At 46.1% G+C, this 72,089-nt stretch overlaps 2 protein-coding genes across 4 annotated transcripts; one reads left to right on the forward strand and one right to left on the reverse strand.

Annotated features, from left to right (window-relative positions):
- Positions 1–379: 379 nt before the first annotated feature.
- PTTG1IP (PTTG1 interacting protein) lies at positions 380–21,397 on the forward strand. Its single transcript, XM_066575657.1, has 7 exons — positions 380–518; positions 6,065–6,117; positions 6,919–7,027; positions 9,977–10,085; positions 11,822–11,887; positions 13,245–13,291; positions 17,929–21,397. Exons 1-7 carry the CDS (start codon positions 452–454, stop codon positions 17,970–17,972), a joined length of 495 nt encoding a protein of 164 aa, XP_066431754.1. The 5' UTR covers positions 380–451; the 3' UTR covers positions 17,973–21,397.
- Positions 21,398–38,755: 17,358 nt separating this feature from the next.
- On the reverse strand, positions 38,756–53,142 carry SUMO3 (small ubiquitin like modifier 3). Of its 3 annotated transcripts, none has more exons than XM_066575658.1 (4): positions 52,988–53,141; positions 48,147–48,275; positions 42,080–42,151; positions 38,756–40,440 (listed from the first exon to the last, which is right to left on the reverse strand). In XM_066575658.1, exons 1-4 carry the CDS (start codon positions 53,006–53,008, stop codon positions 40,378–40,380), a joined length of 285 nt encoding a protein of 94 aa, XP_066431755.1. In that variant the 5' UTR covers positions 53,009–53,141; the 3' UTR covers positions 38,756–40,377. The 3 variants fall into 3 exon arrangements, with proteins under 3 accessions (XP_066431755.1, XP_066431756.1, XP_066431757.1); XM_066575659.1 differs by lacking the exon at positions 52,988–53,141 and adding an exon at positions 52,736–52,851; XM_066575660.1 differs by lacking the exon at positions 42,080–42,151 and having other exon boundaries at positions 52,988–53,142.
- Positions 53,143–72,089: the final 18,947 nt, after the last annotated feature.

Raw genomic sequence — 72,089 nt, forward strand, 5'->3', positions numbered from 1 at the left:
GCAATCGATTTCCGCCTGTGTAGAGAAAATCGTGTTTTGCCATGGCATACTATGGGCGGCATTTGCCGCGGTATCAGGAGGCGGATGCCCGCTCTGGGTTCTGCAATGCAAATCCGCAAATGTGCAGGCGGCTTATACGAGTATATGACCATACAATGTGGTCATGGTCTAACTCTGGAACTACTGAGCCGGCTGCTCGCACTCCATGACTTCATCATGGCGTCACCATCTCACGCCCAGCACAGAGGCCCGGTGACGTCACTACTACAGTTTCGTCAGGGCGGGACTAAGCGGTCACGTGATGAGCCACAGTGAGGTGTAGAGGAAGCAGAAGTCTCCAGTCTGGTGGGTGGGTGCGAAGAATTTCTGACGTCGGCAGTGGGCGTGGTTCCGGCGGGTCACGTGTTGTAAACGGATTGTTGTGGCAGAAGGACGCAGCTGGTGACGGAGGATGGCGCTACTCCGGGTTGTGCTCGCGGTCTTTGGGCTGCTGGCGGTCGTCTCTGCCGCTGATACAGGTGGGAGATAGAAGTGGCCGCACAGGGTAGCTCCCGCTATGCGGTGGGTAGGACTGGAGTACTTTTGGGTTCCTCACTGTGAAACTACAACTCCCAGCCTGCACTGCACAGGAGGAGCATAGAAACTCTCCAGTACTACCAAGTGTGCGCAGTGTGAATGCCGCTAGGGGGCGCACTATAGGGTGGTGGCGGCGGCTGTGTTGTAGGGAGGGGAGACTTTATTATTTTTTTACATTGTATTTAAAGGGGTTGTCCCGCGCCGAAACGTTTTTTTTTTTTTTGATAACTTCTGTATGGCTCATAATTAATGCACAATGTACATTACAAAGTGCATTAATATGGCCATACAGAAGTGTATAGACCCACTTGCTGCCGCGGGACAATCCCTTTAAGTGTTTAGAGCCCCCATAAGATAACCTGATAGGTGGGCTGCTGGTAAGGCCCGGGCTTCAGAGCTCTCATCAGTGAGGTTGGACTAAAGGGGGATCCCTCTACTTCTTGTAGAGTCTTGTTAGTGCTGACCAACAGACTAGTAGATGATGGCTGGTGGGGACCCCCGCTCAGATCCCCCCAACAGCTGGTTTCTGGGGCCGTTCTCACTGTGGTCAGGGCTGGAGGGCAGCCGTCTGGGTTGATCTTGCAGATGTAGCTGCCATTGAATTTAAAGGGGGCTGAGCTGTCGTACCCACCCTGATCGCAGTGACAGCGGGATCGGAGCGTTGGATCCCTGCTAATCATCTATTGATTACCTGTTGGTCATCAATAGCAAAAATTAGGGAAGTCCCAGAATCCCCCATGAAGGTTCAGTTTTTGCAGACTTTATATAAACTTCATGTTCGTATCCCAAACGGTAACGGGCATCGCCTCCTGAGCCCCAACGTCCGAGGGTCCGCAGCGGGGCTGTTGTATGGCAGTGGAGCTTCTATACAGGCTGCCATTACAATGTTTGTGGTGTTGGCTTGTTTGATGAATACGTCTTTGTGCAGTAACTGTAACCCTTTAGTGACCGGCCTAGGGCCAAGCAGTTTTCAGAGTCGCATTGCAAGAGCCATAAGTTGTTGACATGGCCACATGAGGCATTGTTTATTGTGTGTGCGTGTAAAAAAATTTTTTGGTGGCACTCTGGCGTACACACAATGTATTGTATAACTATTTATTTCCATCATTGTTTTTTGGGCTTTGTTTTCACAACATTCACCATTTCATAAAAATAACAATTTTTCATCTGGATTCAGAGTGGTGGTTTTTTTTGTTTTTTTTTTTGTTTTTAAGAAAAACAATTTAAACTGCATTCTGGGGCTTATTTACACGACCGTATATCGGTTGGGTTTTCACGTCCGACCGATATACGGTGTCCTTGTCTGCAGGGGGAGGAGGCTGGAAGAGACGGGAGCAGGAACTGAGCTCCCGCCTCGCCACTATTTGCAATGAAAGGGGCGGAGCTAAGTCCTGGGACATTATTGAACTTTTTTAAAGCGCTGCGGAATAAGTTGGCGCTATACAAATAAAGATTATTATATTATTATAGTATTTCTTAGAAGATATGATTGTTTGATTACTTATGTAGTGCTTTTAACAATAACTATATCATCCACCCATTAGGCTGTCTCTGAGGCAGAGTCTTACAGGCCGAGTTACATGGTGGCCTTTTTCAGGCCCCCGGCTGTAATGGGAGTCCATTGATGAAAGGAGCAGTTGCCCCACCTTGTCATCTACTTACATACTGCAGTTGCTATCGATTGTGGCATGTAAGGGGTTAAACTGTCAGGACTTAAAGGGGTTGTCCCGCGGCAGCAAGTGGGTCTATACACTTCTGTATGGCCATATTAATGCACTTTGTAATGTACATTGTGCATTAATTATGAGCCATACAGAAGTTATAAAAAGTTTTATACTTACCTGCTTCGTTGCTAGCGTCCTCGTTCCCATGGAGCCGACTAATTTTCGCCCTCCGATGGCCAAATTAGCCGCGCTTGCGCAGTCCGGGTCTTCTGCTCTCTTCAATGGAGCCGCTCGTGCAGAATGCCGGCTCCGTGTAGCTCCGCCCCGTCACGTGCCGATTCCAGCCAATCAGGAGGCTGGAATCGGCAATGGACCGCACAGAAGAGCTGCGGTCCACGGAGGGAGCAGACCCCGGCGGCCATCTTCAGCAGGTAAGTATGAAGACGCCGGACCGCCGGGATTCAGGTAAGCGCTGAGCGGTTTGTTTTTTTAACCCCTGCATCGGGGTTGTCTCGCGCCGAACGGTGTTTCAGTTCCTAACAGTTTCAGCCGGAACCTGGCTGTCAGCAGTCAGTCAAGTCACCACCTTAAAAACATGTATGTGCAGGTTTAAAGCCCATGAGTGACCTCCGTCAAAAGGCTTATTGGGCTAAGGGGTTAATATGACTTTTGATAACTCGGACATGCATTGCTTCTAGTGATCCTGTGAAGATGGCATTATAGTGATTTAGTGTGATCTTGGTTTAGAGTATCAAAAGGACGTGTACATGTGTTTCATCGACTACAGCAAGGCACGTGATTGGGTCGAACATGACAAGCTGTCGAAGTGTCTGAAGGAAATGGGCGTCCCAGAACATACTGAACAGCTTATAAGGTCGCTTTACAACAACCAAGAAGCAACAGTCAGGACAGCTTATGGAAACCTGGATTGGTATGGAATTGAGAAAGGCGTACGGCAAGGCTGCATTCCATCACCTTCTCAATCTGTATGCAGAAATGATCAGGAGGCGATGCAATCTGGACCAATCAGAAATCGGAGTCAAAATCAATGGCAGAAATGTCAACAACCTCCGATATGTAGATGACACCACCCTGCTTGTAGAAAGTGAGAGGGACCTGGAATACCTTATCCGATGAGTGCAAAAGGCAAGCAAACACATAGGACTGTATCTCAATAGCAAGAAGATGTAAGTCATGACCACGATGGGCAACGGTACCGTAAAAAGTAACAACAAAGAAGTTGAGACGGTCTAAGATTTCATCTTCCTTGGATCCAGAATCGATTGCAATGGGCAATCTGGACCTGAGATCAAGAGACGGATTACACTTGGTAGGAATGCAAGGAATTGAGAAGACCTGGAAAAGCAAGGATATTAGCATTGCAAGAAAAACCACACTGGCCAATGCATTCGTCTTTCCCATAACGACGTATGGTTGGAAAGTTGGACGCTCAGGAAAACAGACAGAAGGGAAATTGATGTGTTTTGAACTCTGGTGCTGGAGGAGAATGCTACGGATACCTTGGACCGCCATGACAATGAACAAGGTAGTCTTAGATCGCGTCAGACCGAAAATATCACTAGAGGGCAAAATCATCAAACAGCGGCTTTCTTCTGGCCATATGATGCACGCTAACTCACTGGAAACAGTACTGATGCTTGGCAAGGTCAGTGGAAAGAGAAGATCAGGACCACAAAGAACAAGATGGCTAGATACAATCAAGGCCACCACCAACATAACATATCAATCGCAGCCGTGAAAGACAGAAACGCGTGGAGAACATTTATCCATAGTGACTGAAGGTCGGATGCGACTGAACGGATAATCCTCATCAGTGTGGTCTTGTAGTGGGCCTTACAGGGACACTGTCATCACCTCCTGAGCCCTATAAACTTCAATAGGGGGCTGAAAGGTGAAAGAACGGGAGTCGGGAGAGATATGCTTCATATTCACCAGGCGTCCCGTTCCAGCGCTCTGTCCCTACGAAGTCAGGGTCTCTATGGCAGCTGTGTGCACAGGAGTCAACCTGCTGGCACGTGCTGATTTCTTGGGGGCCCGGTGAGTATGAAACGCAGCCCCCTCCCCGGACACAACGTTCCCTCTAATTTTGAGCCCTATAACATAGGTGCTCAGAAGTGAGCCCAATATGCTTTTTTTGTGCTATACCTGCAGCGAGATGAAGAGTTGGGATCGTATATTGATACCGCTCTCCAGCACTTTCCGTTCTGCCTACCTGGTTGGTGGCCATGATGCAATAGTATTGAGAAAGTCTACCTATCCATAGACTTGGTCTATATTAACTTCTGCGTTGGACGCTCCATTACAGCCTTTTTTTTTTTTTTTTGCAGCGCTATCTTTCCACTTACTATGGCGGACACCTGGCTAACCTCAATAAGACAGCGGCCCATACAGTGCTTTGCATCTTATAGCTGAAGCCATGATACAGATATGCACATGGCCTAAAAGTCCGTAATGGTTGTTTAATTTCTTTTCTTCGTTAATGAACAGTGAGTGCCCCTTGCTGGAGGTTTTCATGTAAGGCATATTTTGGGAGTGTTTGACATTACGAGCAGAAACGCACTTTCCCGCGGTTGTGTCTAACTATTACAGTGGAACCTAATTGCTCCCAATACCTTTGCCCTCCCCCGGGTTGTAATTAGACTCGCTGCTAGAATAACATTTCTCAGAGTTGCTATTGGTGTCGGTGCAAAACAAACCTTGTTCTGATTGTTATTCTGTGTCCTGATCTACCAGCCGGTGGAATAACTAATCTTATTAACTCCGCTGGCTGTGCGAGATAAATCACTGCCGTGCAAAGTGTGGAACCGGCCGGACGTCCCAGCTACGTGATTGTTGGACTTAATCCTCTGAGGTTTATTGGCAGCAGCTGCACTCGTAATAAATGTGTCAACCTGCTATTTGATCAAGTCAAGGTGTTAGTAGTGTGCTAGTCACCGCAGATGACAGATGGCCTCATCTGCATACTTGTGTTCGTGTCATTGCTTCAGAATGAAATTGCATAATGCATCGAAACATCCGGAGCGCAAAAGGTTTTATTGGATGATAAATTAATTAGATTTTTATTTATTTTTTTTATTGCCAGTCCAATACTGAGCCATAAATGTGCCATCCCGTTTTGTTCTTACTCAATTGATATAGTCTTGGCTTATGGTGATTTCTTTTTAGCAGTGTCCTCGGTCAGGGTCAGATTCCGCTGCTGCATGCGGAATCCGATTCGCCTTTGGACATTGGGCCTAAGGGTACTTTCCCACATGGCAGATTTTGATGCTAATCCGCAGCTGATTTCACCCTCTCAATTAAAAGGGTGAAGCCTGCTGTGGATCCCTTTAAAAATCCGTTCCAGTGGAGCAGAATTGTGGCTCAGAATTTGCATTGTGTAAAGTCTGCTACATGTGAACATGCCTTTAACCCTTTGCAATCCAATTTTGGATTCGGGATTTCCTAGGGGGCTTTTCTCTTTCTGCCATTATACAATGGCACCATCTGCTGGCTAGGGCCAGTACTGCAGTATGTGACATGTCAGAGAGGCCCCACGACAACAGAGCGGCCAGTATTCTACAGTAAGAATACCCTGCCGGGTGTCTTCCGACATCAGAGGCGTACAGTCTTCAATCAGAATGTCTTTAGACGTCAGAGTGGATTGGAAAGGGTTAAGGGAGGACAGGTGGAATATCTTGACCCAGCATGTTCAGTTGTCATGCTTCCTGGGATGGAGTGCATTATTGCTCTGTGGGAACTATGTATAACATGGCGGTGTTGTATACCGTGGAGTAATGTCTTGCATTTATTGACGTGTTTTTCAGAGTGTTCCCAAATGACAAACACAACCTGTGAGACCTGTTTGAAGAATGTGAAGGTAAGTGCTGCAGTCGACACGCCGACATACCTTGTGTTCCTTCTGATCTTGCAGGGAATGCTGCTGCGCACTGGGGTGCGGCTGAGCTAATCTCAGGAGCCTGTGAACTGGGGGTGTGCTCCTGGGGGGTCACTTTTTGGGTTGTCTACTATTGCCATCTAAAGCGTTTGACTTGAAACGGAGCTCTGTCATGGGTAGAGCCGTGGCCCTATCGTGTAGAGTGATAGTTTGCTCCCTATACACAAGGGAAGAGCGCTGGCGGTCTACCGGCGGTGGGTGGGGAGAAGACAGTGTGGACCACCTATGGGACTTGGAGCTTCTTTTCCAAGTCAAAGATGACTCCAGTAGACACCAGAAGCCTATTCACAACCCTGAGGCCAAGCAGATATGCTTTGGGCCTGCTTGTATATAACACAGAATACTTTACAACTCTGACACAATGGGAACAATTAAAATTCATCAGTGGGGAAAGTCTAGTCAGACTTGCTGAGCGCAGTGGCCTTGTCTGCAGACTGAGTGGTCTCCAGCTTGGAATTGTAGCAGTGCAGCAGGTTGGAGACCACCGATGTAGACTATAGGAGGAGACCGTTATAGGCAGGGGCGTAGTTAAATGCTCAGTGGCCTGGGTGCAGAAGTTCAGCTCAGCCCCCCTTTCACCCCCTCCCCAATCCCTCCGGCCCACCTGTACCTGTGCTGCATACAGCTGCAGAATGAATTTCCATACATGATCTAGCCCCGTGGAATAAGCTTTCCAAACATGACTTATTTCCTGGACTACATGAAAATGTGTTTTCCTCGCAGTGTTTATGGTGCAACACGAACAGAAGGTGTCTGGATTATCCTGTCAGGAACATCCTGCCGCCCTCATCGCTCTGTAAACTGAAGGATGCCCGCTGGGGGATCTGCTGGGGTGAGTAAATATTTGAAATATGGGCATTTCCCATCTTACCACACAAACGCTGATGGCCGTTTTCTAGGGTACATACTGAAACGTTACTTAGCGTTGTACAGTATAGTAAAACTCCTTTTAGGCTTCCCTTTTTTACACTTTGTGGCTTTAAAAAAAAAAAAAAGTGACTTACACTTCTTCCTCTTTTTCAAAGCTATTGTTCTCTTATTTTTGACACGGGCAGTTTTGGGTGTTTCCTCTATCCCTTCCTCCCACACACTCAGAGCACGCTGCGTTTCCAGGGTGAGCCAAAGAATAGAAAAGTATCGGAAGAAAAGTGAGGCTTCATACAGGTTTCTTTAAAAAAAAAAAGTTGCCATTTTCATGGCTGCAGTTTCATGCAAAAGGGATGTTCTTCATAAAAAGTTTAAAAATAAGTAAGATGGACCAACACCTCTGCAGCGCCACCTATTGGATAGCAGCATTCCTGCAAATTAATGTCCGACCCTTCATACAGATCTTTACAACAATGATTGGGAATTGAAAGCCAGAATCCATACACAGACTGCTGTTTCGGGGTGTTTACCCCTCATCAGTGTGCAATAGGAATCTGGTTTGGCTAGTGAGCCATGTGGGCCAGGAGGTGTAACATCACTCCTAAAGGAGAGCACCTATAAGGTGAGTGAGGCGACTTATAAGGCTATTTTATGCTACTCTGGAAAAGATATGCTGCAATCCCATAGGTGGCGCTGCAGAGGTATTGTTCCATCTTCCCTTTTAGCATATTACCCAGAGGAGCGTGTATGGCCTTGTAAGTCTCCTCACTCACCTTCTAGGTGCTCTCCTTACGATGTGATACTATAATGCGCAAGTAAAAACTGCAGCATGTTCTAAATTACTACATGCTGCTTGCTATAGAGCTCTGCTGTTCTCTATGGGTGCTTTTGTATGCAATGTCACTAAGTGACACAGTGAGAAATTAACGAAATAAAACCAGTAAGCCTGCAGCATGAGCCTACCACACGCCCGCATGAGCCTGCCCGAATGCTTATCCTAAATTGGGCAGTGTCTGAGTTAGGAACTTGTTGGGTTTTGTCCGTGTTCTGGAGATACTTTCAGAAGTAGTAGGTGCTCTGCTAAAAACTTGGATATATGTATGTTGCTTCAACTGGAGTTGACTAACCTCCTGTATAGACTGCTTCGGCCACTTATCTCTGTGGACCAAGTACTTGTGCAGACAGTTCTGCAGCGTTTATTTCTAATGAAGGTCTCATACAAGCAGATTTGCATTGTGGAGTCCACCATCGCTGTTTGCGCGGACGATGTGCGGTAATGGGCAGAACTTTCAGCCTGGGTTCACGCTAGGCGTATTCCCGTCGGAAATCTCGCGGTTTGGCCGCAGCAGAAACCGCAAGATTTCCACCGGGAGAACCGCCGCGGCGGCTTTGAAGCGGCCCGGCCGCTCACTCTTTCGCTGCGGCCGGCGCTCCCATAGAGGAGAGCGCGGCCGCAGCGGAATGAAAAAAAGAATGGACATGCTGCATATTCTGGAACCGCGGCCGCCGCAGCCGCGGTTCCAGCCGGACTTACCGCAGCAGATTGGCCGTCCCGTGTGGACGAGATTTCTGAGAAATGTCGTCCACATGGCTGGCTAATCCCGAGATTAGCGGCTGCGGGCGGATTTGCCGCGGCGAAATTCCACGCGGCAAATCCGCCCTGTGTGAACCCAGCCTCAGTTTTGTTCACACTGGCAGGTAGGAATTGCAGCATGCTCTATTCTACGTATGGCCTCTATTGATACCTATGGATATGTCTGATCCGCACTGCATACAAGATCTGCCCACGACGACACAAGAGTATGTCGCCTGGGCCGAGAGCTGTTCAGTGAATGGAGGCAGAATGTGTCGGAGATCTCTTCCAGTCGGCCGCCTCCATTCACTGCATACAAGTAGTAGTTCAAAGATTGAAGCCTCCTGGAACGAGAAGTTGCTCGCTAGTTGCTTCATTTCGGTGAACTGGAAGGTAGTGACCGGCGCTGTGTCGGATCTCTGAGGTCCTGTTCACACAGTGTGGTCCATGATACGGTCCTTGGATACAAGGAAGAGCAGCACAGGCTTTTCCCAGAAGGTTCTTCTCACTCTTTTGTGGAAGTACTTTGCAGTCTTTCCTTTCACGCACTCCTCGTTATCCAGAGACACTCCATGTTCTCCCGCCGTCCGAGGAATAGACATTTAAGCTGCTGTCGATCTGCAGACGTCTTCACCTCCCGGCTCCGTATAAAGACGGTGGGTGATCGAACCTCTTGTGTTTACTGCTGTATCTATGCTTCCGGTTAACATAATGTTTCAGTGTCTGTAATCTCAAGGTCTTCTGTTGGTATCTGGAAGCCGCCGGCTACACAAATCTAATATGGATCGCTCAGGAATGTTCATGTGCTCTCATGTGACTTCTTATAAGAAGCACGGGGCACGGATTTGCAATCATGGTCTCATTTTACGTTTTATCTCCCTGAGCCTGTACACGAGGTTATGGAGGTTTGGTGGTTTTTTTTTTTGGTACTTTTTCCCCATGTACAATATAGTTCGCACCGTATCTCGTCATCTCGAACAAACATTATTCTGCCAAGTATAGATGCTCTGCCCTTTAAGGGTGTTTCCTTGTTTGTAGGAAAAACGCCTTGCTTCTCCCAGCATGCTTCACACAGGCTTCTCTCTAGGGGAAAAAGAAGCCTGGAAAAAGTGCATGTGTATCTGGTTAAAAAAAAAAAAAAAGTTATAAACCTGAAGTTTGGGGGGTGTTCTGAAGTTAGTAAGACTGATGAAAAAGCCTTACAGGTACGTGATTGATTGATCTGGATGGACATTGGTACATGATTTGATTGCTCCTAATTTCCGTATTTCCTTATCTAATAATGCATAATTTATTTAGGCGTTACCAGCAACCAAACCTAATCTTTTTTTCTGTTTTTAGTTAATTTTGAAGCGGTGATCATCACGGTCTCTGTGATCGGAGGAGTCCTCATTTTGTCCCTGGTCATCTGCTGCTACTGCTGCTGTTGCAGGAGAAAGAAGAATAGGAAGTAAGTATCAGAGCGGATATGCTGGGGTCCTCTTCACACTTTACCTTTATCTCATTGGTTTCCACGTCTTATTGGGGTCCTTCTTAGTCCCATAGTATGCAACTATGGAAAAGGGACTACATCTTACGTAAAGGGGTTGTACCTGAATAGCACACTTACCCACAGGGTAGGGCATAACTTGCTGATCGATGGGGGTCTTTCCACGGAAACCCCTGCCGATCTGGAAAAAGACTGGCGTGTCCCACTCTCCTATCCTTGTGAGGGATGCTTTATCCTCCACAGTGACTTCACCCGGAATGAAGCGTTGGCTAAGCTTGAGTGGTCAGCGCTCTGCTCACTTCAGTGTGAGTGACGGAAATACCAACGTGGGTGCCACTCGGGTATCTCAGCAGTCCCATTTGAATGTGAATGAAGTTCTGGTATAAATAAATTGTTCAGATTCCCGGGTTCAGTGAGAATCTTAATGATTAGCATCCAGTGTAAATACACGCCGACTGAATGGCAAAACATAAGTCCTCCTTCCAACTGACTGATTTCCGCCGCGTAATACGTGGCGAAAATCTGCCGCGTTGCCCGCAGCTATTAGGCTCTATTAAACCTAATAGCACAATGCTCACGGTGCGGAATTCCATCGCGGATTTCCGCACCGTGAAATCTTCCGTTCTCACCCGCGGCATGCTCTATTTGCCGCGGGTGTACGCGCGGCCGGCTTCCATTGCAGTCAATGGAAGCCGTCCATTAACTCTATCTTCTGCTGTAGCACAGCGGAAGATAGCGTGAAATCGCCTCTCTGCCTACCGCCGGCGCGTCATGTGACGCTGTGAGCGTGTCTTGTGACGTGGCCAGCGTCTTGCATGACGCTGCGGCGCGTCACGCCGAAACGTCATGCGGGACCCAGGACGCCGGATCCGCTGGTAAGTATGGGGTCTCTGGGGGGCGCCGTGACGGGCTTCGCCGCAAAATATTTCGCGGCAGAGCCAGTCACGGCCGTGTGCAGCCGGCCTAAGAGAATGAATTATCCTTTTGAGCTTCTGCAGGCATAAAAACTGAATGCCAATCGGCCCATATAAACAGGCAGTTGTTCAACCATAAACAACGGCCTGTTTACTGTGAATGGAGGCGGGTTGGACGGCACGATCTCTGGCCCGCTCCTCCTCCATTCACTGAGTGAGGATCGTTTCTATGTCAAAGCACAGAACAGTCATCGCTAGTGCGTGTAAATGGCCCTAAGTAGGGGTTATCAAAACTACCTAATTACTGTTCAGTGTTAATGCATGCTTAGCGAATTATATATAATCGCTACCTCTCTGCTGGGTGCATGCTCATTACAATGTATCTAACCCTATGCAAGGGCCTTTATTTGCATTCTTTTAAACTGATCTTGACAGATAAGCACCCCTACATATATTATCTGATTGGCTTGTGAAGTAGCTGGATCCCACTTTTCATAAGTGCTTTTAAACACAGTATGTTGCACTGATGGGTGGAATTGGCTTTTATGTTTTTGGAGAAAGGAAGGGGGGGGGGGGCGCCCTATATGCAGTAGCTTATATAATAAGTGTTATATTTAACTCTGTCTGGAGATGATGTATACCCTGGCTGTGTCTGCTGAGGTTGCTTAACAGCATCCACGAACCATAGGGCTATGGTGCATCGATCTGATCGCCATACTTTTCTTTCTTTTTCTTTTCCTTTTTATTTCCACCCCCACCCTCCAAAAAAAAACAACAATTCAGCTCAAGTCTGGAGACTGAAAAATCCATGAGGGAGAATGAAGAGAGACGAGTTCGTCAGGAAGAGAGGTAAGAAAAGTAAACTGGATGTGAAAAAAAAACAACAAAAAACTGACATGCTTTTTGGAAGTCTTTTTTTGATTATGGGTCTTATCTAGGACAATCGGGTCCCTGCTGGGTTTTTCCCGCAGTCGGGTTTTGTATATTCAGGAACCACCAATACAATCACTCTTGTAGAGAAAAGCAAAATATTGTGCAAGAGATCTTCTTTTCAATGGACAGCTGTGGTCGAGAGCCACACATGGCGTAACTTTCAGCTAACGGCCTTGGGCTTAACGGCTGTGATCAGGGGCCAATATAATGGGTCTCTGATCATGTGATGACCAGTATCGGCCACTGCAGAAAATTTAAGTGTTAATTTGAACTTAACTTTTTCACCCCACTTGTTCTCACTATCTCAATGGCTACTTTGTGTAAGGAGAGACAAAGACAACAATTACTGCTGCATTTATCCCGTTAAAGACAAAGTGCTGTAAACGGTGCTTGGCCTTGGGCTTTAATTCCAGCCAAAAGTAAAGAAGCGGTATTGGTGTAAAGCTCCTGCAGTACAGAAGGAGCAGGTCAGGTGCTTAGCCGTTGGATAGCCAAAGACCCAGAGGAGAAGACAGAAGCCGTTTATAACAGCCCCACCTTCTCCTTTGCAGGCTGGACAGCACAGCTCAGTGAGTGCTATATAGTGAATAGGAGAAGTAACAGTACAGTTACCCGTTGATCATGTGATCACTGGTGGCCACGGCTAATCTGCAGGGTCTTAGACCCTAGCTCAGCTCTACTAGGGATTGCTTTAACTTTAGTGGGATATTTTTCCCTTTAACTGGGGCTCATGCTCAACTTAAACAATCACTATATCTGTCCTGTAATGTCAAAACATAGGTAGAAAATGGAGAACCCACTCTCGCATTTTTTTTTTTTGCGCTTTCTGCGATTTAATAACCACTCCCCCCTCCGATCCTGGCCACAACCGCCGGTATAAGATAAGCCCCCCCCCCATCAGTGTCTTTTTGTGTCTAACAGCTCATTAATGGGGCTTCTGAGATGGGTTCTCCTGTGGTGTTGCTGGTCCTTCCAACAAAACAGGATTATCCGGAATGGGCATTTAATTGAAACTAATTGAAGCTTTTGAGTGATCCCATCAGTTGAGGTCACTGTTCTTTAGAGATGGTGGTCTATCCAGTATTGTGAGCATACTTGTGATGGCAAGATGTGATACGACAGGGATCACATGGGAAAAGAATTTCAGCAAGGAGCCCAGCCATGGACTTGAATTGGATGTGGCGCCCTCTGCCAATAACGCAGGGTCACTCAGTTTGTAGTTTCATACTGGATTACGTAACTTTAAAAAAAAAATTCTTTGTGTGTTTTTCAGGAGGGTTCAGATGAAATCTCGACATGATGAAATAAGGAAGAAATATGGTAAAGCTCCTTTCATTTCCTTTTTACTTTCCCAATAATTAAGGGAACTGTGTGTGAAAGCGGCAGGGTGAGGTTTATTAAAAAAAAACAAAAAAAAAACTTTCTGGTATGTAACCTTTGAATTTTCACATGGTGCAAAAAAGTGAGAAATTTTGGCAAAATGCCGTTTATAACCAACCTGTGTTCATGTGTAATAGACGGAGCAGCAGTTCTCATATAGTTATAGGGCTGACATTCTAACCCCTTTGCACAGGAGGATGTACATGTATGTTGGGAGGTGTATGGGGCAGGCTTGGGAGTTGAGCCCATTCTGCACCCAGCTGACACCCACTTACAACAGCTGCAATCGACACTAGTGTTGATTGTGGCCCTATAAGCCCTCAGATGCCACAATTCAGGCTTAATATGCTAATGTTTAAAATGAAGTGTACTACAGTACAGAAGTATTGCAGTATATTTTTAAGTACTTTTATATGATTCCTTAAGTGACACCATTACAAAATAACTTGTCTGTCAAACTAGCCCTCATACAGCTTTTTTTCGACTGGGGGAGTTATCTTTTATTTTTTTCAACCCCCTCCATTCCAAGAGCTATAACAAATGGCCCAGAAGTGACTGGTTTAAAGTATTTATACAATGTACAGTATGCCACCCAGTGGTGACTGTTGTGTACTGCTTGTGGTTTAAGGTTTTTATATGCATTTCCATGGCTGCCTGCAACATTTTCAAGTACTGATTGCTAAAAACTTTCAGTACAGTGTTATCCATACTAGTCTGATATCACGATTGTCCCAGGATGATCTGCTTGGGATGTCTCTCCATGTGCTAGAACAGTAAGCAGTCCTGCTAAATCCATCCTGTCCATGCATTTACATGGTGGTTATTCTTTTGAATTGCCACCTTTTAGTGCTACATTGTGACTTTTTTTTTCTCCCCCAGCAACAGGCATGGATCACTGGATGTAAAAAGTCGATCACTGGGCCAACCTCCTGTTTTAACCTCTTTCCACTGCAGCCCTCTCTTGTGTGTGTTTTTTGCGCATGGGGACGTGTTTTTTTTTTTTTTTTTTTTTACGTCATTGCTATTTTTTTTTGATGAGACTATTGGGTAAAGGGGATTTTTAAACTATTAATGGTCGGAAAATGCAGAAAAACTGTACACAAACTATTGTGAAAACCCCAATCAGCCACTTACAATAGAACTAACAGAATTAGAACCTGATATCGTGAAGGCTACCAAATCTGAAAGCTTCTGGAATCCATTGCATACCTGCTGATCTGTTTAACCCCCTGCCAGTCCAGACCCTAACAGCACTCTGTCGTAAGATTTGGGAAACCAAAACGTGGCCAAAAGATTATGCATGGTCTGCTTTTCGTGCTGCTTCCCCAAAAATGGGCGACCTGAGAGAATGCTGAAACTATTACATGATGGCCCTAATATAACATGCAGGCAAAATCCTACTGAAGATTATACATAAACCCATGACTGATAGTGGAACGGGATCTCACTGACGCACAAGCTGGTTTTGGCGAAACAAGAGACCAAATTTAAATTCTCCGCTGGATCATGGAAAAGGCCTGGGAATGCCGGAAGGAAGTGTACATATCTTCGTGGTAACTGCAGCGGATTGTATCTCAAATCTATCAAACTTTACAGGAAAGACCAAAAACATTCCCATATTGCCCCCATCATCTTGATTGGATCTATAGAAAGAGAGGGAATTTGACTGTTTCTCATTGGTTTGTTGACATAAGACACCGGTGTAGTTCACTAGATTGGCCACCAGGGTGCAAGAAACCAACATTTTTATTTTTTTTTCCCCCAACATATGACCTATTGCAGTTACCACAACGATATGCTTTGATTTACAGCAAAGCCTTTGATTGCATTGAACACAACGAGCTGTGGCCATGCCGAACACATTTGAATGGTAACAGAATGGTTCAAAATTGGGAAAAGCATCCACCAATGCTGCATTGTTTAACCTGTATGCTGAGGTAATGCAATTTAGATGAATCCAACATTGGAGTCCAGATTGGTGGACATCCTAGAGCTGTCATCCTGGGCTGCTTTGCTTAGATTTACTCCAAAAACTGTGGGGTCAAAATGTGCAGTAGGTCCCTAGATGAATGTGTTATTGTCTAGTTTTCAAAATGGGGTCATTTGTGGGGGTGCTCCATAATTTTGGTTGCTCAAGGGCTCTACACGTGGGCAATGGGGCCTAAAAACACCTTCAAGGAAAATGACTGTTCTGAAAGCCACGGGCAGCTCCTTTCGGTTTGGGCCCTGTTGTGCATACGGACATAAGATTAGGGCCACAATGGGTATGTTTCTGAACACGGGACATGCAGGGGGATCCATTTGGGGGTAAAAATCCTCATTTTCATGTGAATTATAGAAAAAAAAATCCTGTCTTTAAAATTACATATTTTGCAAAAATATGAAATTATTTTTTTCTCCTCTAAATTGCATTAATTCCTAAAAAAGAAACTGTGGGGTCAAAATACTCCTGACACCCCTCAGTGAATATATGAAGGGGGTGTAGTTTTTAAAATGGGGTCATTTGTGGGGGTATCTATCATTCTAACACCTGTGAGCCTTTGCAATCTTGGCTTGGTGCAGGAAAACAAAATGTTCAGTGTTGTATAAATGTAAACATTACTTATCGTCTCCTAAATGGTTAAAAAAACGAAAGTTTTACCAATGTGTGTCCTGAATAAAGTAAACAGATGGAAATATATATCTTATCAAAAATTTCTATATTATGTTTGCACATATTTGAGAGAGTGCAGTTGAAAATGTGAAAAAACGATAATTTTCTTTCCAAACTTTCCCAATTTTTGACGCTTTTAATAAACACAAATGCTATCGGTCTTTTTTTTTCCACCTAAATGAAGTACAACATGTGGCGAAAAAACAATGTCAGAATCGCTTGGATATGCAAAACCTTTACGGAGTTATTCTATGTTAAAGCAACACATGTCAGATTTCCAAAATTAGGCCTGATCATTAAGGCGCAAACAGGCTTGGTCACTGAGGGGTTAAGAAATAGAAGCCTTCAACTACCTCAGATGAAAATCTACAATGGAGAATCGGGAACCAAAATAAAACAAATTGCACAATGTTAAGTATGGATACGTTCTGGAAAAACGAAGACCTAAGCATTGCAACAAAATGCCTAATGGTAAACGCAATCATCTTCCCAATCACAACTTATGGCTGCAGAAGTTGGACACTGAAGAAAATGGTCTGGAAGAAGTTTGATGCCTTTGAACTTTGGTACTAGAAGAAACTTACAAATTCCTTGGAACGCCGAAAACATGAACAATACAGTCCTAGATCGCATCAAACCAAAGTTTCCATTGGCAAAATTACAAACTGGAGACTCTTACTTCATCCAGATATTGCCAACTAATTAGAAACCTCAATAATGCCGGGAGTGGTCAGCTGCAAACCGTCCTGGCCGCCAAAGATCAAGATGTATTTTGGCAATCACTTATGGCAGCCCTTCAGAAGGTCCCAGGCTGTCATGACAGCTGAATGCAAACCCTGATTGTGGTGGGGGTGAGGTGGGAACGCCTTGACCGCCTATCAGGGCATCCAAAGGGTAAATAGCCGTGATCAGCATGGAACAGATCGAGGATGTCGGCTGTCAAAAACGGCTGCCGTGTGTATGTAGCAGGTTTGGCTCCCAAGCCCCCGTACATGTATGATACACATCAGGAAGGGGTTAAAGGGTTGTCTTCATGAATGCAGGAGATACATCCTTAAAGGGTTTCTGAGTTACAGCTTATCTGTAAAACTCCTTTCCCAGGCGCTAAAATACCAACCGGGATGTACTAGCCTCTCCCCGCGCCCACTGTGTCTTAACGGCGGTGCTCGGACCTCCGTACTTGTTTACAGGCTGCAGGCCAGCCCGGTTTATGGGAAATCGCAGGCACTGTAGCCAATAACAAAGCTCTGTGATCGATCGCTGAGCTCTGCTACTGGCTGCTGCGCCTGTAATGTCTCATTAACCGAGCCGGCCTGTAAACGTATCGTCACTGGGGAGCCTTGGAGCAACGCAAACTGGGAACGGAGAGAGGTAAGTATATCATGGCTTGTTATAGTGCCTGGGAGAAGAGTTAAGGCCCATTTAGATGTACAGATTATTGTTGAAAAATCCTCATAACGACTAAAAGTGCGCACTAATCATTACATCTAAGTTTAATGTGTCCTTCAGTTCCACCGGCATAAAGGTGATCGGTGACTTGTTCACTTCTCGTTACGTTTACACACTCCGTGCCACGTAGAATGTGAAGCACTGAACGGTTCTCAATGACCTACCTGTCTAAACAGATCCTATGGAAAGCGTTCATTGCGTTACCCGCATGCAGATTATCGCCGCGGATAACACAATGATATATCGCCCGTGGACAGGAAGCATTAAGATACTTTTATAGATATTTCTGCAGTGCATAGAGCAAAATCTACTATCTTCAAACAGATGATATAAAGTTTCAGAACCGTTTTCTTAAGATTAAATAGGTGTAAAGTTGAGGAGACGGTTGTTTTCTGATTAATACGAACATTCTGTCTTTGCATGTGTCTGTTAGAGAGGAACCAGTATTTAACCTCTCCCTGTTTTTAACTTGCAGGTTTGTTTAAAGAAGATAATCCCTATTCAAAGTTTGAGAACTAAAGGCTGAGAAAATCCAGAACTAAAGAGTTGTCCCATCTCAGCATTTCATTGCTGGGATGAGAAACCCATGACCGTCTCCTGACCAACTCGCCAAGTGTTCAGGTAACGTCCGAGGCGGCAGCCTCACACTATTTCTGTAACGCCCGTTCACTTTAATGGGAGTTACAGGAACGGGGTATGGCTGCCGCCTCGGACGTCTCCTTCATGCTTGGCGAGTTGGTCAGGAAACGGTCATGGGTTTCTCATCTGTCACGACATGCTGGGACGTCTCTTGTAAAAATGTCACTTCTCCACCTTGTGAAAGCAGCAGTTTCTCCTTCTCCAGCACTGACCATTCTATCCTGTGACCATAACTGTAGGACCAACTGTGAAAGAACCTTCATCCCTAATGTCAGATCAGTCATCCAATAATGAAAACGAGCTAGATCATTAGGAAGTGTATTCGGCTGTCATCTTGAATTTTTAGGTTGACTGCAGCAGAAGCACTTTATATATTCCTATACATATGTACAGACCCATATAGATAAGAGTTGGTTAAAGTTGTGTGGTTTTTTTTGTTTGTTTGTTTTTTGTTACCTTTTTATATCCATGACACTCCATTCACTGAGGGTTTATTTTATATTTAACCACCGTGCACATCCTCTTATCTTATCTATTTTTGATCCAAGAAACTTGCATTGCAGTGTACAGTATATATCAACTTTCCAGCTTCATGTCCTCTATCTTTAACCCTTTCCAATCCAATTTTGGATTCAGGGTTTCCTAAAAGGCCTTCTCTTTTTGCTGTTATACAACAGTGCCATCTGCTGGCTAAAGCCAGTGTGTGTGCACCAGAGAGGCTCCGACAGCAGAGTGGCTGGCAACAGACGGTAAGAATACCCTGTTGGACATCTTCTGACATTGGAGCTGTACGAGCTTCAATCAGAATGTAGGAAGATGTCACAGTGGATTGGAAAGGGTTAAAACCACACTGCTAAAGCTCAGCTACGCCTTACCATTATCCAGATTCAAGTTGGTCTTTGAAAGCTGTTCCCTGCTTTTACAAACACTTTTTTTCAATGGCAGTTCTACGTTAATATAGGGGGTTTAATGTTCAAAGCCCTCAGCTATACATTAGCCGGTGTGTGAATCCCTGCTGTAATGGTATCTCTTGCACTGGAGCACCAACATGTCTGTTTTTGATGTCAATGGGAACTTTTTTATATCCCTGTAGAGGAATTGAATTGTTGATGTGGAGTCCCACCACCGACTACAGCTGACTGCTTTGATAGGGGGGTTCTAGATGTGGGAAGTCTTGTGATGAGCTTATTGAGTAACCTTTCTCACATAGATCGCCCGAAGTGGATAACCACTTAAAACTGTTTTAAGTGACTACACTATTGATGACCTAACCTCAGGATAGGTCATCAATAGTTGATCTGCAGGGGTCTACCACTTGGGATCCCCATTAATCAGCCTAGTGGCTGTGGTGCTTGCGGCCTGGCACAGTGCTGTATAGTGACTGTTCCTGGTATTGCAGCTTAGTCCCACTCACTTGAATAGGACTCAGCTGCTCTCAGGCCTTGTGACCAATGAACGTAATGTATGCCTTAGAAAAGGATGCTGCTCTCACCTGAGTGCCTTGGCCTATTCAATTAGCGGATCTGCAGGGACCCCCTAGTGGCGGACCTTGCTGATCAACAGTTGATGACCTATTCTGAGGATAGGTCATTGATGGTATAGTTGTAGAAGACCCTTTAATGTCTGCAAGTAGACATGCTAGTAGCCATACTCCAAAGATTTTGGACAGCTGAATATACAGACTTAGACCATTCTCTGCCAATTATCAGATTGTTACTTTTCTGTAACACTAATGAGCTTTACTGATGCAGAGATCTGTCAAGGTTCTGCTGTGTATGACGTTTCTGGTCATTATCAGGTGATGTATTTAAATTGTGTAGAAAAGCGCATTTTATGCTGAATGGATCTGCATCCAATCATTGGAAAGACAGATTAGGCCATGGATTATGGGAAGGGTCGTCATTTTGTTTTAATTTAATGGCATTGTAGTCCAAGATAACGACCTTTTGAAGATCCAACAAGTTCCGAAAATGATGATCTAAAATCCCTAATATACAGCTAGCATAAGGCAAGTCATAAGTGGTGTGGGCTTGTGCCAGTTGCACTGAGCTGTGACGCAGGGGTGGCATGGTGGAGTCTAAACTGTTGCACCAAAAATGCCTTGGTTCTATGGACATTACTAATCTTAACTTGACCTTCCAGTCCTGGACGAACAAAGATGGCCACACAGCTTCTCATCATTAGTCTAAGGCACTACACCTGCTTCATTGGCCAGTGCTGCCCATGTGAGCAGCACTAGCCAGTCAGAGCAGCATGTAGTGTCTTAGACTACTAATGCATATTAATGCACAATGCATCAGGTAGGCAGAAGCCGTGCTGCCATCTTTGTGCAGTAACAGATGGTCACTTTAAGCTCCTAACTCCGTCGGTTTCTATAGTCTGGGAGTTAATATATTTACACTTGCTCACTTTTTTTTAACATGCAGCTGCACTATTCTGTAATGGAAGTAAAATGCCACATAACTATCTGGACAGTGCCTTAATGCTTTTTCCTCTTTTTGAAAGAGATTCTGTTACCAGCTTCATGAAGTCTGACCGGCAGCAGAGCTCTGAATCACAGATGCGGGCCATGTTGGCTTCTTCCCGCCTGCAGAGTGACAGCTGAATCCCCTTCTGTGTAGAGGGAGAGAGCTGTCACTCCTCATGATGGGGGCGGAGAGAGGCAAGCATGGCCCGCCTCTGTGACTCGGCTCTGCAGCCAGTCTGACTTAATGAAGCTGGTGATAGAATCCCTTAAAATGTGGGTAATTCAAGACCACAGCTACAGCCTTGTGTAGATATATGCCCTTAGGCTGGAAATTAGGGCATCCATTAAAACTGCGAGAAGAATGCTAGCCTTCAGGTAAACTATATTCAGGGAAAGGTAAACATGGCCAAAGTTTTTATAGTTGACTAAATACCTCTTCCGCCCTTTCTAACTTCCTAGATAGGTACACACATCCCAGCAGTTATACATGGCCCTCTAGTGCCTTATAGAAGTGCCACATGTAGTTGTATTTATGAACAGATCTACACTGTGAGCTTTCGCCTTTGCCACTTTTTCCACACTATAACATAAGATTAATGTTTGTTGTACCCAAAAGGTTCCGTTAGTTTATATATTTACTGAAAGTGACTTGTAACAAAGATTTATTATTTGTGCCATAAATAAGCTTGATCAAAGTGCCTCAAAGGGCTGCTATATGTTAATGCAACACTTACATATACATTTTTTTTTTTGAGTAACAATTTTTTGATTACTTTTAAAGATACATTATTCATGTATTTTTTTTAAAATCTAATAAAGAACAAAACTACTTGCTGTATGTGATGTCGTGTATTGTGCTGCTACTGCTCCTTATGTGCCTGTCTTGGAGTCCGTTCGTGTCTGAGATGGGCAGAGCTCACACGGGTAAAGAACCCATTTATTTGAATGGGTTCATTGTAGATACCTCCACACGCCACCTATTGGAAGGCAGTATTCCTGCAAGTCAATGTCAGAGTTTTAAACAAGCGTTGTAACAATGACTGGGAATTGTGAGATAGTCAGAATCTTCTCTAGAAGGTAATGGTACCCGTGCACAGATGGGTGTTTCAGGGTAATTGCGGTCATTCCAAAACCACAAGAGTAAGGGGGTAGTGTTTCTCCCCCACACGATCACCTTTTGGTCATGATTCCTACATTGTTTGTACCTCTACGAAAGCCACTTGTAATACTAAAAATGAAGAATGAGGCGTTTGCAACAAAAAAAATAAAATAAAATAACACTTGCCTGTTCTAAAGTATTATGCATTCATGCTCCTTAAAGGAGATGTCTCGAGGAAGCAGTGATTTTTTATTTTTTTTTGCCCAGTCCCCCTAATTAAACATACATTACTAATTACCCCTGTAAATGACTTTCCTAGCTGGTTCGTACTTACCGTTCCAGCGTTTCAGCAACTTATAAAAGTTTCCCCAAGATGGCCGCCGGCTCTTTCCCCGTCGCTCGCTGCAGCCCGACGTGCGCGCTCCCGAGACGCTGCCAGCTGTGTCTCCATGGCAACCGGACGCCCCGCAGCCGCCAACCAGACGCCCCGCAGCCGCCGACCAGACGCCCCGCAGCCGCCGACCAGTCACCCACCGCCAGGCAGCAGGTAACCGGCGCTAGCCCCCGGCTCCCCAGCGCTACGCTCCCAGCTCCCCAGCGCTAGACCCTCAGCCCAGGTGAAGGCCCCGGAGCCCAGCGCTGGGCTCCGGGGCCTTCACCTGTCAGTGAACATCACCCCCGACCCATCACTTACCCCCCTGGCCCAGCGCTAGTTCCCCCGGCCTAGCGACAGCCCCCCCCTCGCAGCGACAGCCCCCCCCTCGCAGCGGCAGCCCCCCCCGGCGCAGCGACAGCCCCCCCCCCCCCCCATCGCAGCGACAGCGACGACAGCCCCCCCCCCCCCCCCCCCCCCCGGCGCAGCGACAGCCCCCTCGGCCCATCATTTCAGGACAGCTGGGCGGCTTCTCCGGACAGCTGGGCGGCTCTGCACCTTCCTCTAACAGAGGATGGTACAGAATGGCCGCTCCAGCGCGCTCCCGAGCAGTGACAGCTCATCTGCGCAGAAGAGCTGTAGCGGGGAGCACACTGAAGCGGCTCGTGCTGAAAGGAGAAGACCGGACTGCGCAAGCGCGTCTAAAAAAGCAAGCTGCCGGCGAATTTAGACGGAACCATGGAGACGAGGACGCTAGCAACGGAGCAGGTAAGTGAATAACTTCTGTATGGCTCATATTTAATGCACGATGTATATTACAAAGTGCATTAATATGGCCATACGGAAGTGCTGAACCCCACTTGGTTTCGCGAGACCACCCCTTTAATGATGATTAAGAAGAGTCCACAGTCCTTATGAGGGGTATAAAAGTTGAGTTCCATAAGAGATTTGAAAGAGTCACTAACTTGTTCCTCAAACACTAAAAAGGCAAAGGTAAAATCCTCTAGTAATCTTCTGATGATAAATTGGTGGGGAAATATTTCTTTCATGTAGAGGACACAGATCGACTGGCTTAGGCCCCCCCCCCCCCCCCCCCGGCCGCCCCAGTTTTGGCCCCTCCCCGCTGCGCACGTTAATGGTAGTTTGTGGCTGGCTGAGAGAGAGCGAGAGAGACCCACAACCGGCGGGTCCCATACAAAAATGCTTGAGTCTCCCATTGAGGTCAGTGGGGTTTGTTACTCAAATACAGCGCTCAAATTTTATGAAAAGCTTGACTCGAATAACGAGGACTCGAGCATTTGAGTACTCGCTCATCTCTTAAAAAAAAAAAAAAAATATCCCTTTGAAGACAGCCACTCTAAGGCTGCCTTCACACTGGCGTGAAATTCGCTCGTTGCAAGACTCGCAGATCTCACACCAATATGAACCCCATTCTTTTGAATGTGGTCATACACCTTAATGTTTTCCCACATGGCACAGTGTGCTATCTAGCTGTGAGATCTCGCATTGCAGCCCAATTGCTGTCGATGGGGCTGGCGGTGGCAGCAGTAGCACTGGCCCTATTGAAAGCAATGGGAGAACTCTGTGATCCTCGGCTGCGGCGGGGATTCCCTTCATCCCCGCAGTGATGCCAGGCTGTTTTCACAAGAAAACACCTTGCATCCATTGGGCTTTCACTTCGATGGCGCTGGCAATATTTGGCCGCGATTCACAGCCCGATATTGACCACGCCATTGTGACTGCAGCCTAAGATCACAGAAAATTCTGCTCTTATGTTGGGGATTTAGAATCATTAAAGGACGAAATGGACAGAAGAGTAGACGTATATCTTAGGAGAAAGTGGGAAGTAACTAAGGCTACCTTTTAAGATGAATACTGCAGCCACATCTGTGGCTAGATTTAGTTTTAATCTTTCAGTAGTATGTCTACAAGAGAAAACTGAGAGCCGGCTCACGGGACCGAATTCCTATTGCGGAACCTGCAGTCTGCATCCGCACGGAGAATCCGAAGCAAATCGCATGCATTGAAGGGTAGGTACTTTTTAGACATGAGCGAGCGTACTCTGGTGCCGGCAGGGGAAAAGGGAGGGAGATCTCTTCCCCCCCCCCCCCCCCAACCCCATCCCCCTGCTCCCTCCCGCAACACAGCGCTGTCGGCAGCCAGGTACTCGGCTGGTACCCAGAGGAAAAATCGCAGCATGCTCCATTTTGCTGTGGACGGCCTCCATTGAAGTCAGTGAAGGCCAGCCGACGTGCAGGCCATCCGCAATTACCATTCGGATGGGCTGCGGGTACCTGCATCATCGCCTAGTGACTGTTCAGGAAACGCAAATCTTTCATATATATATACCTTTTTTTTTTTTTAATCTGTACTGCGCATGACTGACGACGAGCGTCCACGGTTATCCGCAATACAGAAATAGCAGGGTTGCTGACTTGGGTTACAGCTGGATTCCGCTGCGGGTTCCTACATGCGGAATCCAGCTTTCCCATGTGCAGCTGGCCTTAGAGATCAGATTCTTAGAGGCCATTCCCACAATGTCTAGAGCAGTGGACTTTTCTGATGCAGATGTACTCCAATTGAGTGCCAGAGCAGCTGTCCTTCCAAATGCAGCAGCTAGAGCTCTGTTCCTCAAGTGCTTGGATGCTATAGTTTATAAATATAAACTTTGTACCATTCTCTGCCAGGGCAAGTTTCTATTTGGAATGGGTTTAGTTGAGCTCTTAGAAAAGGTTTCAGATGAGCAAGGGTCTTTAGCCCTAATTTCTACATCAGCTTTTTGTTTGAGAGGGAAGAAAGAGTGAAATATTTAAAAAGAAATAAAAATTGAAAGCTCAATAATAACAAAAGCTTCTTGTTTAAGGCCGAGTTTGACCCTATAACCAAAAATCGGCAATGACTTCAGCGGTCAGATGGAGGGTTGCTTTCTTGTATTACCAGGCATGAGAAGAAATAACCAAGTCCCAGGATAGAAAGTGTAATAAAGGAGGGCTACTATTGGAGCGTCATCTCTCACCCACCAAAAAGCTACAAGATTGCAGATGGAAGGTCAGACTCGATAAAACAAAGGGCTTTCTTACAGGGAATAATTGGTACTGTTAGACAAAAAAAGTGTTAGTTCTTATTCTGGAATAGAAAGGGAAATGGGCTATTGTACCGCTTTTGGTAAAGAAATAAAACAATACATTCTGTACCATCATCAACCTGGAGCTGTTAAATGGACATCTTGCCTATCAAAAATTCTGCATGGAGTCCATACAATCAATGATTGCCTAGCTATTTGAAGAATGTGTAATGGTATCAATTGACATATAGGATGCATAATACTACACCCCCATTACACCCTTCTCAAAAGTATTTAAGGGTTGATATTTCTGTAACTCTATCTTTCATGTTCAATATCAAGCTTCTCCTTTAGGAGGATCACAAGCTCCGATTCTTCCCAAAAACTGGCGTAATTGATGGCTCACATAAGGAAAAGATGTGATTATTAGTCCTTATTTAGAAGTTTTTGCCCCAGCACCTCCACGATAGAATTGTTCTTTCTCACCGTGTCACTTCCGGTGAAAGTGGCACGGCAGCCGTATCGAGGACCTATGCATATTAATGCGTGAGACTAAGGAAAGAGCAGCAAGCTGTGAAGGGGGAAGTAGTGGCCTGATGGGGATATTGTGGTCTGGTCCCTCAACCTCAGCCTCTTCTTCCTGCTCCTGGTTATGGAACAAGGAGAGAGCAGTAAGATGGAGCCTGCAGTACCTATTGTTGGCAATAGCCCTGTATGAGATGTCGACATCCCACTTTCACCTCAAATATAGGTTTCCCTATTTTCCTTTTAGGGCAGGGATGCACAACTCCAGTCCTCAAGGCAGCCCAACGGGTCGTGTTTTTGAATTTCCCCAGTATTGCACAAGTGATGTAATTATTGTCAGTGCCACAGAAATTGCCACGAGTGTTCTTACCATAGGATATCCTGAAAACCTGACCTTGAGGACTGGAATTGTGCACCTCTGCTTGAGGTGGTAAAGGACATTTCATAAAAAAAAAATCCAATTAAGAAATGTGGTTTATACAAAAAGATTTTAGGGGCAGCTTCTAGAAAACGTAAGTAATACATATGCAGAGAAAGTGGAGTCAGAAGAGTCACTGCCTCTACTTTAAAATGTGTGACAAGATTAGAGAGGAAGCATTCCCCAGTGCTGGATCCCTAGGAGCATGGCCTAGCTGATGCCGGGATAGTCCACATGCCTACTAACCCCAACAAAACACCATACTCGCAGGCACCAGGCAGCATTCACTCTGCGAGATGGGACGTCAGAAGTGGTCCTCAGTACCAGCGACAGCAGAGGAGAGGGATCCCAGCTCTGTGGCTCACTATTATGACACACATCCTTGGCCACAAAGCCTTACTCAGGCCTCCAAAATGGTGCCTCCCCTAGCTTCTCTTCACCTGATATCCCGATAGAGGGACATGCTATTAACCTCACAGCCTCTGCAGAAGCGGATGATTGGGGCTGGAAGGCCCATTGAAAAGCCATCCCCACCAAAGTGGAACTACTGCGTTTCCCTGAAAATAAGACATTGTCTTATATTAATTCTTGCCCCAAAAGGGGCACAGTGCCTTATTTTCAGGGGATGTCTTAATACTCACCTTGCAGGTACAGTCCCCGTCCCTCTCGCTGCTCTCCATGTACGCCACCATTCTTCCTTGCTGTCCCCAGCAGTGACCGAACATTCTCTTCCTCTTCCGTAGATATTAGATTTATAATGTTTGCTTAGGATTAGAGATGATCGAACATGTTCGGCCCCGCCCCTTTTCGCCCGAACACCGAACTTTGCGAGTACTTCCGTGTTCGGGCGAAAAATGTTCGGCGGTCGCCGTGGCAGCGCGGGGGGGTGCGGCGGGGAGTGGGGGGGAGAGGGAGAGAGAGAGGGCTCCCCCCTGTTCCCCGCTGCTGCCGCCCGCGCTGCCACGGCGACCCCCGCCCCCCGGCGGCCCCCGAACATTTACGCCCGAACACTGAAGTGTTCGGGAAAGCCGGTGTCCGGGTGCGTAAGTGTCCATAACGGACACGTTCGATCATCTCTACTTAGGATCTTTGGGGTGGATGCTCTCAGGGTATTAACCCATGGTTTATTCAACAAAGCCTATTATTTAGGCATCCCACATCTCTTATTTCAGTTACCACTTTATATGGTTCTGTTAATGCCTGTTCTTAATATTATGCCTCTTAAAGGAAACTTTGTAAATGTTGGGGTCGGGATAGCGTGGGTGACCCTGCTATCGGATCCTTCAACCCCACCTAGAGATTGTAGAACATAGTGTTACTGAGACACGAGTTGCCTCTTTGAAAATCAAGGTCTGGTAATTTGTTGCTTTATTTTTTACTCTCTTGCATCCTCTTCTTTATTTTCCCCCTCTTCCTAACCTTCTGCTCTTCTGTTTTCCGTCCTGTGGTGAGGACCTGCTCACCCTGTAATAGCGTCTCTGACATTCTGCACATACAACACTAGGAGTCTAAGGCCTCATGTCCACGGGCAAAAGAACAATTAAAATTTGCAGCGGATCCGCACCCCATAGGGATGCATTGACCACCCGCGGGTAGATAAATATCCACGGATGGTCAATAAAAGTGAATTAAAAAAATTCTGGAGCATGAAAAAAAATGGGCATGCTCCATTTTCGTGCGGGTCTCCCACGGGGACGGCTCCCGCAGGCTTCTATTGAAGTCTATGGAAGCCGTCCGGATCCGCAGGAGACCCGCGCCTGAATTAAACTCACCTGCTCCGGGTGATACAGATCTTCCTTCGTGGCAGATTCTTCTTTCTTCGGGCCGGCGGATGTGCCCGGCGCATGCACGCGGCACGCAGCCGGCGTGCCGAGCACATCCGCCCGGCCGAAGAAAGAAGATCCGGCCGCGAAGAAGGGAAGACACGCATGGACCGCTGCAGGTAAGTTTATTCTTATTTTCAGCCCTCATGTACGCGGGAAAGGAGGGACCCGCTACGGATTCTCCATGGAGAATCTGTAGCGGGTCTGATTTTCTCCGTGGACATGACGCCTTAATAAACCAGAAAAACGCTCCCAAATTTGATGTAGACTTCGCAAATAAAAATGACAACAGCCATGTTTCAGGAGACCTATTTTGTGGCTACTGGAATTCCACGTTGCCATAATAATAAATATTATTCTGACTGGCATCATGCTCCACACCTTAGCCGCAAGGCCTGCGGGTTTCCATAGCCTTTCACAAATCCTATAGTCCCATAATTTTAGCGTCACAGCCAGGTTGATGAGGATCGGACATACATATTTCTGAAAATCTTTATCATCACTCTTGTAATATTATTATTATTATTTTTAAACCCTGACAAACTTTTAAGAGTATCCTGCTAAACCTATTTTGTTTGTAACATAACAAGGCTCAATTCCTTTAGGCTAGTTTCACATAGGCAAGCACGATATCAAGCCGTGAAACTCAGCCCGGTATCTCGCTCGGGAACGAGCGATTTCCCTGCGGATGCGAGGAGTTTTGTGTCATAAAAGCCTCGCATCACTTCAGGGAAGTAGGATCGGCAAATGTTTTACATTGTTTTCAATGGGAAACCTCAGATCGCACTTGCGTGCACCTCACATGCCGTGCAATGTTTTCGCCGGTCCCATTGAAAACAATGGGCGAGACGTTCTGAGGGAACGCCCAAACATAGGACATGCCACGATTTTTTCCTGCACCATGATGCAGGCAAAGAGTAAAAAATAAAAATCACTCATGCATATAACCCCATTCAAAAGAATGGGGTTCATATTTGTGCAAGATTTGTGCTAGGGGGTCCTGGACGAAGCTAATGGCAAAATGTGCGCGTTGGGGAGCAGGGATTTCCAGATCCTCGGTCATGTGGTAACACTTTACTATATGCATGACATTGAGATTGGTTGCGCCTACTGTAGGTTTTGTGGCAAGCTTGGGTCTACTTGCCTGCGGATCGCCAACTTCCAGACCGGAATGGGCATCAGCTGTGTAGAAGCACTCTCTGGAGACGTGGACTTTCTTTAAACCTGGCTCCTGCCAGTCTTTATTCACAGCACAAACAACGTAAACAGAGTCCATATAACATACTTCAGTAAAACATAAAGTCCATATACACACCCCACCTGGGTGTTGAGGTTAGGGTGGTCAACCCTGTCAACCTCCTGCCTTCCTGGTCTGCACCAGACCCTGGGCTAGCCGCCTTCCCAGCTCCACTGAGCTGTCTCTCTGGCTCTCTCAGCCATCATCTCTCTGGGTGTAGCAGGAATGTACCCTTATATACAACTTCCTGACCACACCTATGGGTGTTTTCCCTTTTCTCAGGCACCAGAATGCTTGTCTGTTGCCCCCTACAAGCCGTTCTCTGTAGTGCACCTCTACAGTTTATATAACCATGATTTTCTTTGGGAGCTTCTTATATGTGTGACTTGAGGGGATGTATTTCCCATGTATTGATGCTGCTTTTCCTTTCTGTTCCATTTTTTAAATGTTTTTATTAAATTAGTAATTCTCAAACAATTTTTTAATTACATTTCTGCAGTCCTGTCTTGGACATTTTATTTTTTGGTGTGTTATATCGGTTGATGTACAAGACTGACATTTTGGTCTTCATATAGGATTTACAGACCTCTTGCATGTGTATTCAACACACTACAATTGTGGTATTAATGCATGATAAAACAGAGGGTCACAGTCACAAGACCAATTTAACATTTACCTGTATGAATTCAAAATTATACTGTTGCACTAGACAGCTAAGAGGTATCCAACGACTACTTCTTTACGTAAGGTGTGACTTCAGGAAGAAAGTCTCTTACATGTACAAACTTTGTATAGGAGGTTAATGTTCACGTGGTCTTACCCAAGGTAATTTCCATACTCATGTTCTCCTTGTCTAATCCTTATGTAATCATCAGAGCACTTATCTCAGACTTCCAAAGGTATTTGTTACCTGGGATACCTCACTGATGAGGAAACAGAAGCTTTATTGTATCCACTGAAGACTTGAGTTGCAAAAAACCACAGACCTAAGTGCATGGACCCATACTATGATTCCCATCTCACTGGGTTCCAAATGGTTTCATCAGATTCTGTGCAGACTTGTCCATCTAATGCTAAGGCAGGAATATAGACTGACCTGTTGCTGGTCCTGCTAGACCTTGTGTTGAACTGCCCTTCTAGTGACTCGCAACCTGGAGCAACAACTAAGCCCTTGCTGGCTCTATGGAAAGAAGAGCTCCAGAGGCTATAGGTAAAGCCAAAGCTCGAATAGCATGAACAAGCAGATCTTAAAGGGGAAAGGTATGCATTGCATTGTGTATGAACAGCCTTTCATACGCTGCCTGTACCAATGTATAGGGCTCACGCTGCGTGGTACACAGATATAGAGCATGCTGCGATCTATTTCTCATGCGTATCGATATGCAATGTGTACATGCACATGTGCATGAATCAATGAAAGTCCATTGGCTTTCATTGACGTCATTCACTGCGTATCACATGGCCACATAATACACCATGAAAACAGAGTCGTGGACATGAGCCCTAACTCCTTTAGGGCTCCTATCCACTTGCATTTTTTTAACGCTGTGTTAACACAGCATTTTTTTAACACAAGTGTCAGTAGGAGTTTCTAATGTTAAAAACGTATTGCAAGTTTGTTCTTTGCGATTTTTGTGCGATGTGTTTTTAACATTAGAAAGTCCCATTGATACGAGGGGCTGCTGCTAATTCTTTGGCTTTACCGAGAAAGAAACGAGATAGGAAGATGAAACTTTACATTTATTCCACATACTCTTCCACTGATGTCAAAACACTTCTTACATCGGTATTCCAAGTTCTGTAAGACTTTCAAAAAGACGGATTTCGGTTTTGCCTCACACCAGTCATCCGTAGCAGCCATGGCATCAGAAATAGTGTGAAATTTAGTACCCTTGAGGTGTTTCTTCAGGTTTGGAAACAGATGACAGTCGGAGGGAGCTAGATCTGGTGAATAAGGTGGGTGGTCAACCAGCTGTAAGCCTAGCTCCACCAGTTTTGCCGTGGTCGCTTGTGTAGTGTGAGCGGAGGCGTTGTCTTGCAGGAACAAGATTCCGTTGGACAGCTTGCTGTGCCTTTTGGCCTTCAGAGCTGCCTTTAATTGGTCCAAAAGTTCAATGTAATACCTTGCATTGATTGTGGAACCATTTTGAAGGTAGTCCATTAGCAGCACGCCCTCCTTATCCCAGAACAGAGACGCCATCACCTTAGTGGCTGAACTTCTTTGGGCGAGGCGAACCACTGTGCCTCCACTCTTTTGGCTGCTCCTTGGTTTCAGGGTCATACACATAAATCCAGGTCTCATCCATAGTGACCAGTTGATCCAGGAAGTTCTTATCAGTCCGGAAACACTGACAAATGGACCGGGAAGTTTTCACTCACATTCTTTTCTGATTGGGGACCCACTTTGCAGATAGCTTCTTCATGTTCAAATGTTCATGGATAATGACACAAACACGTTCACCAGAAATACCCATGATGTCTGCTATTCCTTTAGCTAAAATTCACCAATTCTCCAGTATGAGGTTGTGCACAGCATCGACGATCTCTGGAACAACAACCTCTCTCGGTCATCCAGGATGTTCCTCATTATTGGTGCTGAAGTGGCCCGGTTTAAATTTGGAAACCCAGTTCTTAACTGCAGAATATGAAGGTCATTGATCCCCCAATGTCTGCGACATATCACCATGAATATCCTTCGCGGACTTTCCTTGCAGAAACAAGAATTTTGTCACTCCTCTGCTCTCATTTGCTGTCAATATCACCTGTGTGTGCTGGAGACCAGCAGCAAACAGCAGAACCAGAAGACTATGATGGCATGCTGCACTATTCTTCTAGTATTGTTGGTAGCCACTATGATGGAAACCTCTTAATTGAAGTGTGAAGAGCCTAAATAATTAACATATGAGCTGATCAGGCTTTGTATCCAGAGCAAAGTACAGTGCAGATCTTGAAGTTAAACAATGGAGAAAAGCTACCAGTGATGCTTTATTTTACAAATAGGTCAATCACTCACCAGCAACACACCCATAGGAACAGGAAGATGCTGCGAGTGGGGGGACGGAGATGGAGCCAGCACCGATAACTTGTTATGGGTAGGGAATAAGGATCCCCTCGCATTAGCGAACAGTGTGGCTAACTCCGACTTCCTGGATACAGCATTGGCGGGCACCTTTCTGACCCCCATGAATGGCGGGTCTAGTAGTCAAGCCTGTTGTTGTTAGTCATTCACAACCCTCAGCGACCCTAAAGGTGAGCTCCCCCGATGTTTTTCGGTTTTGCACTGCTTCTTTCAGTTGTGTGATATCCTTGCCAGTATCAGCCATCGTGTCCTTTTGCGGCCAGGTCTTCTTTTGCCACGGATCTGTCCAAGCATTATAGCTTTTTCTAGTAACTCTGCTCGTATTACATGGCCACAATCTGTGAGTCTCAGTCTCATCTTGCACTCAAGTGATATATTGGGTCTCATACGATTCAGGATTTTTCTGTTTGTTACTCTCGCCGTCCAGGGCATACACAGCAGCTTTTGCCAGCACCAGAGCTCAAATGCATCAATCCTCCTTCTATCAGCTTTTTTTGCAGTCGAGCTTTCACATCCATACATGGCTATGGGGAAAATGGTGGTTTGTACTATCATGCGTTCAGTTACTATATCAATATCCCCTTTTCCAGATTTTGCCCATGTTTAGCATTGTGCTTCGCCCCAATGTATCCTATGATTTATCTCTGGCATAGATTCTCCAGCCTGGTGAATTTTTGAGCCAAGGAAGATGAAGACTCGCATGTGTTCTATGACCTCATGATTTGAATTTGGCCATTTTTTTTTCAGTTGGCATCATTTTAGTCTTCTTTAAATTCAGGAAGAAGCCCATTTTTTCACTCCCAGTTTTAATCTTCCATATCAGCGGCTTCAGACCCACTAAACACAGAAAGCAATTGAATTTTTGCAGAGTGGCTACAAGAGATTAAATTCTTGGTCGCATTGGCAACCATTCTATTCACCATGTGCAGTCCTATTATGGAAGTAGCACCAGATAAACAGGTCACAAGCCACAAATCAGCAGTCCATGTGCAGCAAAGCGGGGAGGAGGCTTACATTGGACAGGTGACTTCCATGCCAAGAATTTTAGGAAGAGGCCCTGCAGTCCCACATTATTGGGGCTCATTCACACAAGCATATGCAGTTTTCACTGTATGTGTGTGTGCGCATATTTGGCACACTTTCTTGAGCGTATACACTACATTCTTCACACGCACCAAAATATACCATAGGAGAGCCAGATTAAATTTTTTTCACTTTAGGCTCCTGGATTAATGAATATAAATACAGTGAATACAAGTGTACCATACACATTTACTGCATTTTTTTACCGTGCCCACAGACTTGTATTGGTGAATAGGGCATTTAATTTTTTTTTCACGCACATAAAAACTGCATGTTAGAACACACCAAACGGAAACCAATGTGGTTCCATGCTGTCCATAGTATGTCAGTAAAAAAGAAAATATTACACGGACACAAAAGATAGATTATAGTTACCCAATAATCGGGTTTTCAGAAGTCTCCACGACAGCACCACCTGAGACTGCCTTCCCCCTGATAGGACAGAAAAAAAACTAGAGGAGTTTTATTGCCCCCCCACCTCCCTACCCTCTCCAGTGGCTTGTAACGAACTGTCTAGGGTAAGACTTTAAATGATAATGGAAGTGCCTTATATACACAACCCTACATAAGTAAAAAAAAGACCACCCTCTTTTTGCCTCCTTTTTTTGGGGGGGGGGGGGGGGGTGCTGTCATGGAGTCTGAAAAGCTGATTATCGGGTGAGTATAATCTACCTTTTGCCAGTCGTCTCCACGACAGCAGCACCTGATATGTATCAACGAAACAAAAATATTAGGGCGGGACTTCTGCTGAAAGGACCTTCCGTCCAAACGCAAAGTCCTTATCAGCTCTGACATCTAATCTATAGTGTCTGATAAAAGTATGTGGATTTTTCCACATTGCTGTCTTGCAAATCTGGCCAACTGAGGCAGAAGCTTGTTTGGCCCAGATAGTCCACAGTGCCCGGGTAGAGTGGGCTTTAAGCTCCTCCAACACTTGTTTATTAATCAAACCATATGCGTCAGAGATGGCCAGATGTATCCATCTGGGATGGTGCTTTTAGAAGCTTTTTTTACCCGTATTAATCCCAAAAAATGACAAAGAGGTTTGTATCTTTCCTCCATTGGCTAGTAGCCTGGATATCTTGAAGAACTGCCCGTCTAACATCTAGAGCATGGAAACTTCTCTTGGGTGTTCTTAGTATCATTACAAAAGGATGGAATAATTTTTTTACCTTGTTTTTCCTGATGGCAAATAAATCTATTTCTGGAAACCCCATTCCTGTATCAGTTCTTGAAACACCAACTAGGAGAGGACCCACTCCCCTTGATCTATCTTGTGTCGGCTGCGGAAGCCTGTTTTTGTATTCTGGCAACCTTTCACGTGAGTGGCTGATATGGATTATATGTGGTGTTGGGCCCGTTACTGCGGGAATACATGCTGTAAGTCTGCCCAAAAGAGACACTGCTTTCCTTATTGGAAAAGTCCTCACACGTAGGAAGGATGTTACAGTGGCCTAAAGGTCCTAGGCTCTGTCTACCTGCAAAAAGGAGTCTAAGACTGCTACCAGGAACTTTTTTCTTGACTGGGATACAAATCAGATTTTTCCCAATTTGTGATCCAGCCTAGCTGCTGAAGTAACTGGATCGTGACTTTGATTTGGTTTCTTAGAAGATCTTTTGTCTGAGCTACCACTAAAATAACGTTATGGTATCAGGAGGAGGAATCGTTTCCTCAAAACAGACATTGGCACTGCCATAACTTTGGTAACTATACGAGGAACCGATGAAATACCGAAGGGGAGACACCTGAACTAGAAGTGTCTCATCTGACCATTCCTCCTCAACACATGCTTCAGGTATTTTTGGTGATCTAGATGTATTGGCACACGACAATATGCAATGTTGAGATCTATTGTGGCCAAAAGGCCCCCTTTTTTTATTAATTTCACCTCCGACTTCACACCTTCCATTGTGAACTTTCTGTAGACCATGAAATTGTTTAGCGGTTTTAAAAATTTATAATAACCCTGTATTTCCCTGAAGGTTTCCTGACCAGGAAGAGTCTGGAATAGTGTCCTTTTTGAATCTCTAATAGGGGTACTGGGACTACAGCATCCAGCTTCAGTAGCTCTCTGACGCCCTGTGCCAGCAGATTCTCCTGAGACCTAATGTAATTACAAATATTTGAGGTGGGAGGAGGAAAAAAAAATTCTATTTTGTATCCTTCGTCTATTTTTGTTATCCAGGGGTCCCCTCCAAGAAGGTTTCACTGCTGTGCAAAGGCCTGCAACCTTTCCCCCACCCCGATGGCATCACTGTTTCTACCTATAGGATGGTCTTTGGTTGGGGTTAAAGATAAAACCCCTTCCGCTGCCTCCTTTGGGATAACTCCACCTTCCTTTCGCCCCTACATGCTTCTTGCTAAGGACCTAAAGGGACAAAAAAAAGGTTTTCCTTTTTTCTTTTCTGGAAACCCCTCTCCTTTTATCTGAGGCTTTTTCTAAAATATTGTCTAAGTCAGGACCAAACAAGAACTGCTAATGAAATGGTAATGAGCAGAGCATGTTCTTAGACGGGATATCCCCCGACCACGATTTTAGCCAAAGAACTCTCTTGGTAATACTAGAGCGTGCCACTGTACGGGCCGAAAATTTAACGGTCTCTGTCGACGCGTCGGCTAGAAAACATGTCATTTTAAAAGCTGGCAAGCAGTCTAGGATTTCTCTCCTTGGGGGGGGGGGGGGTTTCTTCTGGATGTTTCTCCAGGTGTTCAAGGTTCTTTCCACACAGGTGGCTGCCATCCCTGGTCTTAACAGGCATGAAGCTGCTTCCCATGTCTTTTTAAGCTAGCCCTCCGCCTTTTCGATCTCAATTGGTAAGGTTGTGGGTTTTGCCACCTTAGCCACAGGAATATCCACCCTAGGTACCGACTCCCAGGCTACAGAATTTTCCTTGGAGAAGGGATCTCTTCTTTTACTCTCTCTAAGGAAAAAGAACCCGTCTGTTTTGTTCCCCCTTTTTTTATCTTTATGGATATTTTTATGGACTGCAAAAATGTCTCCATGTCCCTCCCCTAAACCCCTGAAAATTTTTTTCTTGAACCGATCTTTGCTTCCTGGGCTCTTCCAAATTGAGTGTAGCCCTTACAGCCTTTATCAGTTCCTCTAGATCCCCTGGATTAAACAAGAGCTTTCTATACTTGCCTGTTTCATCCAAGGAATCTTGAATTAAACCCTTGTCAGAAAACATTAAACTACTGAGTCTGACAGGTCTCCTCCACTGCTAGCTCTTCTCCCACTTATTGAAGAGGAAGCGTGGGGTGTTGCTGCCTGAGATTCAGACAAGGCAGAGCAACCTTCATCTCTCACAACTGGCTTAATATTTGACCTGAATCCTATAACCAAAAAATTTTTCCCAGTCCTCTCCATGACAGCAGCACCTTAAATTGCCTTCCCCCTGATAGGACAGGTGGAAGGGGGGGGAAACCCACTGGAGAGGGTAGGAGGGGGCTTTTGAACCTCTTTTTTCCTGTCCTATGAGGGGGAAGGCAATCTCAGGTGGTGCTGTCGTAGAGACTGGGAAAATATGCCTGTGCGAATGTGCCCTTCGATCTGGAGGAATCCTTCATTCACCTCCTCAGTTACTGTTTGAATAGGAGGTACCATACTCTCTCATAGGCTTCAGGGAAGCTATAATAGAAACCTATACAGCATATGTAAGGCTGCTTTCACATCTGCAACGGGGATTTCCATTCTCTTGCTGTGCTCAGGGAGCAAGAATGGGAAATCCCCAGCCGAACAGACGCATTGACAGAGGGGTCCATTCCGTTTCAGCTCAGCTGCCCGATATTTTACTGGAGGAACAAGCGCTACATGCAGAGCCATTTTTTTCTAGTAGTTTGTGCCAGATTTGCGATGGGACCCAGTCCAATTCTTGACTTGACTCTTGGCATAAAAGACCTGGCGATAAATACTAAAACATTTAAGTTGTGATTGAGGCCTGAGGGTTTCACAAGTTTTTTTTTTTTATTAGGTTTTTGAAGCTGAAATCAGGTGTGGATTATACAAGGAGAGAAAGGATACTTCTTTTTAATCTACTCCTGGTTTTTGGGCTAACTGCACAAATAAACTTGCATAAAGCCTGTATGCGCAACAGCAACCACTGTTGCAAGCCACAGCCAGGAGTGGAACATACAAAATATAAGGCTGTATTCACATGCCACACTCTATAATAAGTGTTTTATTCTTGTACAAGACTTACACAAATAGGACATGTGATTTTTCAAAGTTAACACATTGAAAATAAGTGTATTTCAACACTGGTTTGGACCAAATGCCTGTTTTTTTTTTTTGTTAAAACGACTTATGCTAGACTATTACTACCTTGTGAAAATGATCCAAGGAGTTTAGTTCCTAGTTTGTTTTTCAGAATAGCCTTCACACAGATCAGGCGTAGACCAGCCACCTGATGGTGTACAGCCAGCTTTAGGTAGCTTTCACACAGCTGAGAAAAAGAGCAAGAGATGTGTGATGGGAGATGCACCAATATGAACCCCGTTCTTTTGAATGGTGTCATATAGAGTGCGATATTGGGCCAAGTTTGTAGATGGTGGATTCTACCTCTAAAAACCACAGCTAAAATCTGCAGCAGTTACAAGTTTGCCGTAGTTATCGCAGGTGCATCTCCTCATGATTTAGCCCTTCTCAATGCACAAATCTGCATGCAAAATTCCCAAAGAAAAAAGGTTTGTAAACTGTCACCTTTTTGACATACAAATTTGAAATCAGTGTACAGGGAAAAAAAAAGTTACACCTGTACAGACTTTGGGTATAGATTCTTAGTTCGGTTAATGTGATTTTTTTTTTAAGCAAAATTAGCAAAAAAGTGGGTTTTTACCTGTAGGCCCGTTTCACACGGCAGAGATTCTTGCACGAATATGACCCATATTCTTTTGAATGGGGTCATACACAAGTAATTTTTCCCCCACATCGCAGCGGAAAAGATTAACCGTGGCATGTTTTATCCTGGTGTTCCTTCGCGTCACCCATTCTTTTCAGTGGTGTTAAAGCATCGCACCACATGCTAGGTACAGGTGAGGTTTCCCATTAAGAAAAAAAAAAAACAAAAACAGGAAATTCTCATTGATCTGCTGCAGCCAAGAGCCACAGTGAGAGATTGCTTCTTCCTTGAAGTGATGCGAGGTGGTTTTAAAAACAAACTGCTTGCAGCCGCGGTGAGATTGCATGTTGGAGAGTGCGAATTTCACAGCTCCATAATCGCACTCGTCCGTGTGAACTTAGCCTTAGTTGTAGCTTTAGTACAATCTTGACGGACGGACACTTTATGCACCTGCCAGATTTGCAATTTTGCATATAGCAGCATCAAAAAGGTGCCAACTGCCCTTTGTTTTGAGGCAACTGTATTCTGACCAAACAATTACTGAAATCTATAGGGACATATGAGACTGTTTTCACAGCCTATACACCAAACCTTGAGATATTGCAAGAACCAAGCCTTAAGACATTAATTTGCGCACAATACAATGGTTACAAAAAGAGATTTAAGTTTCTTTATTTTGTAGTTGAAATAATACATTTATCCAGCAAATAAGAATTAAAAGAAATCAGAGGCCACATTGTAGGAGACTAATGAGTTACAAACAAGAACTGTGTGGAAGAGTATTTCTTTTATTACTCAGCTGGCATCATGTTCTCTGTACAGGACTGCTAGTACATCAGAAATGTGGGAAGACTTTACTTTTTTGGGTTAAGACATGTTAATATATTGCAAGTTTTCATTGCAAAGCGCCACTTTAGTTAAGAAAATGGCTTTTGTATTGAAATGCAACTTAAAAATTAAGCATTGAGAACAGGTTTAAAATTGGAGTATTAAATTTATTAGGATTCTTGGTCAATTGTAATATTTGGTTTACCACCGTTTAAGAGGACTGGTTTCCTTACACCAACTTTTTCATGTCCCTAAATAGGCAACTTTGCTGGTATGATTTTCTTTAGCATGTTTTTTTAATTTAAAAGGAATGGATTTATTTAAAAGTTTAGCTTACATGCTGCATTAAAAGAGCCAGAGACAGTCTAGATATGACAAGGCCAATTTAAAGGAACATTAAACCAAGAAATGAATGATACAAGTAACACTATAGTTGCCCTCAATGTTTATAGGCCTACAGAATTTTCTACATGATCCTGAAACAGTCTTGTAAAAATAATGCAGAGAAGACAGGTTAATCTTCTGCAGATCTGTTCCACGCTTGGCTGGTGGTTGGCCAAGAGGTGCTGCTCAACCTTTTCTTCATCCTGCTGCAGACAAGACGGAGGGGAGAAGCTCCTGCTGCAGCCAGACACAGGACAGTGAAGATAGGAGTTTTGGGGCAATTGTAATAAGAGACAATGTAGGATCAAGAGAAAAGATTAGGGAAGGAAATTCTGTTTTTCTTCTTCTTTGTGCCTTTTCTGTGTTTAGTGTTCCTTTAATTACATCAAAACAGACCTGGTTTTAAACATCTGTTATACAATCAATGGCCATAGGAGAATCTATGTGGATAACCAAAGAATGGAATTTTACCAGACATTAGATACAGTACCCAAAAATCTCAATTATGTGTAAAACAGCATCAGTATGAATGACTGACTTATACACTATTACACGTGAACCTCAGGTAAATGTAGAGGTTTGTAGCATAAAGTAGTAAATAAAATCACTCCACCCTCCCACTAACCCTTTCCCATAATGGCTCCCTACTTTCAAACTAACTTTTTTTTAATGTGGCTTTGTGGGCAAATTGGTTTTACAACCAAACAGAAGAAGTGAAGTGTCCTGTCATAAATGTCGGTTACACTGAACTATTTACATAACAAAGGGGGAAAAAATGAAGGTTGCTGTAAGAGAAAAAATAAAAATGAACAATGCCACACAATATAATAAAATACAAGAAAACAAAACCACTGTAGGAAAGTAAATTGTTGATACTGGCCCTCTTTACAACAGAACTTCCACCACTTGTATGTAGGGCAAAGCAAAAATTAAAAATCAAAACTTTTCCAGAGTCTGCTAATATTTCCAGAATGTTGAGTGATCATGTTCTTTATCATGATGGGCAGATGAGGGAAGTTGGGTGCATGAAGGCTCACTGGGCACCTTCTGTATTGAAGGAACTGGCTTAGCACATGCCACCTGTCTGTTGTTGAAACACATCAATGGTATCCTCGTCTTCCATCTCAAGCTGTAGCACAAAGAACAAACAAGGTATTTAAAAAACAAGAAGTTAAAAAATAGTATCATCACTTACCAAACTTTCTTCTGGTAGCCCTTAAAGCTGCTGCCTACTTACAGAAAGTATAGTGTTAATATTTCTATAGGCTGGATACTAGGTGATCGGTGAGCATATGACTGTTTGGACTCCCAATGTTCACTAAAAAAGGGCGTCCTGTATCCTCTGTGAGACTGGCATATGAATGGAGGAGCAGTAGAACACGTGCTTGACCATTGCTCTATTCATTTCAAATGGGAGTGCTAAGAATAGCCAAGTTCATGTGCTCGGCAGTCTCTGGGGCTTATTTGAATGAACAGGAGTGCCAGAGAGTCAAAATAAAATTTGGCCATTTTTAGCACTCCCATTAAAGTGAATGGAGTTATAGCAGCACATGCATGCTGTTTCTATACTCCGTTTGCCAGTCCCAGAGGGATAGCATTTTGGCAATTGAACATCCAACCGATCGCCTAGTTATCACCCTATCCACAGGACAGAGAATAACCTAACCTTACCAGAATACCCCTTTAGGCCTCATGTCCACAGGTGGATTTGGTTTGCAGAAGCCGCATGCAGCATCCTGCGGGAGAGCCACAAATAAAGCTGCCCACAGGGATACATGGGTGTCCGCAGCTGAATTAAAGCATGCAGATTTCTTTTGCGGGCCTTTCGGTCTGGAAAACGAGTCACAGTGCAGGATTCGCAGCAAAATAAAGCATACTGACGACTTCCATTGCATTTAATGGAAAACGACCGATCTGTGGCACATCTGCAGCTGACAGCAGATGGGCCACAGGAAATGCAGGAGAAACACACGATTAAGTAAGGCCTCATGTTCACGAGAGAGTTGGATTCTGCATGCAGGAGTCCGCAGCGGAATCAGACCCTGCCCACAGCCGAAGACAGTGCGTACCTGTCTGGGGCTTCTCTTTTCTGCGGATATGTGCAGAAGCACCAGCCAACGCATGTGCGCAGTAGAAGTCCCCACCATCACCTTCTTCAAACTTCTGCTTTCTTGCAGATCAGACAGCTTCCATTGACCTCCATGAAAGCAGTCTGTGAGGGTATCGCACTGAAATAAAGCATGCTGCAATTTGATTTCTGCATCCAAAAATCCACAAATCAGCATGCTTTAAATCAGGTACGGACACCCATGTTTTTCTATAGGCAGCTTGAACTGCGGATCATGCGCACGGGTGCCCCGCATGGATTCCGCAATTCAAATCCGCCCGTGGACATTGGGCCTAATAGCATTCCAAACATGTTACTACATAAAAGTGCAACATGTCAGATTTGAACTAGTTTTTAAAAAAAATATAAATTTGATGCTCCAGGGCCCAAATATCGTGGTTGCCGCATAGTAAATGACAGCTAACAATCTGATGGGCAGTTCATGCCAAGCAGAATTAAATACTGCATGGAAAATGCAGCTTTGGATTTTTTTTTTTTTTTTTTTTTTTAAATGGTACCGTTATGCTCATCTCCCTGGACACATCATACAATTAGCTCACATTGCTAAAATTAACTGACTTTCTTTAAGCAAAGGATTAACAGTGTAAATGCAATGCTGAAATGTAGAACACAGGTGCTAATAAAAAGCAAGTTGCTATACCTGTGCCGGAGTGTCCGTTTCATTAATAGGCTGACCATCGAACCTGAACCGTATGTGTCTCATTGACACTCCCTGAGAAGAAAAAAAAAAAAAAAAAAGTTACAACATGGAAAGCTGGGGGAAAGAAAAAAAAAAAAAAAAAGTTTGCCACATTTTAAAAGCTGAACACCCCCTTTAATGTGTGTCTACCACTTCCAAATAATTATACATTATGGCTCTATTGTGTTTTATGCCATGATGGAGTTTTTATACGAGTTGTGCATAAATTCAACAAAAAGAAAAAAAAAAAAATTATGAAAGTTTTATCCTTCAATGGACACAGTATTTACAAAGATATTCTATAAAAGCATTTTAAAAGGGGGGTTTTCAGGCAGCGCCAGGATACAACGAGAGCTGCATCTGCAATTATGAGTGCCAGCCACTAACTACATAGTTGATGGAGCAGCAGCTTCTGCGCCAACCCCTGTGTATTCCACCACTAACAGTGAGCGCTGCCTGGAAAACCCCTTTGAGAGTTTGTGTGGGTTCCTGTACAGAGTCATACAGGCCTTATTAGACTCCATGCATGAGCCCCTAACCAGTGGATGTGAAGATATTTTACATCCTGACTACCACCACAGAGCTGCATTCACAATTAAGCCTGCAAATACGAATTCTTCTAGCATCCCTTGCTGATTTTAATTCCATATACAGCATTCTGTGGGGATTTGGATACTGTGAAGTGTTATAGTTACACACTAGACGCTGCGCAGTAGTCAGATGTAGGCCGGGCTCACACAGGCAGCCTGGATTCTGCATACAGGAGACCGGCAGCCGATTCTGGCTGTGAGCTTGTAAGTCTGGCTAGTGACCCTGCATACGTTTTCTTGTACTGCATATTACCGCAGCGTCATGCGCAGCAGTTTATCCTTTTTTAGGCCGCCTGCAGACGAGCGGGTTGGATCCGGCGGCGAGAATTCTCGCCGTGGGACCCGACCCGAGAGCCTGCAGTGACGAGCGCATACTCACCCGCGCCTGGCGGCCCCGGCTCTTTCATGTGCCGGCTGCCGCGCAGACCGGAGCCAGCGGCCGGGTGAGTGCGAGCCCCGCACAAAAATAGGACATGCCGTGGTTTGTTTACCGCGCGAGATTTCGCGCGGCCATCTGCATAGGAGTGCGTATTGTAATGCACTCCTATGTAGGCTTTCAGTGGCGGAAATCCCGTGGGAAATACCGCCGCGGGATTTCTGCCCGTCTGCAGGCGGCCTTAAGGTTTGTATTTCCCACACAGTTGCTTAGCGATGACGTGGGTACCCACAGCCCATACGGAACTTAAACTGCATATGAGCTGTGGGTCGGGTGGCCTCCATTGACTTCAATGGAGGCAATCCACACAGAATCCGCAGCCAAATCAAGCAAGCTGCGATTTTTCCTCCACTCGCGGAATACGCAATTCCTATCTGCGAGTGAAAAGACGAATTTACATGCTTTGCAATGCCTCTGTTTTGCCGCTGACACCACAATTGGAATTAAACCAGTCAGGCCTGGCCGTATGGAGGAAGGAAAACACACACAAAGTACTTCCACTGCATGACAGATGCTCACTTGTTAGGGGTGTCTAACAAGCATGCTACATGGTCAAGAACCGGTATACTAAACGTAGCTCGGAACTACAGGGTCGGCTACAGAAAAGTAGCCTGCCTCCGATCCCAGTACCACTCCTTTTGTTTTACCCCAGCTGTGCTGCGATTGCCAGGGGCAAGAAAGATTTCTTTTTAGACAACTTTCATAAATTTGCCCTTCGTGTTCTTCCTGCAACAGCAAATAGTTCTTGTAGAAGGCCACGTGCAAAGCAGTTCAATCAAAGAAACAAAGGGCCTTCGATGACAAGTACCCAGGTACAAAACCACCCGCTCAACGGTGTATTCAAAACCCGGCTCAGAAATAGCGCCAAACTGTCTGTTGGAGATGAAGAAACCAAGACCTCCATTAGTCTGAACGTTTAAAGTAGACAGTAACATTCTGCAACAGACTGCATATAACCCTCGGAGATCAACTCAAAGACAGTCCAAGCAAGTTAGTGAATCACGAATGATAAGTCTGCGAGTGCTGAAGCCTCTGAACGTGTGCAGGAACTGGAAGAGCTCAACAAACGTGTAAATTACTGGATGTTGTAGCGGCCTATGATTGCCGGAGGACTTTTGGACCAGTTGCTGTGCTTTATGACTCACAAACTATGTTTTTATTTATCAGGTCACGTGAATTCACAGACTAAGGTTACATTTACCCGGGCAAGTGAGATATCAGGCTGAGAAACCCAGCTGGTATCTCGCTTGTCACTGTATTTTACCTGCCTTGCATTGTTTCTGTGAAATTGCGATCCTCACGCGTGTTTCATGTGCGTCAGACTCATTGATTTCAACAGGGAACATCACATCGCACTTGCGTGGCACAGCAAACAGCACGCAAAGTGTGACTATCCCATTGAAAAAGAATGGGTGATCCTTTTCGATGGAACGCAGAACAAAAACATGCGATTTATTTATTCTTTTTACCTTGCAGCATCGCTGAGGGAAAACATCCGTATGTGTATGCTTCCATTCAAGAGAATGGAATTCATATTTGCACAAGTTTTGTGCGCCTCGCAACGTACGAGATTCACGCTTGTGTGAATGTTGCCTAAGAGGTACTGGTCAACTGATAATCCCCACCAAAGTCAACCCACCACTAGAAAATTGGCATCTGGTGCGCAGTGTCAGGAGCACAAATAGTGGGCCCAGTTTTCTTTGAATCAACTGAATACTGCGATTTATCTGGACGTGTTTGAAACAGCTTTACAACCAAATACCAGAAGGAGGAATGTAGTGCCTTTTCCAACAAGATGGAGCGATGTGCTAGACCTCCCACAACTCACTGGCATAGGTTCACGAACTGTTTATGAAAGTAGTGTGAGCAAGGGGTTATGGCCACCACATTTCCCAGACTTGCCCTCGTGCGACATATCTACGGCAAAATTGAAAGCAGAAAGTGTCCCCCCAAAAATCCCCCTACTTTGGATAAACTCAATGAAAGCACCATAAATGTGATCTGCAGCAGGCAATATCAGTCAACATGTCTGGAGGAGCACAGAAGTGAACGAGGGGCCAAGTTCAGCATCTGTCATAACGAGGATAAATCTATAAAGCTTTGTAAAAAGTAATCCACTTTTCCTTGGCCCACCTTTTATATAATCTCCATACACCGCTATCTTATGTGTATGGCCAGGAACGCAACTGAGGCTGGAGCCATCAATGGTGGCAATGTACTTGAGGAATTCCATAATCTTTAAGTACCGTATCCTACAATTTCGTTATAGAGTTTGAGCAACTCTTTCACAGCTGCAAGGGCCAAATCTGCCCTCCTATCAGTATAAGGGCTAACTGACATGGGTGTATTGTTACTGCATATTACACAGTAATACAGATGTAACGTGCGTATTTGCTGCATATGTTAAGTCTCCATAGACCATATTGCTGCGTAATACACACCAAAGACATGCTTTTCCCCCCTCACGTGCATTTAAAACACCCCCCACCCAGTGTGGAGTGGCACGATAGAAGTCAATGGGCTTTTAGCATTTCCACAGTGGTTAAGCGGCAAAACTACAGGCAAATTATAGTAAGGCCATTTTCACAAGGCTGACAAAAAAAAATATGATTTTCTCAAGATCATACAATTTGGTTGTGTGAGAAAAACCGCATGTAGCAGACGCGATGCTATATTCCCCCCCCCCCCCCCGCGAAAAAGACATCACCGACGCTACAAAATGGCGTGTACATAGCAACGATATTGCAGCCATTTTGTAGCAGCAATATCACTGTTGCATGTGCAGATACAGCCTTAGGCCCCATGTCCACCGCAGTAACGGAATATCACTAGCGATATTCCACCACGGCGGAGCAGAGGGGAGAGCTGTCAGGTCTCCGTCCTGAGCCTGACAGATAGGCTCATCGCAAAGAATCACAGCATGCCACGATTTAAATCCCGCGAGCGGAGAATCGCTACGATTCTTCACTCATGGATGGCAAGGCTGCGCTTTCCACAGCAACGCTATGGAAAGCGGTCACTGCGTTACCCGCGGCCGGATTATTGCCGCAGATAATGCAGTGCACCATCGGCCGTGGACAGGAGCCCTTGCAGTAGGAAATGCTATTTGCCCTAAAATAACCCCTCGCTACATATAAATAAAAAAAGTTAATACATCACAAACAGGTGCTGCCTGCTCCTCCACAGGTCCCTGGAACACTTGTCTGTATTCGTCAGCGAGCGCTTCTTGGTCAGTAATTCAAAAAAACTGCCTACTTGAAACGCTGGTTTTGATTGGCTGAACCACTGCGGTGCTCGAACCAATCACAGCCATCGGTTGAAGTCTTCAGCCAGTGCTTCCTAGAGGCAGGGTTTTTGAAACCCCTGACCAGGAAGTGCTGAAGACTTCAAGCAAGTGCCATGGAGCTACCAGAGGAGAAATGCAGTGGAGAGTCAGCGCTTGTTAGGTAATGTAGTGTGTTTTTTTTCTTTTTAACACAGCCATGGCTTACTTTCAGGGTAGGGCTTATATTTCGGACCAATGAAAAAAAAATGAAGTCCTCAGACCGCTACACTGATGGATAAATAAGTTATGATTTTTGGAAGGTGGGGAGGATGAGTCAAAAAAGATGAAGGGGTGGTCCTTAAGGGGTTAACATGAAGTAATGACAACTTAAGAAGCTCTTCTAAAGAATGAGCCTTTTATTTACAGTATCACCGACGATGCTTTTTGGACTCCATCGGGTTTGATTTGAGCTGTAGTACGTGATACTGTAAATAAAGTTCATGCGTTTGGACAACTGCTTAAGCCATCATAACTATGTCAGTCTTGGAGTGCCCTGAATCCCAAGCAAAGAGTTTCTTCTGCAGAGAAGTTGTAGGCAGGGCAGAGAATAGATATGGAGGAAAGCACATACACAGCAGTCTGGAAGGGAAAAATTTTTTTAGTCTGTATGGGCTCATGCGGAATTCCACCGCCGAAGTACCGCGGTAGTAAACAAAAAGTGCCCGTTAGCAATCGATTCAATAGAACCTAACTACTGCAGATTTACACCGCAAGAAGCACGGTAAAAATCCGCTTGTGGGCATTAGCTCTATGAGTGCGCAGAGAGAGGAGCCAGTCCTCAGTTTGACATCTGTTGAACAAGGAAGACCCAATCCCTCACGGGATCTAGTACAAGAAGTTAGCACAGGAATGGACAACACACAGCATGCATTAGGCAGGTTCACAAGCGCATTACAGTACATGTCTTTGTTCTGTAGTAGTGTCCCAGCGCAGCCACAGGTCTAATGGCTAGAAGGGAGAAGATCCCTACAGTGCTACAAGACAAGGACACTTCCTTTAGTACAGTCTCAAATAGGACACGGTAAAAGGCCTTTCTGGCAGGTGACGCATCCATGTAAAGAAAGTCTGAAACTAGCAGCTGGTTCCAAACTGCAAACCAGGAGTTCTGAAAATGAATGAAGATTGCGGCCAAAAATAAAAAAACAGTACAACTTTAACGCAAGTTGACCCCTGTTTAACGCAAGTTGACCCCTGTATTATGTGACACCATATGCAAATCCTTTAAAGGGATTCTGTCAGATTCATACTGCCTGAACCATAGGTAGCATGAACCCAAGACAGGGATGCCCATTACCCCCATATCTGATTCTGAAGTGCTGCAGCGTTTCAGAACAAATACACTTTGAAGTTTTTAATTTGGAGCTGGGCTCCAAGTCAAAGAGGGTTGCCCACACCAGGCTCTACCCACCCACTGCATAAAAACTGACCGCTCTCCTTATACCTAAGCAGGGCGAGAGGTGCGAGTCTTCATGAAATGGGCAGGGAGAGGCCAGAACAACCCGACTCAAACTTTAAACTGTATTGACTCAAACTCCACAGTGTTCCAGATTTAAACATTCATGGGGCACGAAGCATCACCATCTCTGGTACACGCTGCTGTGGTGCGGCCAGCATGAATCTGATAGCAAAATCCCCTTAAGTCTGAGAAAAATAAAATCTTAAAGCCTGTAGTTATACCTGTCTGTCACAGTATGCCTTCATTAACTTGCTGAGAGGAGTGTGTCGCTTGATTTTGAACTGGACCACAGATCCATCCTGTCCTGCCACTTTAAGATTGATGTGGTCATTCTCTGTCTTCACGGTTTCCTAGAAAAATATTGACAATTTATTATTTTTTGACCAAATTTTATAATGCTTTCTTATATGTAAAGATTACTATGATTTAATAACATACATATAAATATGCCCTCAGCCAACACGAGGTGTATGGAACTGGCTTAGGGGCCAAATCCGCTTCATACCCAGTGGCTGTCAGCTGTTTAAACTCCTATGCAGTAGTCAACCATGGTCATGGAATATAAGCCAGTAGAGAAAGGCGGCCCACCACCACCACGGTATGCCAATCATCATGACAACCTGATGTCTTTCCATGGACTGAGGTCTCCTACGCCAGGGCTTAATAGGTTGGAAGGTAGACATACAATATAATGCAATAGGGAAATACTGCAGTATGCTGTAAAAGCAATCCAACGATCACTTATTCTAACCCTTTAATTTGCAAAAAATTAAAATAAAATTTAACAAACAAGAGTTATGGGCCTCGGACTATAGCGACAAAGCTGATTTTTAAGATAGTAAAAATATATTATTGTCATAACCGCATCGAACCACAGAACTCTGGTAGTGCATCAGGTGCTGAAAAGGAGAAGCTGTCTGCAGCACAGAACGGCTTTTCTTTACACAGCGAAGGAGTTAATAAAAGCAGCGCTAGGGGGCACAAACCAAGTATGTTTGAATCTACAAGAAGAGAGGATAACTTGCTGATCAGCGAGACCCCCACTGAACTCAAAATTGGGAGTCCCAGGTCCCTCTCTACTTGTCATTGCAGGGTCGCCTCTCTCCCATTCAGTGACGTTAGAACAAACGGAGCACTGACTGCATGTGCAGTCAGTACTCCATTTCAATGGGGCTGTCGGAAGTACCCAATCCCTTACTGCTCTGCTGGTTCACTTTCCATTCAGCCTCCAACCCATTGCTGAGGGTGCAATAAGCCTGCAGTGAAGAGGACAGGGGAATGCAGTATCCTGTTCGAGATTGGCGGGAGGTGTAGTGTGTTTCAGCAGGAGATAACTTGCCATCTTCGTACAACCCCATTAAAATACACCTCCAAATACGGAGGTTGCCGTGCCTCCAAATGTTAATTGTAAAGGAATTTAGATAGTACATGCAAAACAGCAAATAGAACTCCTTTGTATACAACGGGGTCCAATCAGCTTCTGGCATTATACAGCGTGTAATGGCGCAGCATGCTGTGCTACTGCATATGAGACTTTCTGCAGGATCTGCGTTGGCAGCAGTTTCAAACAGAAGAGCTGGCATGTTTTGCCATGCTGTGATTTAGGGCCCATTCACATCTCTCCATAGTCCCTTCTGAGGCCGTGCTCAAACAAAACGATTTAAATTGCAGATTCCGCGATCGCCGACCGCACAGACGTTCCGTGGTAAGATGTAGACATTAAAAGACACGGATTTTCGCTCACTCTGGGGTACGAATTGCATATCCTGTAAGTGGAAGAAAAATCGCAGCATGCTCTACTTTAGCACGAACAGCCTCCATTGAAGTCAATGGATGGAAGGGTTATGTGGCTTAACGCAATTAACACTGCATATGAGTGGCGGAAATACTCGCAACTTCAGAAGAAAATGGATAGAAAAGCCAGAATTCCCGGCGGGGGAGGGGGGTGTAAAGAGAAGAGATCCTTCTTTTGCGTGGACGATACGCTGTGCCTGTGCGTACATCCGTGCGGAAAAACGCTCACATCTGACCCGTTTAGGTGAGCCCGGCTGTAGTTAAATGAGCAAGATGTTGCTCCCAATAACTTATATCACACTTGCAAAAAGTGAACTTTTCTGGGAGTACAATGAGTTTTGTGATAAAAATGCATTGTATCTCTCCATGTTTGTTTATTGAATTGGGGAAAAAAAAAAAAAGGTACTTTTTAGTTAGCCTGTGGAAAGCGTGTCATGCGAGGCCTGCGGGTGATTTATCGCTGTGGATCTCGCCCGTGGACAGGAGGTGTAACTTGTGTTTTTTTTCCCCTCAGTCTTCCATAGTAAATAACAGGCAATCCTGCAGCAGGAGAGCCGCATGTAAATAGATTAACTGCAGATGGGTCCCCTTTCTGTGCAAGTCGGGTGGCGTGCGACACAAAACTGGCACATTATAATCACCTAAGTACAGCCCACTGAGGGGGTGAGTGATGTTGGGCTTGTGGGGGGTCTGGAACGCAGACCGTAATGCAAATGTTGCCTGTATCCAAATTAAGAGGAAATATTATATAGAGTACTCATAGTTGAGAACCATAATGACCCACTATACACAGACTTAGTAAATCAGAATGAATTCTGTTTATTGTTGTACATTGCTAGTTTATATGCAAGTTGTAAAGAAGGCGTTTCCAAATGTTACCTGATGCCTGGTTACAAAGTACTTTTGGCAACTGTAAAACAAGCTTTTCTAAACAAAAAGGTATCAACAAAACTGTTTGAAGTAGACATGGAAACAGTTACAGTGTGATAATACAGGTTTTGTTAATTACATTTCTTGTTTGGGAAGAACTGTAATCTTCAAAGTTCATCAGCAATTTGCACATCAAAAGAGGGGACATTGTTTCTAGTTTTCACATAGACAAAACTGGTTCAGCCACCTACTCGGAAGTCCGCACAAAGTTGGTAAGTTGGTATTCAGTAAGATAACTGAATAAAATCTAATTAGTCATACATTTAGTATTTTAAAATCAATATTCAAATAAACGCTTGAATATACCTTTTTACATATGATTCTGTATCCAAATTCTACTAGCAACTTCCGGAATGTTTTACATATAATACATATTATATAACCAAATAACTAATGTCACATTTATTACACTGTTTCCTTATCTTTCTTATGTTAGGTTATTGATTAATATTGATTGACCCCTATCAGGCTAAGACACTTGGGCAGATTACGCACTCGTAAACCCGCAATTTTCTCATGAAACTGGTGCATTTTTGCAAGCAACACACGTTGCATTGCTGCATGCGCCTCTGACGTGTCAGAACGCATGCTTCACTAGTGAAAACAAAGAAATCACAACTGAGGGAAAAAAAACGTGCACACACGCGCCAGCGCAATGCGATTTTTAAAATTTTTTTGGCTTGGAATTAGGCCTCCTGCACACGGCAGACACAGATTTCACCTGCGGAATCCGGCTCCGGCAGCAGCGGCGTCCACACTTACCTGCTCCATTGCCGTAATTTCCGTACTGCGGACACACCCGACGTCTCAGTACAGACCCCCTCCCCCCAAAAGTTTTTCCCTGCGCCGCTGCGGAATTCGCTACCTGTTCATTGGAAGCCGTCCGTGTGGAGCCCACATACAGATGGAGCAGGCTGCGAATTTTCCTTTGTGAGTGGAAATTGCAATTGACCTCTGGAGGAAGCTGCAGATTCCCACAGGAAGTAGCAGGCGGCATTTGCTACAGATTCGGTGCCGATGCAGACCGCGGACTATGCAGCAGATATCCGCCTGTGTGTAGGAGGCCTCAGGCCGGGCTCACACGTACGGATCGGACTCCGCATGCAGGAGGCCACAGTGCAATCCGGCTCTGACTCGGCCAGCACCCCCACGCACCTTTTACGGTATTGCGGACGCTCCCCATTGGTCCACAGCAAATACCGCCCATAGAATGCTACGGGAAGCAGATTCTTCCTGCACACGAGCGGAAATCAGTTACAGCTTCCACAAGTGGGGGGGGGGGGGGGGAAATAAATATAAAAATTGCAGCATGTGACATTGTCACGCAGGCCGTCCGAACCGTGGCCCTTCCGTAAGCGACACTGCAGAAAGGTTGTACATTCTGCGAGTCATCGCCAGGCGAGGTGTGAAAAAAACACCACACACACACACACACGTCTGGCAGATGAGTAACCAGGTCGGTGCTCCACATGTGGCCCCCGCTCCGCCATGTACAGGGGCCTAAATGAAATTTTAAACAACGTTTTTACAGGCAGTTTCTATGCATCTTGTAAAACCCTCCGAGGCGCGTTCACACGGGCACAGAACACAGCGTACACACAAGTGCAGGGGCGTAACTATAGGTGAGGCGGTTGCACCCGGGCCCAGCAGCCTTAGGGGCCCATAAGGCTCCTCTTCTCTGTATAGGGAGCCCAGTACTATAAATAAAGCATTATAGTTAGGGGCCCTGTTACAGGTTTTGCATTGGGGCCCAGGAGCTTCAAGTTACGCCTCTGCATAAGTGCATGCGGTACTGCAGCATGTAAACACGGACACAACGCGGGTATAGATGAACCACAACAAAACAAAACAAAAATACCCGCTTACCATGACCTGACCCCCGCTTCCCATGGCCTGCAGCCGGTAGTACACCCCGCTCACCATGACCTGACCCCCGCTTCCCATGGCCTACAGCCGGAGGTACACTCCGCTTCCCATGGCCTGCGGTCGGTCATACACCCCGCTCTGCCCACCCGCAGCTCCCCGCTTCCCATGGCCTGCGGTCGGTCATACACCCCGCTCTGCCCTCCCGCAGCTCCCCGCTTACCATGGCCTGCAGGTCGGCGGCGGCGCTCTCACACGTGGTGGGGAAGAAGCCGGTTTGGCGCGCAATCTCCCGGGACACTGCAGCTTATGAATCACCTCCCCGGGCCTCCTCCCCTTCCCTCCCGCCCTCCCCCTGCGCCCGGGTCCTCCCCGACCTGCCTCGTCTCACGCAGCGCCGCCGCCGTTACGTCTGTCCTCCCCGCTCACCCCCGGCGGCCGCCCGGCACACGGTGCGGCCTCTCCCGCTCGTTACCTTGGGCTTCTCCTCAGACATGGCGGCTGCTGCTCTCCCGCTCTTTCTCTCCGTCGGGGTTTTATACTTCTATCTCGCTGTTCTCGGGCGCGCGCGTCACCCCCACATTATCGCGCCACGCTATTGGCGCGAAGGGGGTCACGTGGGGGCATTGTGCGCGTGCACGACGCTCTCTCTCTTTTTTTTTCTCTCTCTCTCCCCCTCCCCCACACCTCAGCCTCCTTGAACATATCCAGCGGAAACCCCGTGCCGCCCCCCTTCTAGTCCCGGCCTGTGGTGTCCGGGGGCGCGCACCCCACCTCGTGGTGACAGTGGGACAATAGTGGGGGGCAGGGTCACCAGAGTGCAGCCATGGACCAAGCACAGAGGCTTTACAGCGTGCTGAGGTCACTGGAACAGGGTTACCATGTAATAAAGCTATGTGACTGACGACAGAGGCCATAGTAACTGCTGAGACTTGTAGTTCAACCTAAAAAAAAACAGCAAAAAACTACATATAGATTTCTCCATTAGGTGGCGCACTTCATACCGGCGAGGGCGGTATTCGGCCGTGCGTCCCGCCCTCATATCTCGCTCTCCCTGTGGATGCGAGGCGGTCTCATGTGAATACAGTCTCACATCGCTGCGGGGATGAAGGGATCGTCCAGCGCGGCTGTTATTAAAAACAATGGCGATCTCGCAGAAAGAGCGGACGGCTGCGATGTGTTTGCCGCATTGCGGCGCCCTGCAGGAAGCATCGCTAACGTGAACGATATATATGTGCGAGATTTATACGTCTCGTAACGCACGATTCTTCTTGTGAAGCCGGCCTAATAGAGATCCAAGATCTGTCCGGCGGTGCCAATGATGATGCCCCCTGCCGCTCACCAGAGCAAAGGGCTCCCCCTGTTGGCTTCATTGGAGAGAGGGATAACTGTCCTGCTGCCGCCCCCTCGGACGTGGCAGCCTGCGCCCAGCTTTTCCATCCTGTATCTGACTCCTTTATATGGCACATACATATTCCACAGCGCTGTACATCGTAGGGTTTTTCACACGGCCCAGGAAATCGCGTGAGATTTCTGCGTTGCGAGACGCATGAATATGGAAACAATTCTTTTATATGGGGTCATATACGTGAGCAATTTTTTAACTGCATTGTAGTGTGGGGAAAAAAAAAAAATGGTGGCATGTCCTATTGCTGAGCGTTCCCTCAGAACGCGTCGGCCATTGTTTTCTATAAGGGCAGCAAAAACATTGCGCAGCGTGTGAGGTGCACGCAAGTGTGATGAGAGGTTCCCCATTGAAAACCCTTCCCTGAGGTGACGCGCGGCGCTGGAGGATTGCAACTTCCCAGAAGTGATGGGAGGCGTTTTTGACCGAAAACTGTCCGCATCCGTAGATACTAGAGATGAGCGAGTATACTCGCTAAGGCACATTACTCAAGCGAGTAGTGCCTTAGCCGAGTATCTCCCCGCTCGTCTCTAAAGATTCGGGGGCCGGCGCGGGTGGCAGGTGAGTTGCGGGGGGGGGGGGGGGGGGGAGAGAGATCTCCCCTCCGTTCCTCCCTGCTCTCCCCCGCCGGCCCCGAATCTTTAGAGACGAGCGGCCAGATACTCGGATAAGGCACTACTCGCTCAAGTAATGTGTCTTAGAGAGTATACTCGCTCATCTCTAGTAGATACATTAAACATGCACAAGCGCAATATCGGTCCGAGTTACACTGCCCTATAATACACTCGGACCCGTATACGTAGCCTTAGTGCGTTAGATTAAAGACCACGTTGGTCTCCGGGGGTCGTGTATTCCAGGCTTTTCCATTCATTTTGGGGAACAGAATACTGTAGGCAACTGAGTTATTCTGCTTGGCAAAAATGCCAGAAAGGAACAGAAATCTGGTCAGAGCCCAAAACGCGCAGCTCTGGGCTCCATCTGAGTAATGAAACCTCCGCTTCCATCCTGGATTCCGTCTGCCATTTTTGACTATTTGGATTTTAGATGTGGAAATGCTGCAGATTTTGCAGTGGATTTGCAGTGTTTCTGCTACATGTAAACACCCCCTAAGACCTCTTTCACACGGGTGACAGTGATATCACCGTGAGAAAATCGCAGTGATATCACATCTTTATTTTGTGTGATATCGCTGGGTTTTCTCGCGACTTTGTAGCGCTCTTTTGGCGGGATTTTCGAGGGAGCTTAAAATATAAGCCCTAGCTGTATTTAAAAAACCCCAACCCAATTCATTACCTAACAGGCGCTATCCGCTTCGCTAAACTTCCCGCAGGTCCCCGGAACACTTGGTTTTCGTTTTTCCCTAGCTCTTCCTGGTCAGAGGTTCGAAAACCCCGCCTCTAGGAAGTGCTGGCTCTGATTGGTTCTCGAACGCTGCAGTTCAGCCAATCACTGCAGCACTCGATGAACCAATCACAGCTATTCAATGCGATGGCCGTGATTGATTCATTGAGCACTGCAGTGATTGGCTAAGCCGCCAGGGCTTGAAAACCAATCATAGACCGCGCTTCCTGGAGGCGGGGTTTTTGAACCTCCAAACCAAGAAGCGCTGGCTGAAGACTACAGACAAGTGCCGGAGCTGCAGAGAAGTGCGGCTGCGCAGACAGCGCCTGTTGGGTGATGTATTGTGTTTTATGTTAATGCAGATAGGGTTTATTTTAGGGCTCAAACAGTAGGATTTCCTACAGTAAAAGTTACATTGCACTGCAGAAAAAAATGCGTTTTTGTGCGATGCAACGCATAGGATGGCTCCATAGGGAAACATGGGCTACAAAACTTTTTAAATTGCAGCCGTATAGAGCATGCCGTGATTATGTATTCTCACAATGTAGCAGCCTAGAAAGCATCGCTAATGTGAAGGAATCCATGGGCTTCACATGCATGCAATTTGTAGCACTGTCGCATCGCAAGAACATAGCGCGATTTTGTCACCAATGTGAAACCGGCCTTAGGGAGTGTTTCCACTGGCTTTTCACTACACTATGGGACTCTGTCTGTGGGTTACGTCACAGGTGAAAAAAATAGAGTTGTGATGGAACTCCCAAACGGAAGGACTAACCATTCACTGTCATTATTGAGACGGGCGCCACTTTGGTATCTATTTGACAAGGGTTTCATTCATTTCTGTTATATTTGGAGTATTGAATAGAACTACATTATTATATGCTCAAATGAGATGAACTAAAACCCTGTCAAAAGGATACCAAAGTGGTGAAAGTGGGGTCTGTTTAATTACCAACAGTGAATGTTTTCATTAGTCTCCTTCAGGGTTCCTTCGCAATGCTGTTTTCTGCCCCTGTGATTGAACCCCCAGGCTGTGGAAATGCTCTCTTAGGGTGCATTCAGACGACCGTATATCGGCCAGGTATTCACGCCGGCCAATATACGCGTCCCTCGCTGCAGGGGGAGGAGGCTGGAAGAGCCGGGAGCAGTGCTCTGAGCTCCTGCCCCCTCTCTGCCTTCTCTCCACCCCCCTGCACTATTTTCAATGAGGAGAGGTGGGACAGGGGTGGAGCTAATTCTTGGAACTTAGCCCCGCCCTGTCCCCTCTCATTGCAAATAGTGCAGAGGGGTGGAGAGGAGGCAGAGAGGGGGTGGGAGCTCAGAGCACTGCTCCCGGCTCTTCCAGCCTCCTGCACCTGCAGAAAGAAACGCCGTATATCGGCCGACGTGAATACCCGGCCGATATACCGTTGTCTGAATGCACCCTCAGACTTGTGTCCAGTTGACTAAAGACTTGCGCCCAATAGGGCACATTTATTACCGGTGTTGCACCAGATTCCTGGTGTATGATATGGCGCAAATCAATTTGGAAAAGTTACTATTGATTTGTGCCAAAAAACAGATGCTACGCCTCTCACTCTAGTTGTCAGAAGTGTCTAGAAAAGGTGGCATGGCTTGTGCTTGATTAAAGACATCTGAAATGTGGTTTATTAATAAGACACAACATTTGTGACAACTTCACTCCAGTGTCTTGGTGGCGCACAAAGTGATTCCACGTCTCCAGACTTTTTTATAGATGTGTGAAATGTATCAACATCTTGTGACAATTGATACATTTGTCACATATTAAACTGGAGAGGGGAGGACCAGATGCCAGTCAGTACAACCTGGAATCCAGAGAAATCCAGAAAAACCTTCAAAGACAGCATCTTGGGTGCAGTTAAAAAATCAGCTCCATTATGCAACATTTTGACTGTCAGCATGCTGACGCCTCCTTCTCCACCTCCGCCAGGCTCTCTGTATGCCGTCATGGGGTTTGTGGTTACTCAGGTGTGTCAAATATCTTGAATATTTTTCATGTTGTATTGCACAGTGATTTATCACATGATAGACTCTCTCTTGTTACAGGAGGTGGGTGGTACTTACTGATTGGTTTGCTTGTACTAAGGATGGAGGAATAAGGCCGCCTGCAGACGGGCGGGTCAGATCCCGCTGTGAGAATTCTCGCAGCAGGATGCGGTCCCCCTGCACAGCCATGCATCTTACCTGCTCACAACGTCTCCTCTCTCTGCGCTGTGTGCCGGCTGCTGGCCAGCCGGTGCGTGCGTATAGAGGAGCTGGCCCGTCACCATTGACACTTCTGTGCGGGCCTCTGCGAGACCTGCACAGAAATAGAGCATGCCGCGATTTGTTTTCTGCGTGTGATTTCACGCGGACAAAAGGTTTCAATAGCGACTTATGGAATACCCTGTGAACCCTCCATGTGGGTGGCAGCCCCAGCTCGTAGGCGAGAGGGTTCACCACACGTGTGATGGCAAATGGCCCTACGTAACGTGGCGCCAGCTTCAAGGACGGAACCCGCAATTTGAGATTTTTAGAAGACAGGTATACCTTCTGTCCCACCCTGTAAGGTTCAGACACAGACAGACTCTTCCCACTACGCAACTGCATACGGGCCCCCGCTGCCTCCAAGTTCCTCTGTACCTCTTTCCATACCCCCTGAAGCGTATCTGTGGCGACATCCGCTGCAGGACAGACCGACGGGGTAGGGACTGCTGTAAGGAATCGAGGATGCTGACCGTATACACAAAAAAATGGAGACACCACAGTGGAAGAACAAAGGCGGTTGTTTAGTGCAAACTCTGCCAAGGGCAGGAACTCTGCCCACTGATGAGCCTTTTCGCTAACAAACAACCGTAAATATTGCACTAAATCTTGGTTCTTCCGCTCAGTCTGACCATTAGTCTGCGGGTGGAACGCTGAAGAGAAGGAAAGCGACGTTCCCAGGTTTCTGCAGAAGGCACGCCAAAACTGCGACACAAACTGAACCCCGCGATCAGATACAATATTTTGGGGAACCCCATGTAGGCGAATTATTTCCTTTACAAAAATCGTGGCGAATTCTTTTGCCGAGGGTAGCTTTTTTAACGCCACAAAATGTGCCATCTTGGAGAACCGGTCGACCACCACTAAGATAGTGGTGCACTTCTGGGATTCTGGAAGATCAGTGATGAAATCTACTGATAGGTGCGACCATGGGCTGGAAGGAACCGGTAGCGGTCTCAGAGGACCCTCCGGAGGACGCCGCCGACTCTTATTGCGAGCACAGACCGAGCAACCCCTCACAAAGTTGCGGATCTCCTGAGACATGCCTGGCCACCAGAAGTGTCTGGAACAAAGCTCCAGGGTCCCCTGGAACCCTGGATGCCCGGCGAGAACCGACGAGTGAGACTCATCCATTGACTCTAGGGCGTAGGGTCTCAGGCACAAACCATCTGCCCTCCGGCACCCCCGAAGGAGCGTCCTGCTGAGCATCCTGTAGTTGAGGGACGAAGTTAGACTCCACAACTGCCACCACCACGCCGGGGGCTAAGATATTCTCGGGAGTCATGGTCTCACTATCCGGTACCCCGAAACTCCGTGACAGGGCGTCCGCCTTCACGTTCTTCTCTCCTGGGATATATGTCACGACGAAATTAAACCTGGCGAAGAACAGCGCCCACCTGGCTTGACGAGCTGTGAGTCTTTTAGCATTGGCGAGATATACCAGATTCTTGTGATCAGTATATACGGTAATTGGGTGTCTAGCACCCTCAAGATGGTGTCGCCACTCTTCCAGGGCCCATTTGATAGCCAATAGTTCGCGGTTACCTACGTCGTAGTTGCGCTCTGCTGAATTGAACTTCCGCGAAAAGAACGCACATGGGCTATACCCAGACCTCCCACTGACTTCCTGCGACAATACTGCTCCTGTCCCCACTTCAGACGCATCTACCTCAATAAAAAAGGGTAGTTGTGCGTCCGGCTGTATTAGCACCGGGGCAGTCGTGAATGCCTTTTTTAGACGGCTAAAGGCCTCAAGGGCTGCAGGCGACCACTTACCCAAGTTGGCCCCCTTCTTAGTCAGGTCGGTCAGAGGTTGAGCAATAACTGAGTAATTCCTAATGAATTTGCGGTAAAAATTTGCAAAACCTAAGAACCGCTGAAGAGCCTTGAGGTTATCTGGTCTGACCCATTGGGAGATTGCTGCTACTTTATCAGACTCCATCTGAATCTCTATGGGTGAGATTACATAACCAAGGAAGGATACTTGTTTAGAACCAAACGTACATTTCTCTAACTTGACGAAAAGTTGATACTCGCGCAAACGGGTCAGGACCAACCTCAGGTGCTGCACATGTGAGTCCCAGTCAGGCGAGTACACCAGAATGTCGTCAAGATAGATGACCAGAAATACCCCCAGGAAGTCGTGGAAGACCGCGTTCATAAAACCCTGAAACACAGCGGGGGCATTACAAAGTCCAAAAGGCATGACCAGACATTCAAAATGTCCTAACGGGGTGTTGAACGCCGTCTTCCATTCATCTCCCTCTCTAATGCGAATTAAATTGTAAGCCCCCCGCAAGTCCAGTTTGGAGAACCAGTGGGCCCCTACCACCTGATTCAACAAGTCAGGAATTAGGGGCAAGGAGCACTGGTTCTTCACAGTGATCTTATTCAGGGCCCGATAATCCACACAAGGCCTTAGTGTCCCGTCCTTCTTCTCTACAAAGAAGAGACCCGCCCCGGCAGGGGACCTGGACGGCCGGATATGCCGGTTGGCCAGAGCCTCCGAGACATAGGACTTGAGGGCTTCATGCTCACGGCCTGACAAATTGAAAATGGCTCCCTTAGGGATGGGGCTGTCGGGAATCAGATCAATACCACAGTCCCACTCCCTATGAGGAGGCAGAGCCTTAGACAGTTTTTTGGAGAATACATCCTGAAAGTCTGACAAATACTCCGGAATGAGCACCGTATCTGCGGAGCACACAGCTATGGTAGACAGGTGGTCATGACAGGATGATCCCCAATGAGTCAATTCCCGGGTGGACCAATCAAATTGGGGATTGTGCAGTGCCAACCAGGGCATACCAAGCACCACATCAACCGACATTTTCTCCATAACCAGGAAGGACAGTTCTTCCGAGTGGAGGATCCCCACCGTGAACTGTAATCTTGGGGTCCTCCATCGTACCAGGCCTGTAGAGAGGGGGGTAGCATCAATACTGGTAAAATGAATTGGCGTCTTCAGCGCCACAAATTCCGCCATCAGAGTACGGACAAAACACAGACTTATCAAGTTGGCGGCTGCTCCAGAATCAATAAACGCCCGCCCTGATCGGGAAAAATCCCGGAATTTAACATGACACGGTACCAAAAGTTTAGGAAGTACCTGAAGTCCTAGGCGATCCTCCCTGCAATCGCCTAGGACTCGGAGTTTTCCGCCGGTTCCGGCTGCGAGCGTTGAGCCCTCAGTGGGCAGGTTATCACCCGGTGTCCAGCTTTCCCGCAGTAGAGGCAGAGACGGTGCAACAAACGGATCCGGCGTCGCTCTTTGGGGTCCAGCGGATCCACCTCCATCGGCTCGGACACAGGGACTGGTAAGGAGGAAGAGGGACCAGGACAACCGACCTCCCTGACTCTACGGGTTTGCCTGTCCTGCTTCCTAGACCTGAGCCTCCTGTCTGCCTTCACTGCTAGCTCCATAGCCTCCCTTAAGGACCCGGGAACGGGATGGGAAATTAACAGGTCTTTAACTGCGTCCGAGAGGCCCTGCAGAAAAACGTCTTTCAGCGCGCTATCGTTCCATGCCGTATCCCCCGCATAGCGTCTGAAGTTGGAGCAATAATCCTCCACACAAGCCGACCCCTGCCGCAGCGCCAACAACCGCGAAACCGCCAACCCCGCTCGGTCCGGTTCATCGGAGATACCCCCGAGTTCCTGAAAAAAGGAGTCCACAGACTGCAGGCAGGAGGAACCCTCGGGGATGGAAAAGGCCCATGTCTGGGCAGAGCCCCGCAGCAGGGACATTATCAGCCTGACCCTCTGAGCCTCTGACCCGGAAGAACGGGGACGCATCCGAAAAAACAGGCAGCACGCCTGTTGGAAAACAAAAAACTTGTTCCTCTCCCCAGAAAACGCCTCGGGAAGAGGGCACTTGGGTTCGGGGCTGGTTGCGGCGTCCGATCCCTGCAACACCCCCCGCTGCTCCTGGGCCACCATGCGGGCGGATAAATCCTGGATCACAGGCACCAGGGCCTGCAGCTGGTTTGTGAGGGAACTGATCGCCTCCATGACAAACGGTTTTTAAGGGCCAGTTATTATATTACGGCACTCTGCCCCCCAGAGCGCCAGGTGGGGTGCCCTGATCTTCCCGCACCCCACTGTCCCTGCCTACTTGCCTCGGCCCTGGCTAACCCCAGGTGGACAACTGGGCGGCGGTCCCTGCGCTGGCTAGGGACCTGGCGACTACCTAGATGGAACTACTAACAGGGGACAGAGTGCCGACAGAAGAGGCAGGTGGAACAAACCAACAAAACTTACAAGCAGAGTAAGTCTGGAGATGGAGCTCACAGGAAAACAGACAGGCTACTGACGAGCAACTAGCACAGACTGGAACAGACCTGACTAGAGGCTAGCAGAACCAATAACTGGCAGTGAGCTCAGGTCACTGCCAGCCTTTTAACTAAAAGCCTCCGCCCAGGGGCGGAGAGTGGGAGGAGCCGACTCTCCCACTGTTGCATAAGGAAGGTGGAGGAGAGCGGGCGGCACCCTACGGGCGGACACGCCCACGCCGCTGCACGCTGGCTGCTCCACGCCGCCGGGAGAGCCCCGACAGCAGAGCTCTGGGACGCCGGAGCCGACATCGGAGCGCCGCGCGCCGGCCGTGGGGACCAGCGCCGCCCTGCATGGTAACACAGACTGCATGCTGTGTTCTCCATGAGAGTCAGGAGATTACATTGTATTCTGCCAGCAGCCCTGACAAGAACAATGCAGCTGTTTGCACAGAAGGACGTGTGATTAGTGACATGCTGGGCTCTGCAAACAGCTTGTTGAGGCCAATTTACATGCAAATGAAGTCCATTAACACCATATGCAAAAAGATCGCTGAAACTTTCAATCTTTAATTGTTTGAAAGATTATCTTTGCCTATAAATGGGCCTTTACTCACACATTTCTCAATATACACTTTGCTGTCTGGCTATAGAGCACACATCCCTCACACTGGAATGCACCTTATCTCTTGAAGACAATGGCAAAAAATTAACTGCTTCTATCAAGTAACTATAACAGACTTCACTGTTTTCTTTCTAATTTCTACTTTATTAACCTATTCTAAACATTTTTTCTTCAAAACTCCTCTTCTGCTATGCAGCTAGTCCCTGGGTGCTGTGTAAGGAGAAACCATTCTGTGCTGCCAACGGCTTCTTCCTTTCACCGCGCCGGCTTCCTGCTGGACCCGATGCACTGTCAGGGTCTTAGTACATAGGGGGGTGATAAACAGTACCATACTCTCGATGCAGTAAGACACAGTCAGTGCATCGGGCCCAGCGCTGTGAATGTGAGAAGCTGTCTGCAGCACAGGATGGCTACTTCATATACAGAGCAGCTCTGGGTACAGATATGGGGCACAGGAGCAAGTAGTATTTTTGTTAGACTCAATAAAATGTATTAAGAAAGCTTTATTAATAAAGTGCTTAATGGAAACAACTTTGTCTGCAGCTGCACTAGAGAGAATATTGCAGGCACAGTTGGAGCGCCCCCTTTTATTATACTGTGAATACAGATTTCCCTAGCAACGTCTTCACCTAGCTGCACAGCAGAAGAGGGGTTTGGAAGGAAAGCTTTATGAAGTAGGCTAATAAAGCACATTGTAAAAATGCTTAGGATCGCCTATTCTGTACATAAAAAAAAAAAAAAATTAAATTACACTTCTTCATCTTCTGCCTGTTGCGTCTGCTGGGCGCATCTCGCCCTAAGCATGGACGCAAGGATGGCATCGCGCTGGCTGGAGACTTAAGATTCTACCCAAACATACACTGAAACACCAAAGGGAAGAACTGTATACTGGACTCACGGACAGACATAACACAAAGACTGACAAATGCTCAAAACACTCACCAGCATACCTGTACACATAACCAGGTGGAATAACTATAGAAATGTACAGGGTATTAGTTCGGATTTTGGCTAAAATACCTAAGCCCACAAGCCGACTTCAAGGGTTCTCGTTGTCTCTCTGGTCCCTACTCTAATGAGACAATTAACCCCAGGAGGCCTGCCTGCAAGTGGGGCAATCATCCTGATAGGAATGGCCCCACGCTGGAACCTAAGGACCTAACTAACCGGAGATGGGAAATGATCCAAAGCAAGACAGGACACACCAACACATCAGGGATTGCATGCAACACACAACAGAGCTGTTCATACCTCATGTCTGGCCACCAGCACAGACCCATACAGCACATCATGCATGAAAGCAAAACTTCAAGGTTTGGGGAAACCTCACTCAGAACTTTCATGCATACAACTAGCTAATGCAAGTGTCCTCACACCAAGGGGAAAGAGTCAAACACCAAACTGACATAAAGGGAACAGTGTCAGGCATCACCCACCTGACACACACAAGTCATCAGATGTCTGGAGGCTGCACCTGTTAAAGCGAAGAGGAGAGGGGATCTGCATAAGATGCAGACGGGGACTACAAGTGTCCAGAATGTCCTCAGGGAAAGTGAGAGAAACACTTCAAACTAAACATGCATAACCCCAAGTTCTCAGTGGGAAAAGACAGAATGTGCCAGAGGAGCTGGTATTTATGTACAGCAAACCAGTGGGGATTGGCTGGCTGGAGACACTCCACACCTAGCCCCTTCCATTATCCCACATCTGTGAAGTTGTGCTGCTGGAAACCCGTAGAACAACAGGTCCCAGCAGCACAGCCTGGTTCTGGTGGGAATGGTATTGTCATGTCCGTACGGCACAAGAGCTGCACATACAGCACGGGCGCAGGGGGACGTTCACACTGAACGCAAGTATAATACACCACACAATGCAGGATAGTGAGCACCACTCCAGGTAGATGGAAAAGAACCTGTCCCTACCAAACAGGGAAATGAGGAGTCCCTGCCTGCAAACAGAGTTATTGTCCTCATAAGGGCAACCCTAGTTGTCTTCCTCTGGGCCCTGACTATCCCTATAGAAACCCCTGGAGAGATAGACTGCAACAGCAACTTAAACAATAAAGGTAAACAAAAACAATAGAAAGGATAACGAAGCACTTAACTGAAATGGGAGCTTATCACCCAGGCTAGAGGATCTCACCAACTCCAACCTCTCCTCTAGTGAACTGAATACCAGCAAGTAGGAAAGGGTGGGGTAAGAATATAAAGCTCTCCACACCTGCCAATAGAAAGAGCAACTAGAGAACCATGCCCCCAACTCTCTCCCAGGTATGACTAATAACAAGCAATTATGTAGCATACAGAGAGATAGCAAAGCAATCACTGCACAACATGCATTAATTCTTGTCCTGCATAGCAAGAGGGCGACAGGTCTGACCCTGCGCCGCGACCACCCTGCCATGATGCTGTCGCGACTGACAAGCCACAACAGTATCTCCCCTCTGAGGAGGGGCCTCTGGATCCTTAGGACCTGGTTTACCAAGATTCCATTTATAATAGTTTTAATTAAGCGTTTCGCGTTGACCTCAGCCGCTGGAACCCACATCCTCTCCTCAGGACCGTACCCTTGCCAATGCACTAGATACTGCAGAGGGTTCCTGAATCAATGAGAGTCAACGATGTGGCTGACTTCAAATTGCAGATTTCCATCCACCAACACTGGCGAAGGAGGTGACAACCTAAGTACCGGATTCATCACCTTCTTAAGTAAAGACTTTTGGAACACATCGGTGTTCTTTAATGAGCTAGGGATCTTCAATCTAAAGGACACTGGGTTAATGCTGTCAGTGATCTTAAAAGGGCCAATAAGACATGGACCTAGCTTAAAAGATGGTTGCTTAAGCTTGATGTTCCTCGTAGACAACCAGAACAAATCACCCCACCTGAAAACTAACCCCCTCTAACTGTTATCTGCCAGCCTCTTATAGCTTCTTACTGATCTTTTAAGATTTCTCTGAACTTCCTCCAAGACTGCCTTGAGGTTGGATGAGAATTCCTTCTCTTGGGGCACCTCCGATATGAATTTAATTGCAAAAAAAAGATGTGCCCATAGACTCTAAAGATCTGTTGTTCAGAGCAAATTCTGCTAGGGGTAAATACCCCGACCAGCCTATTTGATTATCAGAAACAAAGCACCCCAGGTACTATTTGAGACTCTGATTACAGCTCTCTGTCTGACTATTTGTCTCAGGATGGTAGGCGAACGAAAAAGACAGCTGTACACCTAACTGGCAACACCAGAACCTAGATACAAACTGAACACCTTGATCAGAGACAATGTTAGATGGTACCCCGTGTAACTTAACAGCATGAGCTATGAACAGCTTAGCCAGTTTTTTAGCATTGGGTAGACCAGGCAAAGCAACAAAATGATACATCTTGCTGAAGCGATCAACCACCACCCAGATAACAGTGTGGCCGTTCCATAGTCAGTGATGAAATCCATGGACAGATGAGTCCAGGGTCTCTCTGGTACCAGTAGAGGCAACAACTGGGAGATTCTGAGGCGATTTGGCTCTAGCACAGAACTCACATACAGAAACAAACCAAAAACATCATGTCTCAAATATGGCCACCAAAAACTCTACTTATCAACTTTCGAGTATTGGTGATGCCTGGATGACTTGCCAGAACATAACTATGCATTTCTGAGAGTACCTGAAGTCTCAAATGTAGAGTAACAAAAAGCTTCCCCTCTGGCAGGCCTGCAGGTGCCAGATGTTAAGCCTTCTGAATATGTTCCTCCAGATCCAGGGACACCACAGACACCACCACCCCCTCAGACAGAATGGGTGCACGGGATTCATCAGAGACCACTGTGACAAAACTCCTAGACAGAGCATCCGCTCTAATATTTCGACTACTAGGCCGGTATGTGACCACAAAATCAAAAGAGAAAAAGAACGACTACCGTGCCCGTCTAGGGTTAAGTCTCTTTGCTGATTCTAAATATATCAGATTCTTGTGATCGGTGATAACTGTCACCTTATGTTGAGCCCCCTCCAGAAGGTGCCACCACTCCTCGAAAGCCCATTTAATGGCCAACAGCTCTCTGTCACCAATGTCGTAATTCTGTTCGGTTGAGGTAAACGTCCGTGAAAAAAAACGCGAAGAGTGAAGACTCTTCAATTCGCCAGTATCTTCAGACAGAACAGCCCCAACCCTGACCTCTGATGCATCCACCTCAAGAGCAAATGGCGTGGATGAATCTGGCTGTACCAGAATAGGAGCAGATGCAAAACACCTCATCAAAGTCTTAAATGAATGAATTGCTTTCGGAGACCACTTAGAAGAAAAGGATGCTTTTTTTGTCATATCGGTCAGAGGTTTGACCATCTCCGAAAACCTGCATATAAACTTACAATAATAATTCGTGAACCCCAAGAATCTCTGAAGTGCCTTCAAATTTTCAGTCTGAATCCAGTCCAAAACCGCTCAGACCTTCCTGAGGTCCATCTTAAATCCCTCTGGGGTTATAACATGCCCCAGAAAGATAATCTCCTATACGGCGAAAATACACTTCTCTCTCTTGGCAAATATATCGTTTTCACTGAGAGCTTGCAACACCTGTCAAATGTGCAAAATATCACAATCATAATCAGGGGAAAAAATAAGAATGCCATCCAAATAAACCAACACAAAATGTCCAATGAATTTCTGAAATACCTCATTTATGAAAGCTTTGAACACTGCGGGGGCATTGGTCAAACCGAAAGGCATCACAAGATTTTCAAAATGACCTTCGGGAGTGTTGAAGGCTGTCTTCCATTCATTACCCTCTGTGATCCGTATTAAGAATGACAGTTAGGAATGACCCTTAATGGATCAGGGTCGCACTTAGTGATCTTATTAAGTTGCCTAAAATCCAGCAATGGTTGCAGACCCCCATCTTTCTACTTGACAAAGAAGAAACCGGCAGCTACTGGTGAATTGGATGGACGCATATGTCTCTTTCTCAAACTGTCAGCAATATACTCCTGAGGGACTGCCTCTCCGGTCCTGACACATTATATATGCGACTCTTGGGTAGCTTGCAACCCGGAATGAGGATAATAGTCCCTATCCTTAGGTGGTAACCTATCCTTAGAAAAGAGGTCAGCGAAATGCTTGATACACTCAAGTAATTCCTTATTTTGTACCGCAGAGATATTAACTGACATACAATTCCAACTACAGGAAAGATTCCACTGAATATCTCCCTTTTCCCAGTCCATCACCGGGTTGTGCAACTTCAGCCATGGCAATCCCAACATTACCTGTGTAGAGAGAGAGACTCCAAGACAAACAAAACTGTTTTCTCTGTATGAAATAATCCAATCTTTAAACAAACATCAGAAACAAAAAAAAAATGCAAATAGTTCTGGGACAGTGGGGCGGAAACAATGGCTGCACAGGTATTGGGCAGTCTAAAGATCTAATATTAAGCCTTAGACGTTTGGCCACCTCATAATGAATTAAATTGACTCCGGCTCCACTATCCAAAATTGTCACTGAACAACTACGCCCAGTAAAAAGAATCTCTACAGGAAGGACCAACCCGGCGGATGATATCCAAGCAATTAGCGGGCCCAAAGGGAACTTCCCCTTAACCTCCAGGCCAGCTAGTTTTCTGACTGAGACCCCCAAAAAGGACATACCTGAATAAAGTGTCCTTTACGAAAAAATGGTGGCCTCTGCCCCTCTGCTTCGCCCTTCTCACAGCTCCACCAGATAAAGAGACCATTTGCATGGTTTCATAAGGCTCCACGGATTGCCTAATGGTGAAACAAAAATGGGTGATCTCCCATGACGTAAGCCTCTAATCTTACCTTCCTCCAGGGATACCCTATCGGGGTCATTGTAGATCAGACCCAAAGCCGAAAAAAAAACGTTTCCACTGACGACAATGCCTCAGAGGTGGGAGATAATGAAAAGCCCAGGCCTGAGGATCTCCCTGCAACCTGGAAATCACTATCCCAACCTTCTGAGACTCATCACCTGAGGAAAAAGGGCGCAGTTTGAAGTACAATTTGCAGAACTCTCTAAACGCAAAAAACTCCTGCCTTTTACCAGAAAAACCAGCTGGCAGGTTCAGCTTAGGTTACTTAACCAAACCCATACTGCCTAAAAGCCCATTTACACTGGACGATTATCGCTAAAAATTCGCTAATCGGCGATCGTTTTAGCCATAATCAGCGCGAGTAAAAAGGCGCGGGGCACCCGCATTTCAGGCACTTCTAGGTGATTGTTAAAATCAAGCTCACCTAAAAATCGTCACTCACTTTTATCAGTAGTTCTCCACGGGGGAGGGGGGAGGCTGATAGCATTGTTTTCCCCATAGAGAACAAAGGATCTGAGTGCAGATAATAGCCTAGGGCTATTAGCATGCACTCAGAGAAGGCTTCATTTACATACATAATTGGTATTTAAGTAGCTGAGTAGCTACTTGAATAACAATTATTTTTTATTCAAAATAATCGCTCAAAGCTCTTTCTCAAACTGTCCTTTGAGTGATCTTTGAGATATTATCTGCTCGTGTAAATGGGCCTTAAGCTTTGATGCTTAACCTCAGCAACCTCAATAACCAGAGACCTAAGCTGGTTAGACCAGACCACAATGGGATCCATGAACATGAAAGGCCACTGAGAAAACATCTGGCTGGTTATTATGTCATGTCCGTGCGGCATAAGAGCACCACGTACAGCACGGGCGCAGGGTGACGTTCACACTGAACGCAAGTATAATACACCATGCAATGCAGGATAGTGAGCACCACTCCAGGTAGATGGAAAAAAACCTGTCCCTACCAAACAGGGAAATGAGGAGTCCCTGGCTGCAAGCAAAGTTATTGTCCTGTTAAGCACAGCCCCGCTGTCTACCTCTGGGCCATGACTATCCCTATAGGAACCCCTGGAGAGATGGACCGCCACCACAATACAAAGAATAAAGGTAACCAAAAACAATAGAAAGGATAAAGCAGCACTTAACTGAAGTGGGAGCTTATCGACCAGGCTAGAGGATCTCACCAACTCCAACCTCTCCTCTAGTGAACTGAATAACCAGCAAGGAGGAAAGGGCGGGGTAAGAATATAAAGCTCTCCACACCTGCAGATGGGAAGAGCAACTAAAAAACCACGCCCCCAACCCTCTCCCAGGTATGACTAGGGTGGCCACCAGGCCGGTAAACCACCAGCCTGGCCGGTATTTATTCTGTCAGGCCGGTGCCGGTATTTTTTTTCCCGGCTCTGTTACAGGCCGGTATTTTCAGAGCCCGTACTGCCCCCTAGTGCTGGTTAACTCTCCTCCGGCAGGGGAAACACAGACCTGCAGAACCGACAGCTTCCAGGGCCTCCTATGATGTCATGTCATGTCATGTGATACCGTGTGGAAGGAGTCAAGGATCACATGACCACTGGGGCTAAGTAAATGTAGGACTCTGGGACCGCCAGGAGGAGGTACTCTAGTTTCATTGTTCACACTCAAGCATCTTAAAGTCTGAGTCCTCCTGAGTGGAGATACGCATTTTTATTTAATCACACACTGGCTGCTAAAGTCTGGGCCTGCCGTGTGAAGGTACTTTGTTTCATCTAATTCCTGCACTTTGCAAACTTGTCATTTGTGCCTAGTATTGCTGAAGTTATCAAGTAAAGTTATTTCCAGGCCCTGACTGTTCCCAGGGACCTGAGGTACTATACTACTGTCTGTGGCTCGTTAATTTTCCTGCCGATGACATACCATGGGGGTACCAGAACGGTGGCGTCACACGTGACAAACACAACCCCTTTTTCCCAGTTTATTGGGCATCCCCATGCTGGGGGTGTCCAGAAGAGGCCCAGCGCTGCCCTGCCCATGGCTACGTGCGTCCCTCCGGGAGGGAGCATGATAAGTGTCGCCGTGACGAGCCAGCATCTTGCCCTCCCACCTTCTCAGCGTATGCCACGTGTCTGGGTCACCCTACGGGGGACGCTGCACTCATAGCGAGGCGGCAGGAGGAGATTTCTCTCTTCGCGCTCCCCATTGACTTAACATAGCGGCCGTTCAGTACTGAACAGCTGCTATTTACACTGAGCGATCAGCTCATCGTCCATTGTTTATGCAGCATAAACGAGTATGTGCGGGGGCAAGTGTCGGGCATTGTGTGCACGACATTCGTCTCGTGTAAAATTTGGACGCTAATTCTTTTGCGCATAGAATTGAATAATCGAGTTGGGACTCATTAGCTTTTCCTATTTATGACATAATCAATGCTCATGCTAAATTTCACGTTTCTATGACACCGGGAAGTGAGAGAATTAGATTCCGTACGTAAAATTTGGACGCTAATTCTTTTGCGCATAGAATTGAATAATCGAGTTGGGACCCATTAACTTTTCCTATTTATGACATATTCAATGCCCGTGCCAAATTTTAAGTTTCCATGTGAGAAAATTACATTCCGTACGTAAAATTAGGACTAGAGATGAGCGAACGTACTCGTAATGAGTACTTACGCACCCGAGTACCGCCATTTTCGAGTACTTCAGTACTCGGGCTTAAAGATTCGAGGGGCGCCGGGGGGCGGGGAGAGGCGCGGCGGTGCGGGGGGGAGCAGCGGGGAACAGGGGGGAGCCCTCTCTCTCTCCCTCTCCCCCCCACTCCCCACTGCTACCCCCCGTGCCGCCACGGCGCCCCCCGAATCTTTACGCGCGAGTACCGCTGTACTCGAAAATGGCGGTGCTCGGGTGCGTAAGTACTCGTAACGAGTACGTTCGCTCATCTCTAATTAGGACGCTAATTCTTTTGCGCATAGAATTGAATAATGGAGTTGGGACCCATTAGCTTTTCCTATTTATGACATAATCAATGTTCGTGTCAAATTTCACGTTTCTATGACACTGGAAAGTGAGAAAAATACATTCCGTACGTAAAATTTGGACGCTAATTCTTTTGCGCATAGAATTGAAAAATCGAGTTGGGACCCATTAGTTTTTCCTATTTATGACATAATCAATGCTCCTGCCAAATTTCACGTTTCTATGGCATCGGGAAGTGAGAGAATAAGATTCCGTACGTAAAATTTGGACGCTAATTCTTTTGCGCATAGAATTGAATAATCGAGTTGGGACGCATTAGCTTTTCCTATTTATGACATAATGAATGCTCGTGCCAAATTTCACGTTTCTATGACACCGGAAAGTGAGAAAATTACATTCCGAACGTAAAATTTGGACACTAATTCTTTTGCGCATAGAATGGAATAATGGAGTTGGGACCCATTACATTTTACTATTTATGACATAATGAATGCTTCTGCCAAATTTCGAGTTTCTATGACACCGGGAAGTGAGAAAATTAGATTCCGTACGTAAAATTTTAACGCTAATTCTTTTGCGCATAGAATTGAAAAATCGAGTTGGGACCCATTAACTTTTCCTATTTATGACATAATCAATGCTCGTGCCAAATTTCACGTTTCTATGACACCGGAAAGTGAGAAAATTACATTCCGTACATAAAATTTGGACGCTAATTCTTTTGCGCATAGAATTGAATAATCAAGTTGGGACCCATTAGCTTTTCCTATTTATGACATAATCAATGCTCTTGCCAAATTTCACGGTTCTATGACACCGGAAAGTGAGAAAAATATATTCTGTACGTAAAATTTGGACGCTAATTCTTTTGCGCATAGAATTGAAGAATCGAGTTGG

Source organism: Eleutherodactylus coqui, chromosome 8 (genome assembly GCF_035609145.1).
Source record: "Eleutherodactylus coqui strain aEleCoq1 chromosome 8, aEleCoq1.hap1, whole genome shotgun sequence".
Classification (NCBI taxonomy): Eukaryota; Metazoa; Chordata; class Amphibia; order Anura; family Eleutherodactylidae; genus Eleutherodactylus; species Eleutherodactylus coqui.

Bases quoted from the DNA above. Each gene is read 5' to 3' on its own strand.
- PTTG1IP (XM_066575657.1), top strand. From the start codon at position 452: ATGGCGCTACTCCGGGTTGTGCTCGCGGTCTTTGGGCTGCTGGCGGTC. The intron at 519-6,064 runs GTGGGAGATAGA...CGTGTTTTTCAG, and splicing joins CGTCTCTGCCGCTGATACAG to AGTGTTCCCAAATGACAAAC. The intron at 13,292-17,928 runs GTAAAGCTCCTT...TTTAACTTGCAG, and splicing joins TGAAATAAGGAAGAAATATG to GTTTGTTTAAAGAAGATAAT.
- SUMO3 (XM_066575658.1), bottom strand. From the start codon at position 53,008: ATGTCTGAGGAGAAGCCCAAG. The intron at 42,152-48,146 runs GTATAACTACAG...TTTTCTTCTCAG, and splicing joins AGGCATACTGTGACAGACAG to GGAGTGTCAATGAGACACAT. The intron at 40,441-42,079 runs GTATAGCAACTT...TTTGTGCTACAG, and splicing joins AAACGGACACTCCGGCACAG to CTTGAGATGGAAGACGAGGA.